This window comes from Centruroides vittatus, unplaced genomic scaffold (assembly GCF_030686945.1).
Source record: "Centruroides vittatus isolate TY-2023 unplaced genomic scaffold, ASM3068694v2 contig_628, whole genome shotgun sequence".
Classification (NCBI taxonomy): Eukaryota; Metazoa; Arthropoda; class Arachnida; order Scorpiones; family Buthidae; genus Centruroides; species Centruroides vittatus.
Window position 1 is genome coordinate 6,184,736 of NW_027122385.1, and position 72,089 is coordinate 6,256,824.

Here is a 72,089-nt window from a genome sequence, read left to right on the forward strand (position 1 = left end):
AATTTTCGCGACCCCTCCCATTAAACTTTACACGTAATGCCAGCATCAAGTGCATTACATGTAAAATATAGGTTAAAGGTGAAATAAACGAGACAATTTAGATACCACTCAAAACTCCAATAATGGTCATTGTTTTAAAAGCTTTTCTTGATAAAAATGGATGCAAAATAACCTCTAAAGACAATCTTTTCTCCTGACCAACAGGTTGGAACGTGGAGTTTTCCAAATATTCTTCATATATCTAACATTTAAATAAGGGCGAGTTTCCTAGATAAAGTTCTGTGCAAACTTTTTAGAACATCAGGGATTTTGTAAAGCCTTTCAAAAAGCCTTATGACTTTTGAAAAGGCTCTACCTCTCTAATTTGTCCAAGTTCATCACTCTTCTCTCAAGCTCCGTATTTATGAATAAATATAATAAAAATATATAAATTTTAGGAAAATCCTTTTAATTGTTCAAATACTAAACAAGAAAATAGAAATTTTTTACAACGAAAATTTAATTAACAAGAAACAACTTTTTAGCTTAATAAATCAGGGGAAAAAATTTAATTAAAAGTGTAATCGAGACAAAAACCTTTATGTAAATTGTAATTTCATCTTTCAGTTTATTGAATAATGTATAAAATCACGAAAAGAAACATTACAACCAAATTAATATATAACAAAAAACGTCTTTATATGAATTTTTTATATTTGCATTTAATTTGAATAATATTTTCATTAAAATGTATTTATTTAGAAATGCCTAGCAGTGGCTGAGTGAATGAAACCACTGAACACTGCTTGGTCGTGGGTTCGTACCTGACCACGTGGAGTTTTCCAGGTTCACTTCACGTGTCTAACACCTAAATAGGAATCAGTTTTCCACAGAAACTCATCTTAAAAGGCTCCTCCTCTTGTTTATGTGTTGCCTTATTCTATAAAACCATTTAACTCTCTACAACAATTAAAGTATTTATTTTAAAAAAGGCTTTGTTCCTAAAGTGTGTGAAAGGATGTAATTTTACTAAATATTAATGTTGTCTTGGCCAATATGTTAATTAATAAAGCACTTATGTTAAAAACAGAATTAACAAGTGTTATAATTATATAAAAAATTCTAAAAAAACAACTGAAATTTAATCCTGAACAACTTAGTATCTTAAAAATGTGTACAGAAACGTCATTTCTTCTTAATCCTATTGTGTTTTTCTAGTCATTAGTTCTCAATCACGTGGTTTAACATTTTTTTTTTGTAAATTTTATCGCTAAATACATATTTCTGTGGCAACCATCAAAGATTAAAGTCTCAATTGTTTTATAATTTCTATGTAATTTTTAAAATAATTTTCCTTAAAAGTTTCGTAAGTCCTTTTGTGTATTTAAACAATACAATGAATTTTCAATAGTAATCCGGAAGATGTCTAGGGCTTAAACTGCTTTAGAACAGTAGCGTTAAACGGATGACATCCTCCCGCATCACTTTTGGGATGTTGAAACTTCTCAAGGATTAATATTACAATGGTTTCCGAGCTTCTATGATAATTTTAATATTCTTTTATTATTATTTTTTATTATTTATTAAATTAACACGAAGAATGTTCAACAATCGATTGATCGAAAAAACGGTTTCTTCTATCATAAAATAAACATATTTGATTATTGTAATAATGTTATATACTTTGCTATTCCTGTTTACTTCATTATAAATCTACAAACTTTGGTTACCTTAATAGTGTTAAAAGTTTGCTGAAGGTCTTTGTTGTGTTTGAAAATCATATTGACACTACATTATTTCTTCAGATATATCTTTAATGGCTCATAGAAAAAAAATATGGTTACATCCACTTTTCCAAAAGAAGTAAGTTATACTTTTCTAGTCAGGTGCAGTATTTGTTCACTTCATCATTAGTGTTTTTTGCTGTTTTTATGGAAGTAACTTTCTCTACTTTTCCTTCAACATATATGAGAAGAATCAATTGTATATGTCTCTTAAATCAGGCATGAATACCATTATTTTAACATTATTTACACTTCATAAAAGTAAAATTTAATAATAAATACCTATTTTTATATAGAATAATAAACATCATCTCGACAAATAACTTGTCAATAACTTACAAATAACAATCATCATACATGTATGTTTAATTGAAAAATATGAAAAATACTGTTAAAAGTCTCATATATATATAATTATAAAGGATACTATTAAAATTAATTATCTTATATTTAGTTATTATTTTGTAACAATTTGTGTTTTCCTGTCTTCTGCTTACAGAGGTTATGACTTATTGTCATAAGCCATGTAGTAGAGGGTGGATAAACCCACTGATCACAGGTTCGCATCAGACCAACGAACTGGTCATGTAAAGTGTTTTTACGTGTATGACACGTAAATAGCGACAGTTTCTCGTTAAAAGTCCTCTTATGTAACACCCTTTTGGCAGATTCCCCAACTATTGCTCTAGCTTTATTCCAGTTCGAAAATGGTATCTTAATTATCTTAAATAAATCCAAATTTCTAGCTTGAAAATCACACTGTTAATTAATATTTCATTTATTGTTTGCGAGATGCAGAAGAAGAGATCGTAAAAAGACACCTACAAGCTAACTTAGTGGTGCAACAAAGAATCATTGTGCCACTGTTCAGCCTGACCACACTTAATGAGCTTCGATCATTTGATGGTCGAATCTCATTTCTTGATCATAAAAGTGAGTAGAATTCTATTAATGTTTTCGATTTTACAAAAACAATACATAGCTTAATATGTTTTTTAAAAGTTAATAAATATAATTAAGTATTGGAGAAATGAAGTGAGATTCAAGAAGTTTATTTCGGGAATTGTAAGAGAAAGATACTTATATGCTATTATCTGTCTTATTTCCCATAGGTATTAAACCACAGAGTTACATTTCCTCTTTCTCCCTTCCTTCTTCTCCCTCTTCCCTTCTTTCTCTCTGTATATATATATATACAGAAATATATATATATTTCTTGATCTAAAGATATTAAATAACACGTTTTTATATAATTTTTGTTTTATTTTATATCCAAAGATTGATATATAAAACTCTTTTCTTATAGAGAATCATCCAGATTATAGACTGCTCTTATGGGATTTTGTCGATTTTTTCAATGATGCAATAAAAGACACAACACAATCATCTTTACTACGTACAATCTTCTTATTAAATATATACTTATATAAAACCATATTAAAGAGCTTTCTAGAAAGTGTATTTATCTCACAAGATATATCTTCTTTCCTCTGCACATCCATTATGTTTTTCTTTTCCTTGTAATGAGAACTACCTGCTTAATTCATGGCTTACTAATAATTACGATCATTTATTATTGTGATAATACTATTTGAAAGGATAAAAATGCTTTTTTTTAATATATCAGCAGCATCAAACCTGGAAACAACGATATATATTGAAGAATATCGTGTTTAAAGAGTGGTTAAAACAACTAAACACTTACTTAAACCCTACTTGGTATGGGTTCGTACATCGCCAACGTAGAGTTTTTCGAGTTTTTTTCAAGTTAGTAATGTGTAAATAGGGCCAGTTTTCCGTAGAGCTTCCTCCAAGGATTACCATACTAGGGAGCAAAGGAAGTAATAATATCTTCCTATTGCTAAACTGAGGAGTTTGTGACACATGACATTTTATCATCTACGTTTACCTATCGTAACAGCTGAAACGTCTAAGTTAATAAGTTGAGGAATGTTTAGTTTTTCATGATCTTTCTCTTTTTAGAGGTTTTTCTATCTTGTAAGCACTAAGATGACTGTTTATATTATGGCCAAGCCTATAAAGGAAATAATCAAATAATGAAAAACAGGGCCAGCATATCTGGAAGAAACTTCTTAATTTCCAAATTTTAACGCCAACTAAAAAACACTCCTCATAGCATGGGAGCTACACCCATGTTTAGCGTTGTCTCAGCGTATAAATTAAAGTTCATACCTATCTTAAAATGAAAATACTATTTAAAAACTAGGTTCCCTATCTAGGTGTTAGGCACGTGGTAATCTCTATGTTCAGGTGCGAATTCGCGGCCACCTAACATGTTCTATCCACTAGTCACTGGTAGGCCTTTTCAAAATTGAGAAACAAATATATTAAGATTTACTAAAGTAATAAGTAATCTAAGAAAACTTAATTCCTTAAATATTTAACAAAATCAGGAAACACCGTAATTATGTTTACAATCATTAATCCAAAGAATCATTCAATTGTAATTAAAGTTACCTATTTTCTGGAAATAATTTCTTTTATTTACAAGTCAATTAACAATAATTTCTCTGTCTAATCACTTATCGCTTCTTTAACACAAGACACTCATCGATTTAGTAATTTCATTAGATTTAGATAATTGCCTGCAATTATTCTAAGTTTCTCCAATTGTATTATCGTGAATATTTTATTTTTTTTAACATTTTTTTATTGGTTAGTTTGAATTTCTCAACTATCTTAATTTGTAAACTTTAATTGTAAAAGATTGTAAACTCACTTAACTATTTTTCCTAGAAACTTTGAAAAAAATATCTTCAAACAAGCAAAATGAATAAAACCACTAAACACTAGTAGTCGCGGGTTCGCACCTCACCAACGGGTGGCAGCGTGGAATTTACCGCAATTTCTTTACGTATCTAGCACCCAAATAGAAGCAAATTCCTCATAAAAGTCTTTCGGAGAGGTACCCCTTTTGCAGATCTCTTACGTGTTACATGGCCACATCCCAGTAAACTGTTTCTCTCAGTTTGAGATTACTTCAAAGCATTTAGGACTAACTCTGCACTTAATTCTCAGAATTGAATGCATAGTTAGTCCTGAATTCGAGTTCACATCGAAGAGAATTCATCAATGCTTCAAAGTGAGAATTTACTTTGTGAAACCTACTTGAGATATAAAACAACAATTAAGGAGTATATTTAATAGTGTTAAACTATAAATATAGAAGAATATGCCGAAGAAAACGTTAAAAATTGAATATTTCTATAGAAAATGAAGCCGTATTTAAATTTTATAGTATTATAATAAAAAATGTTACATTGAAATATTGAAGATAACTAGAAGAGACAGAATTATGAAATGAAGAAAACTAGGAAATAAATCAAAAGAGCTTATATGTAAAAATAGTAAAAGTAGAATAAAATGGTATGATTATGTAAAGAGAATGAATGAGAATAGAATGTCAAGAGAAACGGAAGAAACGGGGTTTTTGGATAAGAGAGATCAAGAGGGAGAACGAAGAGAAAGGAGATAACATCAAGAGTGACATAGAGAAAAGACGAGTGGAATGATTAACTGTGGAAAGAAAAGAATGACAGAAAGCAAGAAAAACATGAAGAATCCTGATAAACACACTCAGACTTGACAGAAGATCGAAACGAAAAATAGGATAAATAGTTAAATCGTTATACTTGTTTTTAAATATTTTAAGTCCAGTTTTATTTAAATACAAGAAACTTCATCTTGATAAATGAAACAATCCTTTATTAAAAAATTAAAACGCTTGGATTGATTGAATTAATGTAGTAAGGCAAAGTAACATGCGGGGACATGTATAAACAGGAATCATGCCGGAAAACTCTGCGTGGTCAACCGTTTGATGAGGTGCGAACCCGCGACTAACTACTAGTGTTTTTGTAACTGTGAAGAAATGGGAACACAGATTGGACCTTTAAATTATCTATTACAATAATTACTCGTATAGTTACCGTTTTTAATACATCACCCAAAATTTGGTGTGAAATGTACACGTAACTTACAGTGATACTGTAAACATTCAACAAGAATGTTTAAAACGTATCGACACTACTATATAAGAGCAGAGGTAGGTGAAGTGAGGTCAGGACTAATCACAAATATCTTATTCTTTTCTACAAACTATAAACCATATATAAATAAGTCGATTATTTCCAATTTTACATAAAGAAAATTAAATTTTGGGGTTCCTCTGTACCCGAAGTCCTCTAACCTTGATCCTAAATCTAAATACATCATGAAGACATATCACTAGAGAATTTATTAACTTGGCTTGTATAACTGTTACTTTTCCTTTATTGTAATAAATTACCATTCAGATATAATTACAATTAGTGCATTGTGATGACCTTAATTTGATACTGAAACTAAATCTTCATTAAAATAATTTAACATTGAAGTTAATAACAAAAGTTCGTGACCATTTTTATAAAATTAAATTCGAATTCATCAAATTCTTCATTTTAAATTTAATTTTAATAAAATTAATTTACAAATAAGATTAAATTTAATAAATTTAGTGGTATAAAAATTATTTTATTGTTTGTTTTTCCGTTCTTCTGTTTGACTGTCCGTAAGATTCTTAAAAAACTAAAAAATAATAATGCAATAAAATCTTGATTCCTTTTAAGAATTAGAATAAAGCAATTTAAGCTTAACTTTAAATTAATTGTAAATGCCTACATTTGTTGGTATTTGTTCAATGATATATAAATTACAGATAAAATGTAATTTACAGTTCTTTTACTTGTAATTACACTATTTTTATGTAAATTATATTGTCTGCACTAGAGAATATTCAATTATAAAAGGTTATTTGTAAACGTGAATACTTAAAGAAGTCCTAAATGGCAAGAAAAACTACCACATTTGAATGAAAGAAAGCGAAATCGTATGTCTGTTTGTCTGTACGAAAGTTGACTAAAATAAAAAAGCAGTATATATTTATTATATTATATATTATATAGTTTATGTCATCATCGGAGCTTCTGGCTTCTGAGCTTTCCATATCTCGTCTCAATTTTCATCCCTCTTCATCCAATCTCGAGATTCGGGAAGGACGGACAGACAGAAGGACGAAAGTGGGAATCTGTGAGTCTGCAATTTGAAAATTGTATCCCAATAATGAAATCGAAAAGTTCTATGCTGTAACTAATTAATTGTTTCTTAATTTCAATCCGCCTTCCAGAAGGACTTTCTGTATAAACCTGGCTCTCATTTAAATGTCAGACACGTGAAAAAAACCCCGGAAAACTTCACAATAGGCCGAAACTATCTTTAAACTAGAACCAAACTGATATAACGAAAGCGAGGAACAAATATTACCTATAAATACACAGACATACCTAAACAATGCTCTCATAAAAGCCTTATCTCATTGCTGATTACTAATTATATTTCATCTTACTGAAAAATGTCGTACAGCCAAACCTTCAATACAGCGACTATTATTTCTGCAAGTAGTTTTGAATAGAAATGTAGAAAATAACCTCCAAACAACGGCCATTTCTAACCTTTTTTTTCAGTAGCCGGTGTACACAGGTTTGACTGTATTCATAAAAAACATTCAATTAGCATATTTTTAATGGTTGCTACTGGGACTTTTTAAAAAAATATCTAATTCTGAAATCATTCATATTATTTGTAAAAATAACTAATTAAAATAACTATAAAAGAAATCATTAATTTGTTTTTAATCTCAACTAAACGGTACATAAACAATTTTAACAAGGTGTTTAGCAAGATTAATGCGCGTAAATGCACTTCGTTTACTTCTATTTTTAAAATCTTGATAAGTTATATTAAAATATTTATTTCTGTAGTGAAAATAAAGTAAATTCGATTTTACAAGCACATATTATTTTCAAAATGTTTAATATACAAAAATGTAAAAAATACAACTGAATATTTGCAATAATATAAGCTTATCTGATGTAAGATATGACTATTTATATCGATTTTTAATGGAAAAATATAAAAGTTTGACAATTTTTTGATTTTATGTAGTGGTGACTTACAATAGTTTAGCTCAATAGTAGCTGATTGGATAAAACATTAGCAGTTGATGGCCAACCAATTGGTTGGCAATTGGTTGTGGAGTTTTCCAAGCTTTTCTCAAGTGTCTAAAATCCAAATAGAGACCAATTTCCCATAGTAAGGCATGTTTTCTTGGCAGATGGCTCAAGTGTTGCGCTGCAATACGCACGAATTCAACAAAACAATATCTATAAACTTTATCAAACTCTAATTATTATTTCTAAGGAACGTGGAAGAGTAAAATACAATTAGAGGACGTCACAAGGAACTTCCAGAAAATTCAAAATTGAGCCCTCTGTGTTCTAGTGAAACGTAGAGAACAATGGAAAACTAATATTCTTCACTTATTCTCTAGTCAGATGAGCAGCAGATTCGATAGAAGTTGAGTGCTTCTATTTGTGTAGATATAATTACATAAAACACAAAGAATGTTGAACACTCGATTGATCGAAAAAACGGTTTCTCCTATCATAAAATAAATATATTTGATTATTGTAATAATGTTATATACATTGCTACTCCTGTTTACTTCATTATAAATCTACAAAGTTTGGTTACTTTAATAGCGTTAAATGTTTGTTGAAGGTCTTTGTTGTGTTTGAAAATCATATTGACACTACATTATTTCTTCAGATATATCTTTAATGGCTCATAGAAAAATAATATGGATCCACAGTTACATCCAATTTTCAATAAGAAGTAAGTTATACTTTTCTAGTCAGGTAGGTATTTGTTCACTTCATCATTATTGTTATACTTAGAAGCATACTATCTTATATATATATATTGTATAATGTATATACATATCTTTAAGATCTTTATATATTAATATATCAAAGCGAAAATTTAAAGAAATAAAATCCACGTGAATTTGTCCGTAAATTATTTATTAATGTACCTTTAAAGAGGAGAGTTGCAGAAATCTATCTTTATGGTACTCGTGCCAGGTGGGAAAGTTATGTACTTTACAACCATTTTCCATTCGTTCCTGTCTAAAGTAATCTCTCTTCAATCCCTGCCACCAATCAGGGTCACAGGTCTAAAAGGGCCCAGAAGAGTCCAAAAAGTCGGATTTAAAAGGAGTTTACCACACTCTAACCTTATATAGACCTTATATAGATCCTCTAAAAGGATCTAAAAGACAAGTCTATAGAATGTTTACCAAAAGAACATCGTCTTATACAACAGTGAGAGTGGGTCAAAAGGGCCCCAAAAGCTGTACACGTAATTAGTGAAAGAAAAGGGGCCCTTAGTGAAGAATACCCCTAAGGCTTTTAAAGTGTAAAATTAGAATTCGTAACCTCTGTAAGCAGAACACAAATTGTTACAAAATAATAACTAAAGATAAGATAATTAATTTTACTAGTGTTCTTTATAATTGTATATATATAAGACTTTTAATAGTATTTTTCAATTAAACATACATGTATGATGATTGTTATTCGTAAGTTATTGACAAGTTATTTGTAGAGATGATGTTTATTATTCTATATATAAATTTTAATAATTTCTATATAAATTTTACTTTTTTGAAGTGTAAATAATGTTAAAATAATGGTATTCGAATTTTTGATAATATATATTTTATATTTTGTTAAAACTTTTCATTTACTTCTAAAGATTATTTAAAATAATTTTTTAATTTTATTAAAATACACGAACATAAAATTTATTTTTTTATATTTAAAAACTGAAAAACTAACTAAATTCCAGAATCAATAAATTACAAGCATCATAAAATTTTATCAAAATATAAAACTCAGAACTTTCATTGAAAATATATTTACGATCTTCAAATAATAATGATGAAAATTAAATATAATATTTAATATGGGTTTGTTGTTAAATTCTCTTGTAAATCTCGACATGTGATATATGACCCCTTCTATCTCCCCACCCCCTTGACTTTTAACCACCAAAATTTAACAGGACCTATTCACATAATACAGAAACCACCCTGCAAAATTTTGCAGATATTTGACAAAAGAAACAGGAGTTATCAAGCTTCATATTTAGTGAAGAAAATCGTGCTCCCAAGCACACAGAAAAAAACCCAAATTTTTGCATTTATGGACGTTTTAAGAATCTGAGTCTATAAAATATAAAAAGTTTAGGGGTTATTTTTCTGATTTAACGCCATAATAACAGTCGGAAATGTAAACGTTATATTAAATAAAATAAATTAGTGATTATTTTTTATAGTAGACGGTTAGGATGAGTATCAGTAAGAGCCGATGATGCGGTAACACAACATCACATTATGGTGTTAATGATATCACGACAATGATATATCTTCGCTGTTGTCAGTCAGATTAAATTAATTACTGCAAAGACATTGATATAATGTAATTTATCTCTTCTAACATAACGTTTTCTTATTATTTCTGAAAGGATACAGAGATGTCGGCTAAGTTTTCATGCAGAATCTCTTGAGTGATCAGCACCTTGACGTTCCAGTTACGTATGCAACTTCTAAGCCAACGTAATTTTATATTAAAGTTAAAATCCTTCTCTATTATTATTAAGATGTAAAAAAATGTCATCGTTCTCACTAAAACTATTAATAATTAAAAAAGAGCTGGAAATGGTGTTGCTGGACTTCCTCGGCATTGTTTATTCGTATAATTCCCTATTAATATAATATCCATATTATAATAAGGAATATAATAATAGGAATTCAATAGGGAATATATAATAATAGAGAATTTTCAGGGATATAATATTATATCCCTAATAATTGCTATCATTACCTTCGTAAGTCTTCAGATTGGTTCGGGATAAATTATGATGGTGGGGCTATATCTCTTGAACCGATAATCCAATTTTCCTGAAAATTTAAAAAAAAACATTCCCTTCTAATACCCAACCAACCAGCAAAATTTCAGTAATTTCCGATAAAACATACAGGTATTTTTATGCTTCAAATTGGGTGAAAAAAATCGTGTCCTTCACGTACTTACAGGAAAAAATCTCTAATCGTTTTTGCTTTCTCGACATTTTAATGTCCACGAGTCAAAAAATAAAAATATTAGGGGGCGATTTTTTACCATACTTCCCCTCTGTTATGAAGAATAGCCGGTGAAGTAAAAATAGTCATAACATTTGGGGTGAACGTCACAACAGTAATGATCATTAACAAAATATATATATCACTATAGAAAGCATATGTAATCCCTCAGTTTAAGAATTCGTAAAAATATACTCGAAAATCTACAGAAAAACAGTGAAATGTATGACTTTCGAGGCTACATTTCATGATTTCTTTGTTGTTCTTTACCATTTTGATTTCCCTCATGATTTTCAGCATTAACCAATAACATAGATTCTAAATAACAATTTATATTTACATTCTTACCAGTTACTTCTCATGTTAATTTTTTACTGTTTTATTTGTTACTTTTATTGTTATTTTTTTCTTCCAGGAAGAGTACAGATTGACTTACAATGAGTTATCCGAATTCTAAGTGAGTACATGGGGATGCTTAGAGAAAATGGACCGAAATTAGCCATCAAATTTGGTTCCTTCTAATCAAATTTGAATGATAACAGATTGGTTTTCGATAATTTGATTTTCCACATAAAAACTCTTTAAAGAGAAGTCTTGGATTTTGTTATTTAAATTTATATTGATTACTTCGACTCTTCTTCGAGTTGAATAAGTAAAAATTAGAATAAGTAAATTAAATTTACGCATAAAAATACTTTTAAAGCAGTTTTAAAATTTACTCTTATACAGTAAAACACTGCTTTTTATTTCTCGTTTGTTGTGTGATTTTAAAAATGATTATTTTATTAAAGAAAATGTTTTAAACAATAAAGAAACGACATTCGTATTATCTAAGGGCATATCAGAATATTAAAATAGATTTTTTTTTTAATTGTTACATTTGTTTCGTGTCTATTGTCATGATCCTTATTTATATTGATGAAGACTTGACAGTTATATTTCGATAAGTTTACTAATTTATAGTTTTACTTGTACTGGTTTCATTAAAAGTCAAAACTGCATATCTGTAAACGTTTTGATCGAGAAATCTGTCAGTAAAAGTATTGTCTGTAGTAGCATAATAAGTATAGATTTGGAGTTTATTATTATTGTTTTATTAATTAAACAAAAGGCCAAACGTTTATGCATATTGAGCAGCAAAACAGTAAATCTTTGAAAATATCCAGCAACGAAACAGTAGATTTTTCAAAGCATTGATGGAACAAAACTGCAAATCTTTCAGTGTATTGAGTAAGCCCAACCGTGGCCTTATGTGTGTTGAGCAAACACAATCATAGATCCAAAACAGTAGATCTTTGAAAGTATTAGTCAAGCAAAATTATAAATCATTGAATGTAGTGAGTAAGTACCGGGAAATCCAGCCCTGACCTTTCCATATCTAATCTCAATTATCATCTGTCTAACTCCGTTCTCGGGATTAACGAAGAACAGACAGCCATACAGACAAAATTTTAAAATAGCAGTCCAGTAATAATAAGCTTACTTCGATAAATTTGATTTAATTATTAATAAGTAAAAATATGCTGTCTTTGTCTTATTTTATTATTATTTAACGTAGTTAATCCTATCGTGTACCATTATTTATCGATATTTTAATTATTTGATTGCAATAAGAGTTTATTTCCATTATTCTACAATAATCTGCTTCAATCTGTATTAAATTACGTTGTATAATAAACAGAAAAAAAACGTAATCAGCAACCTAATATACAAATTTTTGTCATTTTATTAGCGAATGATAAATGACAATGTTACGGTAACGGGGATGAAAAAACAGTCCTTTTTTATAATCAAGTGTAACGTCATTTATGCTATTTTCTACTTTAACACAATAATCATTCATTGCAGGAGGAGAGAAAGGAACTTCTTAATTACGTTCTAGCAACCATCGATCAAACTTATTGGCCTATCAAACCATGCAAAATGCCTTTAAGTGAAGTTGATAAAGATGAAAACTTCTCACTTAAATATCAAATTTTATAATTTAAATTTATTTACATAAATAAGGAGATGAGATTTAACACAATTAACCCGATCAAGACACAGATAAGACTCAACACACCTTTAAAATTTAATGATATTTTTATTTTCGCGGATGTTATATATGTAACAAAGAGAAAGTATGGCGATCGATGAACAAAAAAATGACCTCTCCTCACTAGATTTTTTAAATTTTTGGAATCGAGTGACCTTGAAACTTGGAGAAATGTAAAACAATTTAGCGGTTTTTTCTGTATGTAAGGATGTTAGCGTATGCGTGTGGGGAGCGAGAATTTGTTCACCCAATTTGAAAATTAATAACTCTTGTGATTCTTCTCGAAACTTTCTGAAATTTTGCAAGAAATTTTATGTATTAAGGACATTGATACTGTTAAATTTTGATGGTTATAGGTCGAGGGGGTGGAGAGATAGAAGAGGGTCATATGGACTTATTTACTCGTTATTAGCATTTACAAACTTTATAAAATTCATTTATATCCTGAAAATTAAGTTCATTTACTATTTTATAATAATTAATAATATAAAAAATTGTTTAAATAAAATATAATAACAGATGGCGCATCGCACAATTATAAATTTTCTTGCCTGGAAAGTTACGCAACTCCTTGCTTAATGTTAATTATCATATAGAAAATTACAATTTGTATATTTGTTTATTTTTAATTATTGAAATTTTAATATAATATTTCCAATATAATGTGATAAATCGAATTACAACAATTATATTCACGATTTATTTAATAATTATTCGATACTGAAAGCAAGAAATTAAATTAAAATTAATTCATTTTTATTCGAATAAACATCTTTAAAAAATAATACATTAATTAATTAAATATAATTAGTTTTTTCATTGTTTTCTTTTACTTCGTGGTACTTAAAATATATTTATTTATTTATTTATGACGTATGTAACATGGCACTTGGTTTACAATTAATATCCATAACTTAAAGAAAATTAGTTTAATTACATTCATTTATTATTCTAAAAACATCTTCGAGTCTATACAATTTAATTAAATCAATTTTTTAAGCGTAATATACGCATTTTATAGTAAATTTATGGTGATGAATGTAAATAATATGAACGTATTTTCATGTAAAAATGATCAGAAGTGGTACTGATGTATACAGATAATTCCGCGTAATTTTTTAGATATGTAATGTTATTTAACTTTAATTGTAATTACAATCTTTGGTGTTAAGAGAAAATAAAAGTTTAAGTTCTGTCTCGATACCTCTTATTATTATAAAAGAAAAAAGAAAATTTGTAAGCAAAGAATCAATTTTGAGAGTTGGAAATTTGAAACGTGTCCAGTAGAGGGTAAGATGATTTTCTGTTCTTCTGTTCTAGATAATTACTGTCATTAGCGTATCTTAAATTGTTACTTCCAGGTTGTCTGTATGGAGATTGTTTGATAGGTTTTGCACCGTTTACGGTATAAGAATCCATTACGTTTGACACGTGAGTTGTAGATCCTTGCGGTGCTACTTGACAACGGATGTTCGGATGACGTCTCAGTAGAGCTTGGATGTAAGTTTGTTTAACAGCTGTTTGTACCTAAACAATTATACATGTTAATTAAACTTAATAATATATTGCATTTATTTATTTAAAAATACATTAAATGTACTGCATGTATTGCTGAAACTTGTTACTAATAAGTCGAAAGTATCACTAGTATCATTATGATTTTTTCTGTTTAACAATCTAAATCAAATATATACTATTCACTCTTAAGATATCGCGGTTAAGTTACCTTTAAACTATCTTTTTTATTTGTCTAACTATGTTTTTTGATAGAAAAGAGTAAAAAAAATTACCTCAGAGTTAAGAAAACAATAAAGCACTGCAACAAATATACCCTGAAATATACGACTCATTAATGATTATATTCATATTTATTTATTATTTAGAAAACATTTAAAAATAAGTATTTTAATATTTTATCTATTTTTATTAATTATTTTACCTGACAAGACTGTAAAAGGGCATTTGTAATCATGTAAGCTTGTTCTAAATAGCCATCGTCTTGTGGATTTATACAGAAGAGCAAGTGGGTTATCCCCAGCAAAGGGAACAACAAAACTGTAGCTTTGACTGCTTTCCTAAACCACAAAATAAAACAAAAAATAAATTTAATAAAGTCGAATGTCTTAAAAATTTAATATTTTAATTTTAAATTAAATTCACGAGAAGTTTCTAAGAATCTCAGTTAGATTATTTAATTTTAAAATCGAACTTTCTTAATAAATATTAATTAAAATTCAAACAGAAAATTGAATTTGTGAAGTTGGATTTACTTTGCTCTTTAAATTATAATGGTAATAATGAAACATTATTTAAATTACTTGATTTTATTCTACTCATGAAGTTGGAAACGAATAATAAAATTAATTCTTCTATGCAATTTAAAGAGAAAAACGGCAAATACTTGTGGAGAATTTATCGAAAAACTGTTATAAAATATACTTGTCTTGGTTTTTCAATTAAAAGATTTCATATTTAAAAATATTTTATAATTTATTATCTGTACGTTAATTTAAATTTCTATATGGTCTCGTTTATTGAAATAAAGCGACACAACATGAGGATGAGATCATCCTTGTGCTATGATTATCCTTCAATCCTTTAAAGATGATCCATGATCTCTGAAGGATTTTCTACGTAAAAATGCTTTTATGTGCGAGTTATACATTTGAAAATAACACAGAAAACTAGACCAGACAGTTGTTCAAGCTCGAACCCATGACCACATTACGTGTTCAGTAGTTTTATCGTCTCGGTAGCTTGACAAAGAAAACCAACTATTTTATATTTTGTATAAATTAAGTAAATAATTCAATTTTAAATCAATTTAAACGCAGTTGAAGTGACTTTTATCAACTCGAAATCTCCCCAAAAATCAACTTCAGTAACACATATCAATATATACATACATACAAAACAATACATATCAGTAAAAGTGAAGTTTAAAAATAGTTTTTAGACAGAAAAATAGAGAAAAACATTTTTCAGCAGATATTTTTATTATTTTTTTCAAATCTTTTTCTCAGTACTAATTTAATATAAATTCTCTCTAGTGCTGTATATTATAGACATTTTAATATATAAAAACATCAGCTTGAGAATTGCGAGGCCCTAAGGCCTTAACATATCGCAATTCTTTATTTTTTTAGTAGTAGTAGTAAGTAAAGTTTATTGTAATAGGGTATACCTGTTACAAGGGGGAGAATCAGTTGATACCAACATAGTTGATTTTGTTATTTAATAATTATAAAATATTGACATCTTATAATAATATCTAATTTGTTCAACATTGATATATATTTGCAATACTGCAAACATGTGTATTGATATATTATATCATATTACATAACTACCAAAATTTTTTTAAATTATACAAATTATCATCAAATTGTAATTTTTTCCACATACAAAATGCTTAGTTAGTATTTCATTGTTGATCTTGTTCGTCGCACGGAAGTTATATCTGTTTCGTAACACTAGTGCCTCGCTATAAAACGACACTTATAATTTTTGGGGGATAAAAACCCCTACATCTAGGATTGCACCAACTGCAAGGTAATTATTATTATTATTATTGAATTATCTTCTTATTAATAAATCTTAGCCAAGTGGAGAAATTTAATGGTAAAAACTTCTGAAACATATATCAGTTGCTATATAAGGTTCTGAAATTATATTATATCACACAAGATTTTGACAGATTAGAACAATCTTAAGATAGGCAGAATTCAGGAGAAATATATCAATTATGTACTTGATATAATGACTTCGGTGGAATAGTTGATATTTTTTCGATCCCCTAACTTAGAAAAAACTTTAATAATGATTATCATAAGGAATAAGTGTAGGCCAAATCTGTTTCAATTTTTTTATTACCATAATTCTAGCATTTAAACACTCAAACTAACTATTATTTCTTCTATCTAGCCATAATCAGAACTATGATGACGATCAATTCCTTCTCGAAAAATCATTCAATTGGACTACTTTATCTAGATTAATATCATATGTATATTTTATGTTGTCTTTAATATAATAATCATCTTTTATAATAATTCTATTCCCATTGTGTTTTTCTTCTTTAATTATTGCCAATAATTTTTTCCTTCTCATTCTGGATCTCATGCATAAATCCGAAGTAATTATTATCTTTTCCTTCACTTTATTATTGAAGTCGCCTTTCTTTTTCCAGAATTCTTTAATAATCAGATTCCTATCATATACGGACCCCAATAATATTTTCACTATGGGTTTGATTTCACTGTTGGTTAATCTAACCACTCCTTCTATGTGACTATTAATTATTCCCAAGTCCTTTTTTATAAACTGATTAATTTCTTTTACATGATCAGTCGAGTTGAACGGAAAGTTTATAACTATAATGTTATTATTATTTCTCACGTTAGCTAGCTGGTCTATTTCAAATTCTAACATACCTTTCAATTGGCAATTATTATTAGATATTTCCTCTAATTCTTCTACTTTTTGGGATAATTTTGACAATTCTCCATTCAAATATTTATTTTCTTCTTTCAAAGCAATGACTTCTGCTCTAATTCCTTGTAGTTCCGTATGAAGAAGAGAGAACTTATCTTGAATTAACTCGTATATTGCTTTCAATGTAAATTGTGACTCTTCCTGAACTTGTGGCCCTAAATCTCTTGAAGTTTCGAAGTAGTCGTAAATTGTCGTAGCTCTCGAGGTCCCGGGACTATTTTTATTAAAAACATCCTTTAATTGATAATAATCTTCACTAGTTGTATCGCTCAATTGCCTTTCTTCTTCTTTAAGCTTATTCTTGCACGGTCTGCCTCGTCCTCTTCTTTGCATATCTTCTTGACGTATTTGTTGTGGAGATCGAGGGAAAGGGCCTTGATTGGACTCAATCCCAGCAATTATTAATAAACACACAATTAAAATCAAGGAAAGTCTATTCACAAATAACCACTTCTTTAAAATTGTCATATTTTGGCTTTTTATGGGTTTTCAATTGGAGGAGGTACTAGCCGCGTGTACTAGCCGCTGGAGGTACGGGTTATCACCCGTACCTCCAGCGGCTAGTACACGCCCCCCGCAATTCTTTATTTAAAGCCTCACAAGACCTGGAATAAACACCATAAATTAGGGATCCACTAGGGGAAATAGTGCTTCCCGCGAGAAAATGGTCAGTTTTCGGTAAGAAAACTGACCATTTTCAAGCGTTAAATATGTGAAGAAAACCGGAAATCACGTGGCCAGCTCGTTGGTGGGGTCCGAACTGGCGACTAACTACATTGGTTTTATCTACTTAGTTATTAGTGGTCCGCAAGTAAAAACCTGGACCTTTTGTAAAACCTGGTAAAATAGAAGGGCTGTGACATTAATTTCACTATTATATTATTTTTATAGATGTGTATATGTATATATACTGTATATACACTTATGCAACCTACAATATAAGTGTGACTATAATATTCCTCTAAAACGGGAATTTTTTAATTAGGAGTAAACATCATTCCTAATTAAAAATACTGCCTACTTATGATGCAATGTTAAGCGCTTATCTATGGTGGACAGTATATGATAGAAGCAATTATTATGGTAAATAATTATTCTTGAAAACATATACAATAAAACCTGTTCATAACGATCAATTTTTTTATGTTCCCATCAATGGCCGTTGTTTAGAGATTTGGTTGTATAACTCTACTAATAATAAATAATGCATTAAAAAGAGAAAAGTTTAGATAAAAATAACTTCATAAAATACCTACCTGACCTGTTTTGTTTCTATAGATACAGTAGCACGTATTTTAGTGATCAAAATGCGAACTATGGTAAATAGGAAGATTGTGTTCACCTGATAATTAAATATAAAAAACCATGTAATATAAAAATACAGTTGTGCCATAGGTCTGGAACCATAAAAGATTATTATTTACAGGTAAAGCATAGAGCTGAGTAATGAAAAACAAATTCAAATTATAATGATGATGGAGACCAGCAGTAAGCGTGAAGATGCTGAAGAGTTTAACAAGCTGCATCCGGATTTACTACGTTTACACATACAGATGTGGATGCAGATCTTCAGCATCTTCATGCTTCCTGCTGGTTTCCATCATTAGAATAACTTGAATTCTTTCCTCATCACTCATCTTTAAAAGAATAAACAAAGATCTACGTAATGACTATGGTTTCAGGCTTATGGGACATCCTGTATATTAATTTTAATTATTCTTTAATATAAAAGCGTTAATTATATAAATTGCTATAAATATTCAAATATTCATTATAAATGCTATGAAAATTATTAAACTAAAAATATATTTTTGCTCAATTATTAGCATATTAAAGCGAGTAACTTATCTACTTATATTCATTTATTAATATAACATGAACCTAGGGAAATAAAGTCATATATTTCTATCATAAAACAGTTAATTTCTTATAGAAGAATAAATTTAGAATATTTTACTTCCAAATTTACTTCAAAATTCATTAAAAATAGTTTATAATGTTAGTATATTGAAAGAATAAATCTGTTACTATAAAAATATAGGCACATCCCGTACATTTAATGCGATAAAAGATCTGTATGTTTGTCCATCTGGCAGCTTGCAAAATGGCAAAACAAATTTTCCAATATCACATTTCTTCTGATCAAATTTTTAGCAATTTTATATCCGAGAACATTTCAGCAGCAAAAACACTTTTGCTCTTCCAACAAATGATTCAAGTGACAAAAATTTATTAAATTCTATATTTAATTATACATTTATATAATTTAATTAATATAAATGTTCATTTAAAAACTGAAATTTTTACAAAAAAATATAAATATTTATATACAATTTTAGCTCTTTAAGTACAAGATGGCCCACGTATCATTTAACCGCTGTAATTTTTTTTAAGTAATTTAATTTGTTAAATCGTCGTAATAGCATTTTAAACAACATTCGTAAAGTTTATAGGTATTTAAATAATAGAATTTTAGTTTCTATAAAGGTTTACCGACTTTTGAACAAAATTGATTTAGAATAAATGCTTTGTTCCAATTATTTTTCAACATTTTAGGAATTTACGAACAGACTGACTAACTTTTTACATTATTTCATACACTACCTACACACACACACACACACACACACACCATAATTCTCTATGCATTGTATTACTGTTATAAATTATTTGCTTCACATACCTACTTAATTACTTATTTACCTACCCGTCTACCTCAATGCCTAAACAAAAACACTATAGTGTAATTAATTTAAAAATAATAATAATAAAATGATTTACCACTAAAGCTGTAATCATAGGACCGGTAACAATCCATATAAAAGGCAATTTTCCATATCCTTTCCAACATGGAGTGTTTAAATAAAATTTCATACAGATAGCCCACGTGGTAACAAACATCCCTGGTGCACCTGAACATTGAAAATAGTCTATCAAATATTACCATTGTTTTAAATCTAATATTTTATCATCATACCCACCCCATCCTATAAAATAATATAATTTAAATGGTGGATCTTGCTGAAAAACGAAGACAGAAATGCTGCTGTAGAGTAACAATCCTTCAACAAACATCCAGTTAACGCTTGCAGTTGCAGCGTACATTTTTAACGTCAATAACGTCTTACAAAACCAATCCTACAATAAAAAACGAGTAAAAAATGAATAAAAATTTCCATCAAAATTAATTATGTATAATTATATAAAACCATTTACATAATCATGATAAGAAGGAACAGAATTTTTGAATAAAATTGGCAATGGAATTATCATAAGTAGAAATGAATGAATCATGAGAGCAACAACCAAATTTCTGTGAACTCGAAGCCTGGAGCATTGTAGAGATCTGTAAAACAGTAAATATTTAATATTTATATCGCTATTAAAGTAAAATTTATTATTTTATGAAAGAAAATCTACCTGAAATACGAGAAAATAAATAATGTGATCGATAGCAATATCAATGAGAGAAGAGATCCGATGAATAGAATGTAGCTAACTGATAATCTTCCTTTGGGCTCTTTCTGTAAAATAATTTTTATAAATTTAAATAAGTTACTAAATAAATAACATTAAAAATAAATTAATATTATATAATAAATATGAATTATTGACGAAGCGGCGAGGTCTTCGAATAAAGAAAGTTGTAAGCATTATTGCTTTTATTTATTAAGTTTTTAATTAAAGGATAGAAATTATATTGTTAAATCGATAGTTAAATCAGTCGTTTCGTCGTAACTCTCTCAAGGGTGCTGAGTCTCGAGCTATTCGTATACCGACACCGTATCATTCGTGTAGTGAGATCGTTTACTGTCCCAGTTCTTACCATACTACACCTTTAACCAGTGAATTTGAGACAGATATATTGGATTGTAAGATTGATGCGATAAGGCAACACAACACTAGACAATCTGCAAAGGGGAGTGCCTCACGGGAGAAATTTCTATGTAAAACTGTCCCTATTTAGGTATTAGATATTCGAAAAACTCCAAGTGGTGAAACGTGAACTCGCGACTCGTGGAATTTTCAGGGTTTTCCACGTTTTTAACACCTAAATAGGAGGCCAGTTTCCATAGAATGTCCTCCTCCTTGGCATTTTCCGATTAATTTAGTATTGAAATTAGACTTTTAAAAGTCGATTACATGCAGGTAAAACTTTAACACATATTTACTATTACTTTTAGAATTAAATGGAGAATTTCTTACTGGTGTCTCTACAAGAATGCAATAAAAATGGTAAACTTTTATTTAATTTTATCGTAAACGAGAGTACAAAGAAATAATAAAAATAGTAATAACTAGGGGCCTTACCACCGTTTCATAAACTGAATAATATATATAAAAATAGATTTTTCGACACACTCTTGACCTAGAAAACAAAATTATAGGACCTTTATGTGTCTGGCGTCGGGCGAGAATGCCCTTTAAGACTAGGTCATAATTATGTCTCTATCTATTTAATAAATTAAGGAACTTAATTAATTATTTCATTATTCTAACAATATAACGTCGTTAAGAAACTTCAACAAATAATGATTAAATTTCATATGACTTTTATGATAATTAGAAGAGAAATAATGAAAATTTAATCAAATTTCTATTTGTTATCATTTTTTATTTGATTAAGTAAAGAACGTTTAAGTAACAATTAAATAAATCGAAAATTTTCTATGTCAAGTAAACACTTCACATGAGTTTTAATTCCGTTATATTTTGACATTTCTAATAATTTTATTATAGCATTCATAATATTAAATTATACGTATAAAAACTTAAAAGAAATTAAATTAATTTTATTTAAAAAATAAATTTTTTCATTATAAAGAAGGAAATGTAAATTATAAATTAAATTTACATTTTTTGTATTGTTGTTACATTAAATATGAACAATTTAAAAAAATGACAGCAAATAATAATTATATTTTATATTATTTTTCGTGATGTAGAAAGATAAACAATTCTCTAAGATTTTTAGAAAACAAAGTTTACTTCAAAATTTAACCGCTAGGAAAAATTTGGCGCTGATGTCTACTTACTGTGCATTTTACGTACGTTTTCTAGCGAAATTTCTTAAGTACTGGCACGCTGTATCGTTGATGAACGAGTAGAATAAGAAATGCATGAGCAGAGTGAAAGCATTTTCAACTCCTTTTATACTCAAGTCAGAAAACGTGCAGTAACGGGTACAGTCCCTCCAAACTTGCCCTAGTGGCCGAAGTGTGAAGTAAATTTTCCTTCGAAAATCGAAACCGCATAGTCCGGACAGTGCATGTAAGGAATTTGGTTAGGATCTGACCAATAGTTTTTCTACAACTTGCGCTTTAATTGTGATCTATATTATATAATAAACAATTTAGAGGCCTTAAGCATAAAAAAATCTATAAGTAAAATTGATGACTCGTAAATTTTATAGGTTATTAATAAAATAATATATCATCAGTTATATATATTATAATGTAAATTGTGTTTCAGCATCCATTTTATTCTCGATACATCAATAAGAGAAAAGTAATAAAATTCGAATTTTGGCTCTTGGCAATTGTTGAAAGTGTTTGAAATGTGAAAAAAATAAATCTTTTTTTCACTCGTCTTCTATAAATCGATAGAAGAACACAACGATTTCAAAAGAAATTAGAAGTTTTTTACTTTCTTGACGTCATCAGAGTAACCAAACTGCAAGCCTATTTATTTTTTAATTAAAAAAGTCACGTGACTTCCGGTCTAGACCGGAACACGTACATACTTATTCGTGTCCTCCCGCTTTTAAGTTTTCCATATCTGGTTTCGATTTTCGTGTATCTAACTCCGTTCTCGAGATTAAGGAAGAACGGGCAGACAGACATACGATAATGAAAATTATAAGCCTGCAATTTATAAATTGCAGCTCAATAGAAAATTAAATGAAAATTTAATATGAAAATAATACATTAAGAGTGGTAAAAATGTAACTGCTTTAAGCGAAGAGAATAAATTAAATTTACATTATTCAAAGGGAATAAATAAACAAAAAGTGATATAAATTATAAAATAAAATAAATAAATAAAAATCTGAAAACTTTCTATAAATAAAAAGTAATTTTTTCTATTATTTTTAACCCAAAAATAATGGAATTACTTTGATTAAATCGATTGATGCTTCATCTTTAAATGGAACAATAAAAATAATATAAATAACACCAAACAACTTAATTATATAATTTTAATGATAATATAAGATAAATTACATTTTTTTTCTCAATTTTTCCAAAAGAAAATGATATAATTTCCAATTTAAATAAGTAATTAGCTTATTATTACATTTTGCTTTTAAGGAAACATTTCACATTTTTAAAGTGGAATTATCCTTGATGTAATCGGTAACAGGTTTTATTAAGAGAATTAAATTATGTTTGCACCATTAATGAGTTTACATTATTAGAGATAATGTAAATAAGTAAGAATTTTACTGATTAATATCAGTTTTCTAATAATTGCTAATGTTTCTATCCGGCAATTTCATATAATTTTCAACACAAATTTCTTTTTCTTTTACTTAACAGAGGTTAACCTTTTTCTCACAGAAACATGATAACTTTTCTTCATTTCGCTGATATTTTCAAATTGCAGCACTAGAGAAATTTCGAGATTAAAGTTAGATAGATGAAAATCGAGACCGGATATCTGGTCTCGATTTTCTCTGGTTTCCATATCTAGTCTCGATAAACCAGATAAGGAAATCGATTTTTATCGATCGAGACCAGATATGGATCTCGATTTTTATCGATGATAATGAAGATTTCCATATCTGGTCTCGATTTTTATCGCTGATTATCGTGATTTTCATATGTGATCCCGAAATGATCGTCGAAATTTCCATATTTGGTTTCCAGTTGGTCATCGAAATATCCATATTTGGTCTCGATATTAATCACGAATTTCCATGCTAGACCGGAAGTTTTGCCATTTGTTAAATTAAAATGTAATTAAAAATATCAGCCCGACATTATGATGATATCACAATAATATACCATCGATTTTTTACTTTAAAAAAGATTAATTTTTCTGAAAGAATAATTATTTATTTAACTTTGTTTTATATTATTACTTTTTTTATACCTGCATATACGACCACACCTTTAAAAACGGACACTGATGAGATGGTAAAAAAATAGCTGCTGTTCGAAAATGGCCGTTGTTTGGAGGATATTCTGTACACATTTTTGTTTAGAAAGCTCCTGAAAAACTGGTCGCTGTTTAGAGGTGGCCGTTATTGAAGGTTAAAAAGTTTCAAGATTATTATTATTGAAATATTTTATTATTTTACACGACTTTAATTAGTTTAATTACTTTTAATTTCGATAAAAATTGTTTATTTTATTAATGTAATTATTGCTTATTGAAGTAAATTGTTATTTTGTATCTTCTGAAAATAAATAAATTGATTACACAGTCTGCAAAAAATTGTTTTTCCAGCTGCATGGGATATTTTTGCTGAATTATATGTTTTTAAGATCGGAGAGTCTAAAAATGACTTCCGTAGCATCCCATCACGTATAGGTTTTTTGCAAAATAGAAAAAAAATTTGATTAAAACTCTTGTTTATTACAATGAACTAAATATATTATATTTTCTTACAACTAATCGAAAAATTGTTTCTGATATATATATATACAATTTTAGGTGTACTCTTTCTTCTTATGAAACCTTTTCTGCTTCTCTTTGATGCTTCTCCGAACTCGTTTCCGATTTCTTTCTCTGGTTTCTCAATTGAGCATCCAACAGTAGTCATCTAATATATTGACATCCCATTTTCCTCGGTAACGTCTGTCGATATCACGGACATCCTGGTGAAATATTTCACACTGTTCTTTACTGTAGGCTCCCAAGTTTTTGGGAAAATAGTCAATATGGGAGTGTAAGAAATGAACTTTTAAGCTCATCTTGCATCCTTGAGCTGCCAGCATGCGTTGTACAATGGTTTTGTAGTCAGGGTCCTTAGTATTCCCAAAAACCTTATACACTACATTCTTGAAAGAGTCCCATGTTTCTTTTTTCTTTTCTCCCATTGTTTCCAAAAAGAGAGGATCAGATAAAAGTTTTCTTGTATCGGGGCCAGTGAAATCTCTGTCTTTTAACTTGACTTCAGACAGTTTCGGAAACTTGGAACACAGATATCTGAAACAGTCCCCATCTCTTGGGAGTGATTTGACAAACTGCTTTATGAGCCCCAATTTAATATGAAGAGATGGTAATAACACTTTTTCTTGGGGAACCAATGTCGTATTGATGACGTTTCACTCGCCGGAGGTTAAACTGTCTCGTGGTGGCCAGTCAGTTTTTGTCCAGTGCAGCTGTCTCACTCTACTATCCCATAAACAAAGAAAGCAAGGATATTTTGTATAATCTCCCTGCTGGCCTAACAACATGGTTAGTATTTTGAAATCTTCACAAACTATCAATTGAGGCTCTTGATATTTGATTTTCTCAAGAATCATAGCCAAGTCAGTATACTTTTCTCCCATATTAACCGAGAGTCCCATAGGAAAAGATGCAAATACATTTTCATTATGCAGCAAGACTGCTTTCAAGCTAGTTTTAGACGAATCAATGAATATGCGCCATTCTGATGAATCATATTCTATTTCAACGCACTTCATGAGCCCATGAATATCATTACAATAAATCAGATTTCCCTCTTTGGATAAAAACTGAGTAAATTCTCTCTCTCAATGTCTGTACCACGAAAATTAGGACCCAGATGATAGCAGGTTTTTGTTTTTTAGCCTTGGTCCTAGCAATTCGGCTGCATCTTTGAAAGACCTGAGTCTCTTACTAGGTCGTTGAGCTCATTCTGAGAAAAAAAGTTGAATTCCTTCGTCAACAGAAAAATCTGAGCTAGATTCGTCCTGGGAAGCTAATGTGTTTGAGTCCTTTCATTCACTCAGGATGCCATCTAAATTAGAAGGTGGCTGTAGAACTAGTATTTCAGGACCATGGGACACTGGACAAATAGCTGCGTCAAGGTTAGGGTAAAATATTTTCTTTTTATTTTTTGTATTAAATCCTTTAACAACTACCGAACAGAAGTAGCAGTCGGTTGTGTGATTTTTTTGTTAACGCCATATCACAGGAATGCCAAACGAAATGAGTTTTTCTTACCCTCAAACCACAAACGAAGATCTTCCTCGCATCTTCTACACCCCATATGCGGAGCCCATGCTTTCTCTTGTTCTCCAAGTTTCAATTTTAAACACGCAAAATAAACTTTCTTCACAAACTCACGTTTCTTTGTTGACTTTTCACTGTGTATTTACCACGAACATAACAGAAGCTGTCGGGAGAAATTACACGACAAAAAAAAAAAAAAAAAATACAAGCACAGTAGCGTTCAAATGCTGGATATAAACTGAGTGTGGCATTAGATGGCCAGCGAGATACAGAACTTATTTAGCTTGTTTGAACATGATCTAATCGAACAGCATGTTGTTTATATTTATTCCTAGTATCCCAGATAACGTGTCGAAACATGCTCAACCTCATCTATAATATTTCTTACTATCAACTTTTAACCTGTTTCTACACGATCATGCGACCTTACTCTAATGCTAAAACTACTTAACCCACCTCCCTCTACGACCACTCTCTTCAACCATTAAAATTTTTATTTATTTATTTATTTATTGCCAAGTCCAAGTATAATTGATAGAATTAATGTGAAAACTCTTCGTTTTAAGGTCATTTTTTAAATAAGAAAAGCTTACTAAATTTTAAGTTAACTAAGAATTTTATGCTAAATACGAACAAAAACTTGAGTGTAACAAAAAAAATTGACGAGATGGAATTTTTTGGTATTTTTTTCGTTCTTAGCAAGTTGAAATCTATAAGAAAATGTATAAAAATCCTTTGCAGTTTTTTACTTGCAGACCTGTGTTGCTTATAAATGATTTCGTTAAAAAACAGCCATTTTATTTCACTTCCTTGTGACTTTAAAAACATTTTATAGAAACTTTATTTGTCTTTGTTACGCGATAAAATATTTAATTGTTAAAGTTAAATGTATTGTTTCGTTTACAATAGATTAAGTTATATTCAATACGAAGTACATACATCTAAAAAGCAACTGATGTAAGGCTTCTCTCACTTTTATCGGATGGAACGTTGCCCTATAGTCAAACAATGACACGTACCATTTTTTGATGATCACGAGCTACCGATTAAACCTATAACATGCCAAGTCATGGTCTGTTTTACATGAAGCTTACTATGGCACTGTGTAAAACGGACTAAGACTTGTCACACTGTGATACGGTCTATGGCTTGTCACCGTATGAAACTATAGCTTTTCACTGTTTAAAACGGACTGTGGCTTGTCAGCATGTAAAACTGTCTGTCTTCTCATCGTTTCACATGAAGCAGCTACATTCTTAAAATTTAAATTATTATCAGTATCGTGGCTTATAATACAATACCGATATGTAAATAATTTAATATATATTAATTAAATAATATAGAAGCATTTTTAATTAAGTAAATAATAAAATGTAATAAATTATAGATTGATTTATAATATAAGAAAAGAATATTAAAATATAAAAATAAATTAATTTGAATTTTATGTGATAAAAAGGACAAATGTCAAATTAAATTTATTTAATTCTCTATTAATTTTTAATACAATAAAATATTATAAACTGTCTTTATTATTATTTAATTAAAGAGTACACAAAGAAATATTTATTCATCTAATCTTTGAAGATATTTAATTTAAGGAAAATACTTTGTAAATATTTGTCATGGTTAAAGGTTTAACTTACAAATAACCACGTTAACTGTAAACGTAAATAAATGTTATCGATATAAGTTCGTGTGTAGATTTATGACTTCTAGACGAGGTAAATATAACAATTCTTTAGTAATATTTATTAAACACGAAATAGAGTTAGAAAAATATCAGCAAATTTACAAGAGAAAAACACAATATTAATTGAGTTAAAATACGTTTACCTAATTTGCATGAAGCTGATAGAGATTTTGATGGAGCTAGTGATAGTGTTGGTAATGACGATTTTTGTGGTGCTAGTGTTGTGGTGGTGATCTGAATGGTGATGCTAGTGTAGGCTAATGGTATAGTGGTGGTAACGATATTAGTGTTGGTAATGATACATATTTATGAAAATGGTGTTGTTGTTGTTGTTAGTAGTGGTGGTGTGATGACAATGATACAATAGCGATAGAAATGATAGTGATGGTAATATAAATTTATAATAATAAAAATAATTATTTAAATAACGAATATATATTATATAAAATACACTTCGTCCTTATATTGTATTATGTCCTTAATGTATTAATACAAAAACATAATACAATATTTTCATTAGAATTGTTTTAAAATTAATCTATAATATGTTTATTATCTTACAATTACAAAAGTTAAATTTTACAAGTTAGACTTCTGCCATTAATTAAACAAAACCACATATTATGATAATTATAATCGAAGACGAAATGTATTTCAATTAAAAATCGACGAGTGAGAATATTGTCAAAAAGATAATTTATATTAAAGTTTACGTAATATAATACATAAAATATAATACTTATATCCTGAATGGGATAAATAGCATCATAAAGGGAATACAAAAAAATTTCCATCATCGTGAAATAGAAAATCAATGTTATCCCTAAGTATAGAAAAGATTTTATTGTGTAAGTAATAAAAAGAAAAATTCTTCTCTCTTCCCAGAAAAGATATATATTTTTCTCTATAAATTGGTACTAAATTTTAAAAAATTCAATATAAAAGAAACGTATACGGATAAATTTTGAGAATTTAAAAATAATTTTTCTAAAATCATTTTAATTTATTGTATTTAGAAAATGGGAAAATTTGAAGCTGTAAAGGTAATAGAAATTCTTATTTTGTGAAATTTATTCCGTTATATTTTAATTTATTTTTAAAATAATAAATTTGTAACATTGAAAACGTGGTTTATTCTCCAAGAATTAAAGTGCTATACTATATAATATTGTATGAAACGTTGCTGTTTTATATTATTTAAATAAATTGTTTGTTTGTTTGTATAGGAAACTCAACGGAGAGGATTTTCTATAGAAACTGGTCTTATTTATGTGTTAATAACGTGAAGAAAACCCGAAAAATTTTACGTGACTGACTACCAGTGTTCGGTGGTTTCATTCACTTGGCCACTGATTTAAATAAACAATTACTCGTTTATTTATACAGAAGTGGGAACACTACTTGTGTAAGTTGACCATAGGAAGAAATTAGAGCAGAAAGAGCGAGGGAGGTAAATAGCTGGATAAAGAAGGTAGAGAATTTGAAGGAATATGCTATCTAATGGTGTAATTATGCAGGTAAGATTATTCCTTGAATACGAGGATTACGGAATACGGAATTATCCTACGAATAATAAGATATTCCTTGAATAATCTTATTTTAGTTGCATAATTACGAATATTTTACTATTATCTAACAATAAAATAATGTCTATTCCTTAGAGCTAGCTACATACATACTATTTCAAACTTCGTAAGTGAAATTAAATTAAGAAGCTATTAAAGGAGAAAACTTTTTATTATTCTTTAATTTAATGACTTTTTATTACTCAAATTAGAATAAAATAATGGAAAAATCAGCATTTCTTGCAAAAATACGATTTTTAGAGATTATAACTTTCAAAAATTAACCCCTTATTTAATAGTAATGTAATGTTCTTATTACATTAATAAATTTAATGAATTATTTTACTAATTTAAATATTAATTAGTTAAAAATGGTATCTATGTACATAAAATAGAATGTCTGTTGCCGTCTGTCTGTTCTCTATACACTTTTAAACCTTTTATCCGATCTGCACCACACTTTTTATGGTTACTCCCGAGACCCTGCAGAAAATATACGCTACCATAAAACCTGAACACCTTACTTATCCTCCTGGTTTCTTCCCCTTCATGCTTAGTAATAAGCATGACAATGGTATGATAAAATACCCAAAATTTCATATGATCTATATTTTATTATGACTATTTTAGGGCTATTTTATATTATTGTATACATTTATTTCCTCCGTAATCTACTTTTATGTTCGGTTGATCAATTATGATTATAATTTACAGTAGTATTTTTCAGAATAAATAAGTGATATTAACCAGATACTTAACTTAAATAATTAACTGATTCAATAAATCTTCATAAATATGACTTACGTTTGTAAACAAAGTTAAACACTCGCTGTAATTTGTCCAGTTTCCCCAATACCACTGACCTGTATTGTTGCATATTCTATAAGCAACTGGATCTGAAAGTATAAAGAAAACAATACTTCTCACCAATCTCATTGCTTACATTTCCACTTGAAAAAATGTATTTACAGACCTTTATTCTCTACCCAGATATCTTCTGGTATTATAAATATGCTTCTGCATGATCTTGTTACAACTTCTCCTGCTGGAACTGGGGGCCAACAATACAACTTATCCCAAGCAGCTTCGCAATATGTGCCTATTAAAAAGAAATTTATAGTTTTAGAGAAAGCTGATTACAGTTTCTTTTGCAGAAACAGTTTATTTCCTCGAGGAATAAGATATTTTCCAATCTCATGTTACCCAATTCGTGGATATTTCATGTGTGTTTACTTTATTCTTCAAGCTTTCAAATATGAATTTAGTGTTTAATAATCTCGTTCATTGTTTATACATGAAGTTTCTATAAAAATATCAGTTAAAACGTAGTTAGAAATGAAATTTTGGAGGTCCATATTCATCCATAATATAGTATAATTTATCGGAGAAAGCTTTAAAACACCTACAAATGTATGCACAAGTAAAATTACATCAGTGAAATGTAAATATGAGTGAAATCTTCTACAAAGAAGTATGTAACGAATTTTTTTTTTAAAAAACTAGTGTTATAGGAAATATAAGAGTGCTTTAATCAAATATACAATCGAACCTGTAAACAGCGGACATATTTTTTAGGAACTTTAAACAGAAATGCTTGTAAAATAACCTCTAAATAGCGATATTTTTGATGTACTCGTCAGTGGTCGTTGTTCGCAGGTTTGACTGTACTTTAATTATAATGATATATTGAGAATTCGGGCTTAAAAATCATATTTATAAAAAATTTCCTATAAAATAGATAATTTTATACAGTTACTGAATACATAAATATAACACTATAACATATTACTATTTATTTCACATAAAAATATTTTAACGTTGGTTCTTACATTTAATTAAATATATTTGTTTTTATTATTGCATCCATACTTCTTCAGTCACAGGATAAGAAAAAAAATGTAATTATATCTTCTAAAGTCTGATGGTTAAACTCTGTATAAAATCGTGAAAATAAATCCCAAATAATAAATGTGATAATAAGAATAAAGTAAAAGAGATTTGGAAGCTTTAAAGAGATAAATTTCCCGTGTAACTATTTTTATAATTTAATTACAGTAAGAGGAAACTCCTGCAAAAATGCTTTCATCATGATAACACTCTGATCTATATCCTTAACATTACCTTCTCGATTATAATTTATTCACATATTATAAAATATATTTAATTACATTAACCCGGAAGTCTGTTAATCAAGATAGAAGCGAGTAATTCATAATTTTAGTCTTTTTAAGACACCCCGTATTAAAGTAGTGAGTTATTATTTATTAAAGGTTTATAACTTATACAGTCAAACTTCTGAAAAACGGTCACTGACGAAGATGTAAAAGATTGCCGCTGTTTATGGGTGGTCATTGTTTGAAGGTTATTTCTGTTCGGAAAAATGATCCTGAAAAAATGGACGTTGTTTAGAGGTGGTCGTTATTAGAGGTTCGACCATAATTTGTTGTTTAGTGAAATCTGTGTAAACCGGACTATTACGGTACCGAATATTTTTCCCGGTTTGGCAGGCTCGCTTATTTTTCAACACAAAGTAATTGCTTTTCTAAGAATGTGTCTCCTTTACTCAGGTTTCAGTTTTATTAAGGTTCCGTTTTGGACAGGTTTTACTGTATAAAATTTTTAAGTAGAATGTTATACGAAATATAATATGTTTCTACACGTGATCCGAACCAAACTTTTTCACTAAAATCCCTGCAGTGGAATGTGATTGATTGGTAATAAAACTCTTTCTCCGAGTTCCCTACAAGAAATACTACTGAATTCGATCCAATATCCAACGTTTTCCTTCAAAATTGGTGTTTATAGTGGTATCTCTTTAAAAATATTTAACTTCTTCAAGAAACTTTATAACTTTCTCCCAAGATCTGCAACTAACTGAGGTTAAATTGATACTTTTGATATATACAGAGTTAAAATTACGCTTATTTTCAGAAAACTTAAAAAAACGGTTAAATTATCATATCGTTGATATCCTGGAGATTGATTTACAAGGGTTGTAAACGGGGGTTGTCCGAATATAAAAACAAAGTAAATTCAATACAAAGATGTGGAGCGACTATTTCTAATCATTCTTCCAAAAATGATAGGAATGTCAAGTGTCAAAGGTCACAGCAAGGATAGCTGCATCCCGATTCACGTGTACAACTTCAACTACAATAAAACCCTAGGCACAAAACATACAGCTTAATACTAAGCATAGATAAGACCTTAGAGCACATTTGCTGTTAGAAGAGTCTGTATACAGTTTTCAAACTTAGAAAAGTTTGTTGGGATCGTTCGAAAAATCTTTCTTTGACAGGATAACTAAATATATATGGCTAAATGACCCAGTAAACGCTTTCAATGCAAGACACTAATAGCCAATAGCACTAATAGCCAATACTAATAGCCAATTAAAATCTTTAACTACTTAATTGAGACACCGAGGAAAAATCCGTGATCAAAGGAAATCTGTAATTAGATTCGGTTCTCGGATTTTTCTCTGTTTTTTTAGGCAAAAATCCTGTTTTCCTGTAAGTCTAGTAATGGCCGAATGGATAAAATGACCGAACACATGTCGTGGGTTCGCTTCCCCCATCAACGGACTGACCACATTGAGTATCCGGGTTTCCTTCACCTTTGTAACAACTAAGTAAGTGAAAACACTACGTGGTCATCTCGTTGGTGGGGGTGCGAACCCGCAATCAAGTATGTCACTGGTGTTTGGACTTCACTGTTTACACCCATTGTAATTACAATAGGTTTATTATTTATTTACAATAATTGTTATTGAAGCCTAACACGGAAGAACATAAAAAGATGGAAGTAATATGTTGCGCTGGTTATAATTAATAAAGAAACCCTTGTGTGATTGAAAGCGGCGTTGTATTCTTCATATTCACAATGTAATAAGTCCAATGCAGACAAATTTATGTGCTGCAGGAATAAGTGATTTTCCTGTATTTTTTGTATAATCAAGAATTTTCTGGAGAAGTTGTAATAAAATTAATTTTATATAGAAAACATTACACTTAAATTTTCATGAATTAAAATGGAATTAATGATAAAAGACAGAACTATTAAGGTACAGAGTAGTGTTCTATATACGTACATATCTTCCTTTATGAATACTTTATCATTTTATTTTGATGAGTTAATACTTTAACACACCATTAATTTAATTTGGATAAGATTTAAATTTTTATGATTTAAAAATCCTACATAATACTACAATGACGTTCTGGAGGATCCTGGATTCGATCCTGGATCTCCAGAACGTAGCAATCCGGGCAATTCAAAAACCTTTAGGAATTTCTAGGAGAATTATCTGTATTCTTTACCATTTATTTCGGGCTCGGCTGAACCGTCGACTCTTGATAAACAGGCCCTCTGAGTGCTTAAGAGTGCCCAGTATGAAAGTAAACTGTAGCTTCTATCTATAAACAGTAAACGTTTATTTAAAAAATACAAATTAATAATTTTATCCTTAAAATTCTCAATTTTTAATTAATGTAACCAACAAAATCTAATCCCAAATCTTTATTTTAGAATTGAATTTTAAACATTACATATTTAAATTTAAGCTAGGATTTAGCTTTAAATATTTTCAATATTTACACCATATTAAATTTTTATAAGAAATAAAATGTTCTACAAGAAAATCTGTAGCATAAATGATAGAAAACTTATAAAAAATAAATCGTTTCTATGCGACCTCCTCCAAGTTCAAGCCAAGTTCTTGGGGGGGGGGTTCCTCTGGACGAATGTGACGTGAAAGCAGAAAAGTTGTTTTTCTTTATGTTTACAGCTTTCTTAAGTCTGAAAGTCGGTTCAATGTCACGCAGTTTATCACAAATTTTCCTCTACAAATAGAAAACGGAGGTTTTCTTCCTACTGTGTTGCGGCGAATTTTCCTTTATCGAACTTACTGAAAGGATCATTTGGTAACAGTAATTGGCAGGATCAATTCTTAGACGTGACACTATTACTTATAACATTATATATTTCATAAAATATCTATTTAAATAGTTTATTTAACGCCGTTACTTTAAAATAAAACAATGACACTATATATACACTTGTTAATTTAGTTGTAAATGAAATTAAGAATTATAATTCGTATTTATATACTTGACCTAAACGTAGGGATAATGGTCGTTAAGCGAGCCGTCGTAAATCGAAGACAAATTAATCTTAGGTTGTGCCATAAATAGAGTAAGATTGTATAATATTGCATAGAAATGGCCGAAAGTACGATACTGACACCTACGAACAACGGCTACCTTTTATGTCCTCGTCAGTGGTCGTTATTTACAGGTTCGACTTTATATTCAATTTATACGTTATGGTATTATTATAATTGAACTAAAATTCTGTAGGGATGAAAAGAGAAATTTCCCTATAAAATAGCGTAAGAAGACATATAAAAACTTCCATAAAAAATATTAAAATATGAACAATGATGAATGCTGACACCAAAAAGAAATATGGCAGAATCGATATGTTTAACTACATCAGTGAATGTACTTTTAGTTTTTATATCATAAGTCAGGATTCATCCAATATATTACTGTATATCCCATTGGATTTAAAATATCGATCAGTTTCTTTCTAGAATTTCTTTTCTAGAAAATAAGAATTTTTTTTTTTTTTACTTTTAATGTTTCGTAAAAGTTAATTTCGAGCGGAATTTAATAAATATTCTTATATATACAAGAGCGAGATATATTAAACTTGAAAGCTTATTAAGTGAGATAACTCGAAGTTTAATAAACTTACAATCTTATAAAATATGTTATAAGTTTCTAAAGTGATTAATTTAACAGACAACCTATATTATCCGCAGGATCCTAGAGAGTAACTATGAAAAATTTGGTGCAGATCAGTCAAGGAGTTTAGGAGTTATTTAAAGCAATTTCCCAACGTCATTTACTTAGAGAGCTGGTTGTGAATAGGATATAATATAGGAAAAAAACAAATGTAGTGTGTACAAGTATTGCCTATTGAAACAAAATAACTAAAAACAATAATAAGCATATATATATAGCTTATTATTGTTATTAATAGCGATTGTGTTGTGATATATATATTATATATCACAATCGAATCTCCGAAGTAACGTCCACATCTACACAGCTGGCATGTTTTCATGAACGTCCAACAAAGATGTATACAAAGTAACCTCGAAAAGCGCCGTTTTTTATGTTTTCGTCAGTGGCCATTGTTCAGAGGTTTCGTTCAATTTTATATAGTTATAGCTTATTTGATTTACCATAATATTTAAGGAGAGAAAAGTATAAACACCAGTTGAGGCTTTTTAATATTGTATAGTGCAGAATCGATCAATAACCGTTTAATCTGTGATCAATATCATACTAAATTTCCACTTATCTACTTATCCTTTTAATCCTTTGTATAGAAATGATTAATAAATCCGATTAAAATGGAGGAAAGGGCGAGACACCCTCCATCTTAATGGATAATTCAGAGGATCTTCTGAATCATGACTGTTAATGGATTTATATATCATTTCAAAGGAAAGAATTAAAGAAAGTAGCTGAATGTGTCATCGATTTAAGATTAAGTGATTATTGATTAAATCTGCGTTACAGAGCACAAGAAAATCTGGGGAACTTACCTTCTATAATACAAGGAAGTTACCAATATACAGAGATGGACTTGTGTGCCTCTAAATTATAACATAAAATAAACTCTAATTCTCCACCAAACATTGATAACAATATGAGGCCCTAACCTGGAAACTCATATTGTATTATGAGTTTGCAGTTTATGAAAGGCTGCAGTTTGTTTCGGTTATGATGAATGGGTTAATATCAATTCTTTTAGTGTCGTCACTGTTGTCACCGTAGAGTTTCTATGGTGTTTATTTAACTTTTCACCATTTCAACAATTCAAAATCTAAATCATCAAAATGACATATCATAACGGCACTATTAGCAAACACCTCTAAAAAGCGACTAATTTCGAACAATTGTACATACAAAATAACCTGTTAACAACGGCCAGTAACGAATATTAGCAAAATTTTTTTTTTCTTTCTTATATTCCTGTCAAAGGACGTTATTCGGAGGTTTGACAGAATACAATAAAACTTGTGTAAACTGGTACCGCGTATCTTTTCCTATTTGGCAGGTTTTCCGTTTTATTCAGGTTCTGTTTTGAACAGGTTTTATTGTATATTTGAATTTCAAAATTTGTATACTCACTTTCTGTATACAACATTATGCAAGAATAGTGGAAAAATATATTTAAATTGTTATATAATAAATTATATGACATTGAAAACTGATAGGGAGAAGCGTGGAAACAATATAAATAACTCTAAATATAAAATTATCGAACAGACCTTGAAAAGTTTACAGCTATAAATAGAAAACTCTAGTCGATATTGCAACTTTATCATGTGTACGCAATCAAAATTTCAATTGAATATGAAAAATCTGATTAACAATCCAATAAATTTGTCAAGAAATATGGATAAAAATACACTTTCTAATTCAATTATATTAATTTTCTATCCAGAAAATATCTTGAGTTAGAAGAAACCATAGGAAATTTGCTACAGAATAGCGTAAAAAAATAACCTTCAAACAACTGCCACTCCTAACAACGGATATTTTAGTGTCCTCTGTTAGTGGCTGTTGTTCAGAGGGGGGTTATTCTTTCTTGACAAAATGACCGCTGTTCGAAGGTGGCCGTTATTGGAGGTTTAGTTGTATATTTGCTTTTTTAATGAAAGGAAGGGAATGTTAAGTTACTTAATTAAAGTAAACATGAAAATTAACTTGACTCCAAAGAAAATTGTCACTTTAATAACTTTTAAGTTAGAAATCGATACACTGTAAAAGAAGGGAGAACAAAGATAACAGTTAAAAACTTTATCCTTGGCACAGTTTAGGCACATTGCTATAAAAATTCAAAAGATGTAACGAAACTTTGCCATAATAATCAATAAAAACGTACATACAAACGTGTAGTAAAATTTGATTAACCGTAATTCCATCGACAAGAGATCCAATCAATCGTGGTCTTAATGTTCAAGAATGCCATGTTGAACAATTTTGTGACTGAACATTTCTTGTTCAGTATACAAATTACCACGCTGCACTTCGAACCACACACAAACAGCTGACTTTCTTTCTTACGTATGTAAGTTGCCTGACTTTTGGGCAGTCCGTAACTAAGAAGTTTAATGAATATATATTTTAATAATATTAAAAGCGCGAGGGCATAAGCTATGAAGTCGTAAGTGAGGCATTACTCCTCACTTATGATGTTTGGTACGGCAAGAGATTGGTTCAGACCAAGAACACCAAAGTTACCATAATTTAAGCTTATACTGCCAAACCTCGAAGTAGCGCCACTACTACTTTGTCACTAAATCGGGTGTGGCACTAAACCGAAGAATCTCAAGCAATAAAAATTATTTAACACCTGCATAGGGGAATAGGGGTAATTTACCTGTGTAAAGTTGGCTGATGGCCCATTTGTTGCGTTGATTTAGGCACTAAGAAGACCTTTTTAATCGTACCCACCGTGGGTTCGGCCAGGCCCACTAAGGGAGTGCCGGGCAATGAGAGATAGACCACCTATAAGTAATTTTTGAGAATTGCTCACCCGAATACGATCCCGTGTTCTCCATACTTGTAGGTGCCGCACCATGGCTGTCTTCCTTAGCCAGGTTCGAACGTACAGCAGCGAAGTGTACAGTATTCCGTGCTGCATGTCATTGATTTCTACGATAAACCCGAACTCGAGCGGTACCGAATATTTTTCCGGATTGGCGGGTATCTAAATAAAAATTTTAAATTTGTCACCATAAAATTGTATAGCCAAATCGATTTTAAGGACTAAATTTTTTGTGTTTTTGGAATTGATTTTACTGCAACCGTAGAAATTCCAAAAAAGGATGTCATCTTAAAGAGTGTCTGCTGAACTTTAAAAGCCGCCAACACATTAACTGTAGTGTCTTTGTCCGTAATAAAGAGTGTCCTCTTAAGAGTGGACATTTGTAAAATTTTAAAAAATACGAACAATTTTAAGAAAATTAACAATAAATAGTCAAACATGTATTTTTTCTTTGAAGGTTATTTTGTACTTATTTCAAAAAACTTGCAAAGCGGGGTCTTGAAAAACACCGCGCTTTGGCGGTTGCCTTTGCAGGCTGTTCAAATTAATTACATTTCAATTTTCAAAGTATTTTATTATTAAAAGTAAATAATAATATTGTAAATATATTTATTTTAAAAAGAAATTTATAATACAAATAGTATAATATTAATTTAAGTTTTCTATAAACTTAACTCGGTTACTAACGTCGTTATTTGTTTTTTTTAATCTGTAAAAATATAAGATTTATATAAATCCCAATTTCTCCAATGCGATTCTTGTTTCTTTCATGCAAATTAGATTACGTTTTCTAAAACAAAGAGATGAATATAATAAATAATAATAAAGGGAAAGAATGAAAAATGCCTTGTAGAATTTAAAATTAGTTAAAAATATAATATATATATATATATTTCAGTAGTTAGTAATAAATGTAAGAAGAGAAACGTAAGAGACATTGGACAGATGGAAAATGCGGATGAAGTAAGATGCAGAAGTGAGGGATACAGATGCAGAAAAGAGAGGAAAAGAGATGCAGAAAAATAGGAGAAAGATGCAGAAAAGAGAGGGAAACAGATGCAATAAAGAGAGAAAGGAAAAAGATGCAAAAGAGGGCAAAGATACGGAAGAGAGAGAGAGAGAGAGAGAGAGAGATATGTAGGGAAAACAGAAAAAAAGAAAAATGTAGAAAAATAGAAAAATTCAGAAGAAAAAGGCGAAAGTTCCATAAGAGAGAGAGTGTCTGTATATGTGTGGGTGTGTTGCAAATAAAAAAGAAAAGCATTGAAAAAAAGGAAGAAAGACGAAGAAGACATAAGAGAATGTTGCGTAAGACAAGAAGCGTGTTGCAGAAAATAAAGTGCAGAAATAAGAGTCAGAATGATGTAGAAGACAAGAAAAAGTTCCACAACAGAGCGTGAATGTTGCAGAAATAGAGAGAAAATGCAGAAAAGAGAAAAGAGTACTGGTATTATTTTTCTAAAATTGAAATGATGTTATTCTAAAATCTAAAAAAAAGATAACAATGATATGCATTATCATTCTTTTCAAGAAAACAAGATTTAAGTAAGAATTCAACAATTTCTCAACTCTCTAGTAGCGTAAAATTTGTCATTTATTTGCTCAAATTCACATTAAGTAGAAAACTAGAAATGTTTCTAACTGTTTATACAGTAAACAGCTTTTTTTAAAAATAAAAAAAATACTTATTTAAATGTTTCTCCTGGCATTTCGCTGTTGTAGTTGCTTGAAATCTGCTACAATAAAACAAATAATCGCTAAAAAAACATAAAAAATCAGTTTTGTGCATTAGAGAGGAAGAAAAATTAAACAAAAAAATTATTATCCATTACAACAAATGGTAGCTTCATTTAACAATAGAAAATAAGCAAAAACTATCTAAAATTCATCCAATTCTTTAGATAAAATTATGAAAAAGGGAAAAAAAACTGTACTAAAAATACGTTTTATAAATAGAAAAATTCCAGTCATTTTTGAATTACAGCAAAATCTCGATATAGCGCCACAATTCAAACTGGCGCTAATCCAAAGAACTTTGAACATTAAAGATTACGGTATAAAAAATATTGAGGTATACGTGCAAGTTTGAGATTTGGGAGGTTAAATTCACGTGATTCGGTAATACAAATACACTTTGTATCACAAATCATGTGACTTTCAAGCGCCCAAATCCTACATTCGTTAAATCAAAGATAAAAAATTCTACATTCGTAAATTCAGAGTTAATGAAAAATAGTGCTATTTAATAGCTACGAGTAAAATTCGTTTGTCACTACTACTTGGCGCTATATAAGGGCTGCGCTATATAGGAGGGTGCCATATAAATTTTGTGACATATAGGAGGGTGCTACATGAAGTCTGTGACATATAGAATGGTGGCTACAAGAGAGTTTTACTACATAAGAAGGAGCAACATGAGGGTTGCACTGTATAAGAGGGCGTTACATGAGTATTATGTTACATAGGAAAGTGCTACATGAAAGCTGTGCCATATAAGAAGTCGCTAAAAAAAACTAACGATGTTTTGCGGTGTGTTAAAATTTACATAAGAACAAAATTAACATGTTCAGAATACGATACTCTTTAACGTAGTGACTTCATTAAAATTACTAAAATGTAACGTTATCTTTGAAAATTTTAATGAAGTTCCTCTGCAAATAAAAACAAAACAAAAAAATATATATACTTAATTTATAAAAATCTAATTACGAGTTTTTCTATGTCGTTGACATTTGAATAAATGAAAGAGGTAAAAGATCTTTCTCATTTAATGGTTTATCAAGGATAAATAAATGAAAGTACAGTATTAGTTCCATTCTTGATTCTTTCTCTAGTGAATCGAGTAATTCATTTAGAGATTCGGGTTAAGGTTAACAAAATATTATCTTTTATCTTTCAAGATGAATCAGAAAATCGAAGAGTTTAATTTTCGTGCCAAGATGTCGTTAAAAACTTCATAACGTTGGAGGGAAGCTGTTAGAGTTGCAGATTTTAACGTTTAAATTCGATTGAAAATTTCTTCTATGATTGCAGTCAAAGTAGATTTAGTTAATTTTCAGTTAATTTAAATTATTTTTAGTTGATGTTTCAGTTAAAACAATTGACTTACAGTTAATACAGTTAATTTTCGGTTAATTTAGATAATTCTTACTTGTTTTTTCACTAAAAATAGTTAATTTCGAGTTAATTTTTAATTACGTTTTCAGGTAAAAACAGTTAACTTTCAGTGAAATCAGTTAATTTTTAATTAATTTAAATAATTTTCATTTAGTTAATTTAAATCAATACTACGCTACTTAATTTTGGGTTAAGTTAGTTAATTTTTGAAATTATATGTATAGAAATTTCCAGTTAATTTTTTACTTAAATAGGTTAATTTATATAAACATTATTTAAAGGAATTATAATTTAATTAATAAAAATCCTACGTGCAAGGAAACACAAATTCACTTGAATAATGTGTAGCACACACATTAATGTACAATAAATTATTATTACTGTATTTTTATTATAATAAATATAAAAAATGTATTTATAGTATGTTAATTTTGTTTAAAAAATGGTTTGAAATGCAATTAAATATAAATTTATTAATTTAAGAGAAGAAAATGACGGAAAACCCATTAAGTATTACGCATTCTTATTAACAGATGAAAAATCAGTATGACTAGTAATTACTATTTTTAACTATAATTAATTCTACAAAATTATTCTTAACGTGTGATTATAGAAAACTTAATCAGAATTTCTCTTAATAATGTCATTTAATGTGATTTATTCCTCACATTGTCATATAGTTTGTAAGCTTATATTTTAAATCAGATTTATTAACAGGATCCAGTTGAGAATTCTTCGAATCATTAAGTGTATATATAAGCCTTACATGATGCACATTAATATGCATCACCACATGTTCCTTTCATGTTTCTAAAAATATATTTTATACTATTTATCGTTTCACTTCACTGATAAAGATAATAGTGTTTACATAGTTACTATGCAGAGTACATCAACATGAAAATACTACTCATCAGTACAATACATCCTCCATTTTCTGGACAGCATTCAGAAAATTATGAAATGTCTTAATTTTATAGCAATGACGAGTGATGTTGAAATTCATCACTATCATCATCGTCATCAGAGATATCAAAATGAAGATCAGAAGGAGAGGTGCCTCTTTACATACACGCAGATATACGTATACCTACATATACCTGTGTGTATTTAAAGAGAAAGAAAGAAATAATACGTAACTGACTGAAAATAGAACTGATCCGCAACGTGATTTAGAATTGAAACTGGAACTGGAACTAAAAGACCTAGTATTGGAACTGAAAGACTTAGAATTGGAACTGGAACTGAACTGACTCAAACTGAAATTTAAAACTGACTGAAACTAGAACATAACACAAAATTGGAACTGGAACTAAAACTTTTGACCTAGAACTAAAACTGGAACTGAAACTGAAACAATACTTATAAAATATATTACTTCACATTTATATATATATTAATATATAAAAGTTTTTATCTGAAACTTTCATTATTGTTACACGGTTCGTAAAAATGATCCTTTATGCAACATAAGTCATTTTTCTCTCGTCATATTTCATTCTCTCTCAATAAATATTATATTGAAATGAAAATAAATATATAATAAAACCAGGAATTTATACTAAAATATTGAAATAAAATAAAAATAATATTTAAAATATACTGAGACGATGAGGAGAAATATTAAAGATATATAAAAACTCAAAAATAACTTCAAATAATGTTTAACACTACGAGATAAAATACGATTTAAAGTGGAATAAATTACATTTTTGATCGAATTTCATTGAAATTTACCACGAAATTTACTTAATATATTTATTGTGTAATTTAACACAAAATTTAATAGGATTTGATTGAAATTTTTCATTAAGTTTAATTTAACTTGATCGAAATTTCTCATTAATTTTTTTAAATGTAAATTGTCTTAGTAACTAAGTGCGTATATATACGCAGTACGGTGGTTAAACAGATAATAACTTATTATCTAACAAACTAATGTATATTTATTCAGATTAAATATGCACAAACCATTAATAATCAGATTGTAAATTAATTTAAACAATTCATTAATTTGCTTCTCATTTTATTTTTACATTAATAATATTTATAAACAAAAATTTATAAATTTTTTAAAACAAATGAAATGCAATTAAGAAAAAATTAATTAAAATCTAATTAAATTATTATAAAAATGTAAACATTATTACAGATTTTTTTTTTCATTTCTGTCTTAACTTTTTTTAATAATAAATAACTTTAATTATAATTTTAAAAGTTATATTTAGATATAATGATGCGCGTTATATAAACTAGTTTATGATTGAATATTCTAATTAAATAAGTAAACAATTAAATTATATTTTAATTACAATTAAAAATGAAACATTTAACTTGATATTTTTCTGAAAATTATCCTGGTTATATGGTAAATGTGTAGTGTTTTCTATGTATATATGAAGCAATTTTGTGTATAGAATTACCATAATTATGTTTTTCACATGAAAACAGTGTCTGAAGGGAAGAATTAATGAAAAATCTAATTTATTTATTAGCACATGAGAACAAACTGGATAATTCTACTTATGAAGTAATTGATCATTTGCAGCAGCACTTACTCCAATGACTTCCTATCAGCAAATTCATTAATCACTTTAACAGTAAAAATCTTCTATTTTATTAAGATTTACTTATTTATTTTCATAATTAGTTAATTTAATACATTTATATTTATCGCTTATATAAATTCGAACTTTAAGGAAACACATGGGATGTCATTCATGTTGGAAAAACGAGCATCTCATGCAAAAAAAAATTGTTACTTTCCTAAAAGAATATCTTTATTTCACTTATGCTATTTAGAGAATTAGTATAAATATTTAATACTATTACAAGATTTTAATTAAAATATACAATTTTATTTGGTTATTTTTAAAGAAAATGAGCTAAATCTGTAACTGGATTAATATTTATTAGTGGGTAAGGTATATGAAGATCGTAATGCGAGCTAATGAAACGATAAATTCAATTTTATAATCAATATTAAAATTAGAAACTAGGATAGTTTATATCAATTAATTATCTGTTAAACTCAATTCATTTTAAAGCAATTTATTATAGTAAATACGAGAACAAATAACGCAATTTTTATGGAATATCCTGATGATAGCCATAGAAAATTAATGTATTTTTATAAAACTAAATTAAATTACAATATATTTATATAATAAGAATATTAAATAATGTTTATTCTACATAAAAACCTTTTTTTGTATTTGACATTTCATAAAATGCAGAAATCTCATGATAAAATAAGTACTTAATTTCAATTAAAAGTACTTGCCTGTATTAAATAACAATTAAATGCTAAACCAGTGTATACTTCTCTAAAACAAAAATATCTCTCCATCAGTATGAACATTATATTCAGATATATGATTATTTCATCATCCGTAAATAGTTTTATGAGTGGGTGATTGCCTCTTGTGGTTTCTCTAATTAAATTCACAGTAGGAGTTGTTTATGCTTACAGAAAATTTACTGCACTCTATACGTAACACATTAATTATAATTGAAAAAAATCACATAAAATATAATAATTATAAAAAATATAATTTATTATCTATGAAATGTACAGTGTATTTAGTCAATGTTCAAAATATCCTAAAGGATAAATAAATAAATAACTTCTGCAGTTAGGAAGATAAATATTTGAATATTTTTAACTTATCTCTTCGTAACTTTGTATAAATAAAATTATACAAACTCATTTAACCACTTGAAATGAGATAGAAATTGTTAATTATTCTTTTTGTTTTTGTTGGGTATTTCAATTTAAAAAAGATTTATTACAAGAACTTCTTGTTAAGCAAACTTTATTTTAACATTTTATTAAAATTTTCAAGTTTTAAATAGATATTTACAGCAAAATTGCATTTATTTTTGCTTTCAATTGCACTAAAGTTATGAATTTTCTTAACGAAAATTAATTAATTTTTGTATGAAGCAGTAGAAAAATATTATAAATTTCCTGGATTTTTATTGATTTTATAAATGATACTTTATATATTTTAATTGAGAATTAAAAGAAAATTTAGAGATTAAGTTACACTTCATTACCTGAAGAAGTTAAGTAAAACATAATTTATATAATATAAATAAGTTAAAATGTAAAGTAAGATATTTCTATAGAAAATATGAGGTAACATAAGTTAGTTAACTATTGCAAAAATAGATTTTTCAAGTCTTTATTTCTTAAAGTTTAATACACAATTTAACAAACTAAATTAAACCATCACACGGTACTTTTTAGCCATTCTTTATTCAGAAAACTTTATTTTTTTGCATAATTTACAGCAATGAAATAGATAAAATGTTTGAAAAGTTTAAATATATTTTTTTAATTATTTAAGATCATAAAATATGAAAATTAAGTTAGGTAAAAATTGTCTACTTCCGGTCTACAGTCTTGTTTATAAAAATAAGATTATTTTCTAATTTTTTTTCGCCTTTTTAGCAGATTATTGACTTCAATCTGTTTACTGTTGAAGTGAAATAACGATGAAATAAATGGGAATGTCATTTACAGATGGCATTGAATAGGGATGGAAATTGGACAAGAAATAAATATAAACAACTTCCTGTCATTTAAAAACGATATAAAATAAAACTTTTATTTATAAAATTTTTTATATGAATTGAATATAAACAATAAATTTATAATTTTTTCAAAAAATTCATTTCTGTATTGTGCTATACAAAACTTGGAATGACGTTATTACATATACAAAATAATTTACTTTATTTATTAAAAATAAATATAAAATATTTCTGTAATTATAATTAAAAATAAACATTAATTAATTAAAGATTTATAACATTTAAATATTAATTTTAATCACTTTTAATAGGAGAAAAATTTTAAATCATTCTTCTGCATACTTAATATAAGGATAATTTTTAATAAATTGTAGAAAACTATTTACATAAATTTCAAATTACGAAGGATATTATAAGATAAATTAATAAACAATTTATTTATTAATTTTGTAAACAATTATAAGCACTGTATTATTAAATTTTAAAGAGTGTTCGGCTTCACTGCCAGGCAGATGTCTATGCAGTGAAGTAACATTTACAGGATCCGGGAATGTACTTTCGTAGAAGTTATAATTAAATTTTAAATAATATTTTAAAAAATCTCTTACCGTTTGTGTAAGATATGTTATTATAATGCAACAAGCATTCTTTCCTGCTGTCAATGCGATACTGTTTATCAGTGGTTGTCTCCATTTGATAGCAGTCAATATGCAGTAGTGATGCGGTGATGCTTCTTTGGAGGGGAAAATTCCGATCGACAATTGGCGTATGTTCAACACGTCTACTTCTTATCACACAGTTCAACTGATTAACTCAACAAAGTCACCTTCTCATTCTTACTTTTGTTGAGAGTTCCGGTTACAAAACGTCGCAACCAATCAGAATAGCTTTCGAAGTGGTCTAGAGAAGCTATCAGAGATTGTAGCGTTCGTAGTGGTGAAGTGAAGAAATTACAACAAAACAGCGTTACCACACGAACAATTTCTGTACAAAAATTAACTATTAAAACACACCTTGCTGCGTTATTCCATTATTATAATTACTTAATATTAATTAATTATCAAACTATATTACAAGAATCGTTCTCAAACTTGATTTAAATACTTCTTGATCCATAATTTCATCACTTCTTTTTCTTCTTGAATTATAAATTATATTATTGAAGATAATTCTAATGTAAATGTGTATAAAATTCCTGAAATTCTCGACTGTTTCAACGTTATTATTAATATATACACGAAATAATTGGTTAATTTATAACTGAATTTTTATTTGTTTAAATTATTTGAAATTGAATTTAATTATTTACTTAAGAATTTTACATTTTTAAGACAGTTTGGAAAGTATTTTTGTAGATTGTAGCCAGAAAATCAAGGTCTGATATAAATTATCGATTCGAGTTTCCAGTGAGGAAATTTAAACAGATTTGTATTTTATTTTATTTTATTACAGTAGAGTTTTCTGCTAAAGAATTGTATATAAGAACATATTTCTTAAGAATTGGAAGTATTTCTTCGCAGAAAATTAACTGTAAACTATTTCTGACGTAAATAGAAAATTTAATTTATCTAAATTGACGTAAATGATTAAAATATTTATACATTAAACAAATTTCTTTTTAGATTTCTAGTTGAAGATACAAGTTATGAAAACGTTAATGGAGAAAATATAATAAACGTCGATATTCATTATGATTTACTTATTAGCCCTTAACTTTATATTCGTTCATTCAGCGAAATAAATGGATAACAGTTACCATAAATCCTTTTATTTCTTGAAAAAGTAGGGTGAGAATTCTCTGAAAGGATCAAGAAAATCCAATCACGGTTGGTAAAATAACTGATTAAATGCGTTTATTCTTAATAAACGTTCATAAAAATAATATTACTTTCCCAGCTGTTATATATAACAGAGGGGAAATATGGCAATCGTTCAGAAAATGACCCTCAGATTTTTAAATTCTTGGACTCAGGGGACGTCGAAACATCAGAAAATGCAAAGAAAATTTGGGGAATTTTTTCTGTATATAGGGATGTTAGCTTGTGTTGTGTAGCAGGCACGATTTTGTACACCCACTAGAAGCTTAATAACTCCTGTGTCTTATGTCGAACCTTTATGAAATTTTGCAGGTAGGTTTGCATATTATGTCTATTTATGCTATTAAACTTTAGTGGTTTAATGTCAAGAAGGAGAGAAGATAAAGCGGTTCACGTGTCGTATCAGGAGGGGAATCAAAATCGATAAAGATTGTACTTATTATTACCATTCATAACTTGTTAATAAAACTTATCTTTACTCTCAAATTTAAGACTTTTGCCATTATGTAGTAAGTAATAACAGAAATATTTAAAATAAGTCCCATAACAGATGACAACACACACGATTTTAACTTTTTTTGCTGTTAGACTTAAGCTGGATAAATTAATTATAATATGAAATGTTTTCTATTATCTTGCTTAAAAAATATTCTTTAATTAAAAATTCCAAAATTCTTACACGTTTTAATGCTTTATTCCGATTCTTGCAGTGTTGTTATTTAGTAAATTATTATTCAACTCTCTTTAAATTGTTCGCTCTTTCATATCTGCTGACTTGAAAGAGCAAAGCTAACGACACGTGAAGAATAATAATGAAAATATCCCGTTGTCGTATCGTGTAATCTTAACCAGACTCTTATTTAAGTAATAATAAAATCCAGAAAGTAACGCAGCAATGGACGACAATAAAATACATTATTAATTTTTATAAATCGTTATAAATATATTTTAAAATAACATTAATTTCTAGCTTCTAAAACTTATATAAATAACTTTAAAAAATTCATTTAAAAATCTTGGTGTTAGAAAAAAAAGCGTTTTTACGATATAATTATTAATTTCCTGTATTGATTTACATTAGAACCTTTGATGACAGACACCTCCCACAACGACCACCTTTAAACCTAGGCAATTTTATTAGGGAACGTTGAACTAAGATGCGTAATAATAACGCACATTTCGTCCACTGTCCGTTATTTAGAGGTTTAACTATATAACTAATAATTTTCGGAATAGACATAGAATAGAACCTTTCGTGACGGACACCTTCCAAAGCGGCCACCTTTAAACAGAAAGGATTTTATCAGGAAACATTGATCTAAGATTCATACAAAGTATGAATCTTAGTTCCACCATGCATATTTCCACCAGTGTCCGTTGTTTAGAGGTTTGAGTGTATTAAAATTTGGGTATTATTATAGCTTTGTACATATTAATTTTTAAATTATTATATAATTATAAGTAATTTAAATTAAGTATTTTCTTATTCTCCGAAGAGAAGATAAAATTTATAATTTAAAATTTAAAAACTTAACATAATTAAATTTTTTACATTATTATATTAAGTGGGAGTTCATTGCAGAATACCATACAACCAGTCCTACTCTTCTGTATAATATAGAAAAAAAATAATGGAATATAGAAATAATTATAATATAATCGAACCTGTAAACAACGACCACTGACGAGAATATAAAAATGGCCCTTTTCTGCATGTTATTTTATATGTATTTTTGATTTAAAAAATACTTGGAGAAAAATGCCTTCTATTTTGAGTTAGTCTATATTGGTAAATGACAGTTCTTGGGGTTTATACTAAGCATATAGTTTCAACTGCATACTTAAAACTATGAACATAATATGTACTAGAAAATAATTGCATACCCTCTGGAGAATTTTTATTCTAGTATGATGCGTGTAGTATATAGCATGAAGATGAAGCATTTTACACACCAATTATACAAGCTGAACAATATATAATTTATTACAAATGAAAAGTTTATACACTAATGATCATCCTTTGATACAAAGAATCGTCTTTTTATGCCAAGTCGTCCTTTTTATAGCTAGGATCGTTATTTCCTACCTAACATAGTCTTTACATACAAAGATCGTCCTTTAATTTTTAGGTCGCATCCTTTTCTAGCAAAGATCGTCCCTTCATAGTAATGATTAATTATAATCACAATATTTTTCTAAAATTCATTCCTCTTTTAACACCTAAATTTTACCAATTAATGAGGAATACACGAGATAATTTTTAAATTAATTGAGTAATTTTTTATAATAAATAAATAATTTAATATTTTATCAAGACTCTACATTTAAGAATTATTTAAAGAATAAAATTAAATTAAACAGAATTCATTTAATTTAAAAATAATATTAATTTTTAAAACATTTTTTCTATTTATTATTTTTATAATTAAAATTAAATTTTTGATGAATATCCTTCAATGAAATCTATGTTATTTTATAACATTTTTTAAAGTTATATACGTTTAAAATTGCTGTAAAAGTGCCAATCAATATAATACAAACCTGGAAATGTCATTAAAATTTACAAAAATTAAATTAAAAAATTAATAATATAAAGCAAAAACAATCGACTTCCTTCTTGATTATTAAAATATTAATATTTTAATGGAAAAATCTTTAAAAATATAATTTAATTTTAAAAATTGTAACCTGCAACAATGGCTATGTCTATACTGCGGCCATTTTTTCCAGAAACATTGACAATGCGTACAAAATAACCTCCCAACAACGGGCCATTTTCTATGTTGTCGTCAGTGTCCGTTTTTCACAGGTTTAGCTGTAATTAATAAAGAAATCAAGTTAATAAAATAATTTAAAAAGTAGTTTAATATAGAATATATTAAAGAGATTTCTACCAAGCAGTAAATAAACGAAATTACATCCAAACCTGCAAACAACGACCACTGACGAAAAGATTAAAAATGGCCGTTGTTTCGAAATTATTTCTGTTCTCATATTTATTTGACAATCAGGAAAACAGTAGGAATAAGTAGAGTTAGACAAGTGCGCGCAATGACAGGTTCGACTGTATAATATAATAATTATTAAAATTCAAATTTCTAAGATTTCAGAAGTTAAAATATGTAACCTGACTTAAGTTACGCCATTTTAAAATTGACGAATTTTACAACGAAAGTGTGGTCTCTTCTTATGCAAGTTTCTCGATAAATAAATGAAAAGGCATGCAAAAAGTCTTTAGAAACATTAAAAGAAGGGATGAAGATGCTGACGAAGACATATTTTACTTAAATTCTTTTACCAAAACTGTTTAAAATGATAAATTGAAGCTTATCCAAAACGCTTGCATCAGCACAGTCGATTGACTTATTTGTTATCCACGCTGATCCACTTCATCCGATTGGCAAGAATCGTAAACCCGTCGTAAAGTGAATATTTATCGTATATTGAACTTTTATTACATTATGGAAATCTATCATAAAGCCGTTTGATCGCATGCTTAATCAATCGTAAAGCAGGAGCTCTCTGCAGCGTGGTACACCCCTCTTCTCCACTCTTTTGTATTATAAAGAGAAAGTCAAACAACCCTTAAACAACGGTCACTTTTTTGTTCGTGTCAATGGCCGTTGTTTACGGGTTATTTTGTATGCATTTTGTTCAAAACGAGAAAGTTTCCACTGTTTAGAGGTGGTCTTTATTGGGAGGTGACAGTACTTGGAGGCTTTACTGATAAAATTCTATTTTATTAGATAAAAGACCGCTGTTATATACAATAGCCAGGAAAATAGAAGATAGTCTTTGTAGTTATCTTCCTGTATTAGAAACTTCAAACTTTCTGTGAAAATTTTTAAAATATTCTTTAATACTTAAATTTCCTGAAAAAACATTTTGTCCAACTAACTATAGAATTCTCTTTAGCATTTTCTAATAATAGGTCTATTTTTATGGTCCTTTTTTTGATAATACACATGCCTTACGCGTTTACAGATGCTATTAATAGCTTTGATGTATATCTTCTAACCTTTATCTCCTGTTTTCTTCCTACTTGAAGGGATAAAAAAATAAATCACGTCACTCCTTAAAGTGTTTACAAAAGTCAAGTCAATGATTGTAATAATAATATTTTAAATTATATTTAGGTTAACACTGGATTAACACCAGACACTTATTATGGAGTTATTATAATACATTTTGTATAACAGCACTTTTCTTGTAGATTTTACTTTAATTAAGTTTTATATACTTAAAGTTACAATTTCTGAGAATGTAAATCTTCAAATACAGTCGAAACTGTAATAGCGGACAGCTCCCTATTTTCAGAGTTGAACAAAAATGCGTATAAAATAACCTACAAACAATGGCTATTTTCTGTTTCCGTCAGTGTCCGTTGTATAGAGGTTTGACTTTAGTATTACATTACGTATATTTTTGAATAAAATTGATGTTTATTTAACATAGGTTATTTTAAATGATTATAAGAAAATTTTATCCCTATGCAAGAACAAAGGGGTCATTACTGAAACAATGTTCTATAAGTGTATAATAATTAAGTAATACAGCATTATCTTATATAAATCATACCTGTGAACAAAGGCTACTGACTGGATCGTAAAAAGTGGCCGTTGTTTGGAGGTTATTTTGTGCGTATGTTTTTTCAACGTTTTTGGAAAAATGGTCGTCATTTAGAGGTGGCCGTTATTGAAAGTTTGAACGTATCTGTATACATTTGATTCCAGGATTAAATCTGGGTAGAAAACCCAAGGAGTTTTTCATGGGTGGTCTGTCCCAGATATGTTGGCCTGTGTCTATCATGACCAAGTTAATGAAACTTCTCACCACTGGTCGTGGGTTCGCATCTGATCAATAACCTGGCTCGTGGAGTCTTCTGAGATTTTCTCACGTGTCTAACATTTAAACATGGGCTATTTCTCATATTTATAACACCTTAGAAGAGCTCTCATTTATTGTGTTGCCTTATTTCCATGAATTTAATTCATCCCAACGACCATGGTAATGGAAAAGACATTAATTACATTATAATTCAGGAAAAACTTCAAATTTGTTTAAGATTTGGTTTTTTAATGAGGGAATGTCACTTTATTACCTCAAATAATTATTAAAAAAATAAAGGCAATTAAAGGTACAGAGGAAAATTTAAACATTAGCTGATTTCATTAAAATTTCTTCGATTTTTCCAGGTTTCATACATTGTGATTTATTGTTTATTGTTGTATATACTTCGTGGAAAAGAAATAATTAATTTGTTAAAAATTGGCAAAGAACCAGAGAAACTTTTGTGACAGTCGATGTTCCTCATCATCTGTAGATGTTCCTCATCTGACTTTTAATACTGGTTGAGTGTCATCTCAACCAGCATTAAAAGTCAGATCAATATCTTGACCTGATTTTAATACTGGCTGAGAGCAAGTCAAGAGTAGCATAACAAAAGTATTGTTCTGGGGATATTTTCATAAATATTTAATACAAACTGTTTATAAAATATACAGAAAAAGCTACTTATATACCATATTATTTTGTATTTAAACATATCATTATAGGGAGCATTTGATTTAATTATTAAATAATTAAACATGAACAATCAGCTGGTAGGTATACTATTGTATTGACACTGTTGTAATATCAATTATAACACAGTATTGAATTGAAAGTATTATTAACAATTAATGCTATTATTTTAAAATCTAGTTTTTTGTGTCTTTTTCTATATATTAAATTCCAAATTATAGAAAAATCCTCAAGCATATGTTTTTATCAAACAGTATTGTTGCTCTAGGAATAGTTTAGAAGTCATTTAAGTAGAAAATGGAAGATGTTTTGGAAGTTATTTTCAATATTTTATGCTATTTTCAATACAGAAGACATTTCACTTTACAATTTTAGTAGAAAAAGCGAGAAAAAATTAATATAAAATCAATATTTAGGAAAGTGGACTCGATCTGATCTGATATTTGATTTATGCCAAGGGACAACACACTTGTGAGATCTGACAAGGGGTAATGCCTCCCGGAGGGTATTTTCTAAAGGAAACTATCTCCTATTCAATTGTTAGACAGGCGAAGAAAACTCGGTAAACTCCATATGCCAGCTCATTTGACAGGTGCAGTAATGTTCAAAATAACCACTCAGTCGGTTTGACGAAAAACACAAACTTTATATTTACAGTAAATGTACAAAATAATCCACTTAGAGTTACAATTAAATATGCACAACCACTAATTCCAACAACAACCGACTATTCCCGTACAAATTCGTCGAAAGAACTCCTTACGAACAAACAGACTTGTAATTAACAAAACCTCCGAGTCAGGAACAAGTTCATACACAAACACGTAACTTCCAACGAGAGAGTTAGTTAACACTTCGATAACGACGATCTCCCTTGATCCGATCCGATCCGATCACTTCCGATACGATCACACCATCCGATCCGAACTTCCGTTACGAGCTCGATCCGAGCTTAAATAGTCGACGGCGTTCGAACCCTGCTCCAATCAAATTTGAATGTTCCCGCAACGGCCGCCAACGGTCACTTCCCGCCGGCCAATCGTCCGATGGTTGACGATTCGAAACTTAACGGTTCTTCCCACGGAAGTTCCTAACGGTCGTTTCCAACGGCCGATCCTAACGACTTTTCCGTTATGACAGTTCGTTATAACAAACAGGTGGGAATCGCGCGTCTTGGCGATTCCATACCTTACACCTCCGCGGCCAAGGATCAAACTGAGCTTAGCCCAAGCCTGTTTGATCCAACAACACTCAGCAATTTTACAAATGTCCGTTCGTGCGGACTGACCCTTACCTCCGGTACAACCGGGCAAACTCGCTATAACCCGCGCACAGAGATGCCTCGCGATAGTGTAGGACCCCTTGGATCCCCGAGACCTATCCGCGCGGGTCCCCCTACGAGGAGGTCGTCCCCGTCGCCTTCGGCGCGTCATCCGGTTTTGTTGGTCACCAGATGTCGCTCGGCCCTTCTCACGGAATTTGGGTTTCTTACCGCGAGCTCGGTTGTGACCGTTGTCCGTCGTTTTCCGGACCGGCGATATGCCTCCCTCCGGACTTAGCACGTGTGTGGGTGGTTCCGATTGGCCACTGGCCGCGCCCGCCGTGGCCCGAGACCTCCGGGTCTCTTCACCGCTGTGTTTTCTTTGAACCCGAGTGACGGTCGCCAAGATCAGGTTCGCCTGTTGCCCAATCAATTCGGCCAAGTCGTCCACGGAATGACACTCCTTCGTAGCATCCAGGGGCTTATCCCGTGTCGCATTCGGTAACCCTAGCAGCGGTTCGCTAGTTTCCCCGATCGCTCGTCTTTGGTCATCGGCGTGTCGCGCCAACTGAGTCGCGGGTTCCCGGCCGATATCTCCCAAGTCGATTATTTCCCCGACGCCACAATTTTGACCCTGAGGCGTCCCAGCTACCCCATTCTTTACTGCTCTGACTCCCGGCCTCCCTTCATCAGCGTCCTCGCCCTCCAGTTTCCTGTTCGCGGCGGGTCGTTCGCTTTGGCTATCCGATTCGCTACCGGAATATTTCCTCGCAATAGGAGTCGCGTCCCCTGCTTTATTTTGCTCAGACTGCGCCCTCCGCTCACACTGGGCCGTGCGCTGCCGCCCTTGTGTCTGGTCAAGCGGTCCTATGACCATCCCCCGGTTTTTGTCGTCGGGCGGCTCTCGTTTAACCGCCTCGCTCGCTTCCACGAACATCCCCGCTACCGCACTTAATATACTCTGCTCCTCAGCTAATTCCCTTTTTCTTGCCTCGGAATCCGCTTTCTCTCTCGCTTCTACCAGCGCTCGGAAGTCCCTTTCCGTTAAGAGAGCGTCTGTCGCTTTCCCTAACCTATTGGTGATCGCACACGTCACCCGTGCCGATCCTGGCGTTTCTTCGCGTCCTTCCTCCCACAATCCAAGCGGTACTGACGCTAAACCTGCCTCTACCTGGTGACCGAAGGCTCCCACTAACCGTGTCTTCCCCCTCGTTTCTGTCACCGCTGGTACCCTTGACTTCCTCAAAACTGAAATTTCGGCTCCCGAGTCGACTATAGCTGACAAACAACTTCCGCCACAGGCCAACTTAACTCTGCGTAGCGAATCGTCGGCTTCCGGTTGGTCGTACGTTGTCACTCTTGCCACTAAACGTTCGTTCGGTCGGGATGGCTCGTTTGCAGGTGCTAATCTCGCCCGGTCCGGCTCGCTGGACCGCTTCCGCTTGGGGCAGTCCCTCCTCCAGTGCCCCATTTTACCGCAAACGTGACAACTATTCCTCGTGTGTTGCTCGGGCGCGCCCCGTGTCACGGGCTTCGATTCCCTTGACGGTTTCCCCTGTTGTTCCCGCTGCCGTCCAGATTCCCTGTCTAACGTTAGTTCGCCGCCCGTCGCTTCTGCAAATTTCTCTATATGCTTAGCTAGAACCGCGGGTTTGCTCCACCCGTTCCCTTCTTGCAGTATGACGTATTTCCTCGCCTCGGGGGGCAATAGCGTCTTTAGGTGGTCCGCCACAGTCAATTCTACCAGGTCCTCTACCGTCCGCACCTCCCTACTGTCTACGTAGTAACCATATAAATCCTTCAGGCGCGACGCAAACTGCGGCCACGTTTCTTCTGGGAAGCGCGCTGCCCGCCTAAACCCCTTTAAGTATTCCGCGGGGGAGAGCCTCAGCTCCTCAAGGACGAACTCCTTCAGGGAAGGGTAATGTTTAATTTTCTCCGCTGCTAATCTAGCCAGCGACGCTCTACATTTCTCAGACAATGCGCCCAACACTATCTGCCCCTGTACTTCTGCCGGAACCTCGTAGGTCTCTAAGATTACCTCTACCAAGCGGAACCACGAAGGCACTGCCTCTTCTTCCTCCGGCATCTTCGGTAGAGCCCCCCTTACTCTACGGGCGTAATCGTCAAAACTCGCTTTGCCGAGACCGTCCTCACTATTCCGGGACCCGTGTGCTAACCTATCCCGTTCTAACTGTATTTCTGCGATTCTCTCTTTGCTTGTTGCCTCGATTTCCGCTCTTTTTGTCTCTGCCTCGGTTTCCGCGATTCTCTCTTTGCTTGCCGCCTCGATTTCCGCTCTTTTTGTCTCTGCCTCGGACCTGATTCTCTCGATCTCGAGCTGTATCTTAAGCGCTTCGATGTCGTCTCCCGACCCGCTTGTCCTGCGCGATGAACTCGGCTCGTCATCCTCCCAGTCCCTAGCATCTAGCTGCCGCGATTTCGCGCGTCTAGGCATCTCTGTGTGCTAGCGAGAAACAAAAAATTTACCTGGGTCTAATTGCTGGTGATGCTCTGTACGTCTGCTTCTCTGTCGTAGCTCAGTTCTTCCGATTCTTTGGAGTATAATCCAGGATAATCCAACGTAATCCAAATATCCAAAATATCCTGTCGAGACTGCGCCAGTAATGTTCAAAATAACCACTCAGTCGGTTTGACGAAAAACACAAACTTTATATTTACAGTAAATGTACAAAATAATCCACTTAGAGTTACAATTAAATATGCACAACACTAATTCCAACAACAACCGACTATTCCCGTACAAATTCGTCGAAAGAACTCCTTACGAACAAACAGACTTGTAATTAACAAAACCTCCGAGTCAGGAACAAGTTCATACACAAACACGTAACTTCCAACGAGAGAGTTAGTTAACACTTCGATAACGACGATCTCCCTTGATCCGATCCGATCCGATCACTTCCGATACGATCACACCATCCGATCCGAACTTCCGTTACGAGCTCGATCCGAGCTTAAATAGTCGACGGCGTTCGAACCCTGCTCCAATCAAATTTGAATGTTCCCGCAACGGCCGCCAACGGTCACTTCCCGCCGGCCAATCGTCCGATGGTTGACGATTCGAAACTTAACGGTTCTTCCCACGGAAGTTCCTAACGGTCGTTTCCAACGGCCGATCCTAACGACTTTTCCGTTATGACAGTTCGTTATAACAAACAGGTGGGAATCGCGCGTCTTGGCGATTCCATACCTTACAGGTGCGAACCCGCGACACTGGTCGTACTGGTCGTGGGTTCGCACCTGTCAAATAGTCTGGCACGTGGTTGTGGATTCGATATATTTGCAGGGAGTTTTTCGGGGTTTTCACGTGTTTACGAAGTTTTTCAAGTTTCTAGTGAGTTTAATCTTCGAAAATTTTTCAATAAAAATCGTTTCTGATGTTAAAATAGGCATTAAAAAATTTTTAAAAATTTTTACGGCTTTTTTAGATATACGTCACTAATTTGAAATTTAATGTTTAGAATCTTTAAAAGTGGAATTTTGTAAGATATTCAAGGAATTTGTAATTTTACTTTATAATAATATATTGCATATTTAAATATACAGTTTCATACTTAAGCTTTGCAGATAATGAGATAAATACCAATAAGCACGGTTGCTTAACTTATTTTAGTAAAAAAAAGTAAAGTTAATTTTTTCGTAAATCCTTCCTAAACCCAATTTATGAGACAATAAAAAGTTCAATCCTTACAAGTTTTTTAACCATCATTAAGTATTAGAGAGCGAAGAAAACGCTTCAGTATAAATGACTGGATGAAAATAACTTCCAGCATATTTTGAATTCAAATAATAGCATAGAATATGTACTGTACGTACAAATTACTTTACTAACTGCCAGTAGTCGAGTGGGTTTATTACTACTCGAAAGTTAGTCGTAAACTCCATGATTTCTCCATGTTCGTCACACTTTAATAGGGGTGTGGGTTTGCACTTCAACCTCACAAACAAGCAAGAGACAGGGAGTTTTCCGGATTTTTTTCACGTTTGTAAACACTTACATAGAGGCATTCCCCTAGTCAGATTGCATTGCTGTTTATATTGATAATAATAACAACCAACTTTCCAGTGACGTAACCAAGAAAGGGCAGCCATACCTAAATATATTATGTGACAAACACGTGTCTATACAGCGCAAATGGATATATCCAGTGATATTGAAGTGAATTTAAGTTTACACCTAATTAGGGCGCCCTGATATTGTTTCTAGTTAAGATAGATGCATATCCAAGGGTTAATGTACCTATTATCTGATAGTGATGTCTTTTCTGCGAAGATACAGTTGTATCTGTAGAAAATATCTGTAGAATATGCATCGGAAATGCTCTGGAAATCACATTATGCTGGATCTCGTGTTACATCGGTGATGAGGCACAACTTCTAAATCCTGCCTGCATGTATCAACATAGTTTTTTATTGCAATAATACATTAATACACACGTAAATTATACTTATTAAACACGATAATTTATCAGAAATTTACTCTTCATACTGCATTCCTTAACAGAAATCCGCATCCTCCATTACTTTGTATATGATGAATCTTACTGAGAGAGCTTCGTAAATTATTTTAAAGTAATTTTAATTAAAATATAAATAAATAAACAACAAAATTCTCAATAATCAATTGAAAATGCAGCAATAGATTCATTTAATTATAAATAAAATATGAAATAAATATTGTTAAATTCATGCTTTTATTCATACGTTTCTTGTGGAACGTACAAAAGTCGAACTGATTTATGTACTGGAAGAATAATGCCACATCAGATGAATTTCTTTTTATAATAATCCAAAGAAAAGGTGTCAAAATTTATTGTATTCTTGACAGAAAACCAGTTGGAAGTATAAAAGAAAATAGTAGAATGATCTGAAAATATTGGTGATGCAGGTATCGTTAGAAGATATCAAAAGTAGATTATCATCGCTTTACTTTCATCTAAAAATGTATGGAATCTCTCAAGAATTTGAAAACGTATAGAGAATTTTTAGTGTCAAGATGTATAAAAATGTATTTTTAAATACAAAAAATAGAAAAGTAATAGAAAAAATTATTACATAAAGCAACTTTTCTCGATCAGTTAGTGACATTTACCACTAAAATGGTGTTCCAAAAGTTACTTAACCTTGTTTCGTTTTGACTGCTGTTCCACACACATTTTTTATGTGAAATCTGAATTTAGAACACGTTTTTTCTTTAGAAAATCGATGAAAACACAACAAAAATACGATATTATTTCAGCTTTGACAGTCTTTTATTGGAGCTTGGGATACACGTGAAGTGGAAGGAGGATTCTAAGGTAGACATGAAGTAAGATGATGGGATAGACATAAAGTGAGATGCTAGGATAGACATGAAGTGAGATGCTAGGATAGACATGAAGTGAGATGCTAGGATAGACATGAAGTGAGAGGATTGGATAGACATGAAGTAAGATGCTAGGATAGATATGAAGTGAGATGATTGGATAGACATGAAGTGAGATGATAGGATAGACGTGAGTGAGAAAATGCTAGGGTTAATGCTCACATATTTAATTTGGAATATTGAGTTATATTATTCTATGTATGCCTGATGATGGGTGATAAAGACGTCAGAAAACGGTAGCATAAAAATAATAAATTCTCTGGATAAAAAGATGTGAAGTGTTTTAATTAGATACCCCAAAAATGTATTATATAGGGCTAAATTGTATAAGATTGCAATATAATAAAAAAAGCTTTGATGCAATACAGTATTGATTGAAATGAAGTGGAACATGTCGCAACAGCTCGTAGAGACTAGAAAACACTTGTACCTTGTTACACAGGTTGTACTAAGACAGTAATCGTGTTATTTAATTAACATTTTTCATAAAAGTTTAAAAAAATACATAATTTGACAGTCTTTAAAGTTTTCATATACATTTCTTATACAAATTAAATTTGTAGTTTTTGAAAATTTTAATTTATTCAGTCTCATATTTATGAACTGTCTTAAGTAAAAGACAAAAAAATACATTTTTCTTGAGATTATAAATGAAGAAAAATGGTTTATTTTTTTAGTATTGAATAAATTGATGTGATAAACTAACAGTCATCCAATCCAAAATTTGAACAAAAACATTCTTAGATGAGTATGACACATCTCAACTATGACACATCTCAGGATGATGTGTCATAGTTGATTAAAATTCATTAACTTCTTTGTTGAATTTTACGATGTTTGGCTTAGTTAATTCTTTTAATAATTATTAAAAATTCACAATTCTACAAATCATTAAAAAAATAACGGATATGGGTCTTCACAGATGTGGCATGAGTTCTACTAGTGTATGAACTTACCACTCTTCGAATATCTTAAAAATAAACAAGTAAAGTGAATTAAATAACTAAAAAAGTACATTTTGAGGGTTCCTCCGTGTCTAAAACTCGAATCAAATTACACTGTTTTGACTTAGCTTTCGGTAATAAGGTTATCCAAAAATTATCTATAAATGTTCTTAAGGTCTAATATACTACGTTGAAAACTATAAGAATTATGGCTTCGAGCGGAAAAATTACGTAGGAATATCATTTCTAATGGAAATGAAATGTTTATAGCATGATAAGAAGTATTTTTCTACAGTTTCACATTCATTAATCCATCATTACGCACGAAATCTTTACCAGAAAATGTTCAAAAGACACAGAAATTTCGTACATTAATGTTTTATGAAGCATTTGTAAATCGAAATATTATAACATATGGAACTTATATTACATACTGAAGAATTCTTTCAGAAAATCTAATTAAATAGTCATTAATTTTTATTCATATTTAAAGTTCATTTTACTAAATGTACTTATATAAAACGAAATAAATTCAATGGATTGATTTGAATTTATGGCAAGGCCACACGAGGACGATCTACCTCTCTGAAGAACTCATATGGGGACTTGTCCTTAATTTTTTTAATGTTTGCAACACCTTTAAAACATGAAACAACAGGTGTTAGAATAGGTGTTAGACCAGGAACATCTTTATGTGTTAGACACATAGTGTTTGCTCTACTAGTATTTTCTCCACACAGCGTTATGTTAGACACATGGAGCAAATCGGAAAACTTCATGTGGCCAACTCGTTGGTCAGGTGCGAACCAACGACAAATTACTAGCACTGGTGTGCAGAAAGGAATTGCCATTTATAATGCTGTTTCTCTATAAGACAAATAAATAATAATATTTTTTTTATCATTGATTAATGCATCATGTTAATGTTTTAAAGAGCATTAAATTAGCATTCACACAAGTTGCAGTATCAAGTGCATAATTAATTAAATCACCTTTGAATAATGGTCTTTTTTCGGATACGTTTCTGTGTCAAACGTCTACAAAATCACTTCCAAACAACAGACATATTTTTATATTTCCTTAAATGGCTGCTGTTCAGAAGTTTGACTGCATTATTTACTAATAAAATATGTTATTGAATAAGACCAAAATTGAATAATTGCTCGCGAATTTAACAAGAAAGCTAAAATTATGTTATTTAATTTAGAATTTGGCTAAATTAGACAGTTAAGTGAACCCTCAAAGAATGAAAGTCGTATCGATTCCTATTAGTTCTATAAGACTAAAGTAGTTGATACGCTTGCACTCTATCGTTAAGAGAATCAGATTGTCCAAATGCCTCTAGGGACACATAAACATGAAATATATCACTTGAATAACTGAAGAATAGTTAATTTAGAACAATTTCCTATTGCTCCACACAATATGTTAATTGAATTTATCTTGAACATCATTAGGGAAGGTTTTATTGTGCCAGAATGGTTCATATTAAAAGAATTTGCACGATTTTCTCATTTGAGCATCAAGAGCATAATTCAATTCAACATCAAGAGGTCTAAATATTATTAATTTTATTGCAATATGATAAAAATTTAATTAATATTAATCTATAATTTGAATAACAACTTCTCTACAATCTGTAGATCAGCTCAAATATAAAATATGTTCGATCCTTCGTGAAGAGAAGTTTAAAATTTTAAAGTCTACAACAGAGACAGTAAAAATATGTTTGATTTTCTATTGCTTTTGGCATTTTCGAGTATTATATTTTCGGCATTGTTTGCCATAAAAGAATAAGAGTTTTATAATCTCGTTACAACAGGAAACATTTTTGAAGAAATATTTTCAAAATAGTTCTGGACAAATAAGTTTTTAAAGCCGTCTGTAGAACTGTATCTGAACTGAATCTGTAGAATTTTGATTATTTTTTCAATACTTTACTGGCATTAAATCTCTAAAGTATTAGAACAGACCTCTTAAACCTCAAGATACTGCTTGTATGTTAGTGTTTGTAACAATTTTACAATATTGTTGGTAGTTTAATTCATGGTAAGAAGTCTAAAATAACACAAGTTAATTGTTTCCATCAGCCACTTCGGTAATGTGCACTGCCCATTACAATCTCTTTCCTGATTATTTCTGTATTTTATCTTTTTTTCACAAGGGAAGAGACAAATTGCAGGAATAATCGGGTGCACTCTGAGCACTTCTTCTTACTTGCCTGAACTTCAGGATCAGTACATCCTGGTGGACGACGAATTCACCTTATCGCTTCTTGCTTTCTCCCCCTTTTAAGTCCTGTAGAGTAAAGTATATTATTAACTTTATTTTTTATTCCATTTGATTTTTATACTTTATTCTACTTTATTTTATTTTTTCTTATTCTATATTTCGCTATTATTTCATTGCGGATTATTTGGGAGATTCTCTTTGTCATTCGATGCACTGTCTTTTTTTTCGGATGACGTGGCTCACCTAATGCCGTCTTTAATGCCACTTCATGTGTAATCTGCTTTTCTTATTTTTATAGTTGCTTTGTACCCTCATTTGTTGGTCTCATACTAGGTTTTGGAATATCTAGCTTAGCTAATTCCGAAAGGCACCAAATTTGTCCTTTGTCATTTCTGTTCTAGTGAATGGCTTTAGAAGTTAAATATTAAGCCAAGGAGAATAACCACTTCGGTTAAATATTTTTACCATATTTTCTACTAATTTAATAATTTCTACTTTTGTCTATCTCATTGTATTAACAAATTCATCTTTTTTACTGGTAGTTGGGCATTTCCTTTCACAGATAACATTCAGATGACATTGAACACATAAATATGTGAGGTCAACCACAGGAATTACTTTAATATTACGAGCCCACTATGGTTAAAACAAACTACACAACCTAGACTGCTGCTTCTGTGCAGAAATTGGTTTATGACCCTAACCAAAACTATCTTTTAAAAATAATGCGTGTATTGTTTTATAATATTTCATTAATCTAATACAATACCACTTAGTAATTAGTACGTTATTGTTAGCAATACCACTAAAATATTGTTGTTCGTTAATTGTTAACAAGCTATTGTTAAGAACTTTACTAATTATCAGTAAATTAAAAATATACTGTGTGATTCAAACAAGACTTTCAACTTTAAAAGCAAATTAAATGTTAATCAGAATAATGATAGAACCATTTAAAGCATCAATTCATTATCTCTACAGTCACTCTAGTTTCATGTGAATGCCATTGGCATTACGCTATACATCCCGTCTGAATTGAATGTCGAAGTCGAAGTTGTCACCTCGCTAACTGAGAAATTTTACGCAAGAATAGATTCCTAGAAGAAAATATCGGGAGGTATTGAATCTATGGCATGTGTAAACTATGCTATCATCTTGATTGACCAGTCAATTTATCTGGAGAACGTATATTGAAGAAACTCTGAATATCTGCCCTGCACAGTAATAGAATGTATGGTATCCTTTTATGTCATCGTGTTTAACTATGGAATGATGAAACTTTCTAGAACAATAGAATGCATAATACCGTCGACACCATAGAAAACGAAGAAGCATTACACTTTATCTTTGGTAAGAGCATAATACATTCATTTTTAGACTGTCGTGAAGCTACACACCTAAATTAACAAAGATAAATCATTCCTGTATTATACTTTCGTTGACATTGGACGTTCTTGTGAACTAGGATTCTCAGTGTAACAAGAACGTCCAATGTTCTTCAATACTCCTATTAGTTTACAAATGTTTCTATTAGTTCAAAATTACTCAGTCATAAGTGATGACTGAGTAATTTGTGACTTAACACAAGTTTTGCAGCATTAACTATTTCCATGTTGAAGGATATCTGCGAGATCGACTAGAAAACTCGGCAGGAAATCTGTTTCTATCGAAAGTTTCTAGCAGTGATAAGAATAATAATTTCAGTAGGAACTTATTAATAATATTTTGTATTAAGTTGCACTTATTGCATTCTTGTCACATCAGAGAAAATTTTCTAGCCTAGAATTAAAAACATAAAGATCGGTATTAAATAAATAAAGTTCTCTTTACGGATAAATCCCATTTTAGTTTATATAACTATTATTTCCAACTATCTGAAGAGAATGCTTAATTTCATATAATAAGCTTGGTAACAGAAAAAACGAATGATACAGATGTACAAGTTTATCAGCTTTGACATAGGGAACTTCTCCACAGCAATACTGAGATAAAATTCCAGAATCTTGAGTTCATCTTCTTTGAAATCTTGTGGAGAATAAATGAATAGAATTTCATTAAATTGAATTAGTAGTAAGGTAGGTCGACACGAATATGAAGTAGGATACACCACGAATGCATTAGGAATTGTCAATCGACATTTTAATCCCGAAAATCATCAAGATCTCTTGGATTTGTAATTACATTTGTTCTTACAGAGTAAACTTATGAAGATGTAATGTACTCCGTGTAAATTTCTTTTCTTCAAGATAATTATTTAATTTTAAAAATTAGAAATGAATAATCTTTCTAGCCTTAAAATAAGACATTAAAAAGTTTAAATGAAAACAAATTTCTTAGGTATTTCTTTCAAGTTTAACTGTAATATACTTAACTTGATGAAGAAGTTGGCTCGGTGCCATGAATATACCACGGATTTCTTCTTACTAATCTTAACAATTGCTAAGTTTACTGTAGAGAAATTCGATTGAAAATGAGAAATTTAGTGAGAAAACATATAAGTTTTTCAAATACTTTTCTTAGAAAGAAAATATTATTATTGTTTTTTTGTGAAATAAAATTAGTTCATTAGAAAATTCGTATTTTCTCCAGTAGAAAATCTATAGTAAATAAATAAATTGATTTTATTTATCTTTCAACAAGTTTAAATTATTTTATTAATTTATATTCTGAAATTTGTGAAGATATTTAGTCAATTCTCAAATTTTCGTGACTATTAAAGAAGAAAACCTCAATTTTCTATAACGAAACACTGCTTTGTAATTTTAAGTTTAAGCTAAAAAATAATTAATTTTTGTAAAAATCCTTTTTCATTTACATTATTTACCGTATTTTTTCAATTTTTGATTATTTTCTACCGAAAAGCTTGTCATTCTCTATTTTAGATAATGTCTTTCTTGTTAAGTTATGCACAAAGAAACGTAAATATAATTTTAATAATGTTGGAATTATGTAAGAAATTTGAGGATAAACTTGTAATTATTTTCGTATCAACGCTCACTAATTAGTTTTCTTTTTGTGACAAGAAATTTTCAAATATTTTTAAAAAAGAGTTGTCAGTCATTGAGGGCAAGAAGTTTTCTGTCGCCAACCAAGACAACAATTCATTATCTCATCCAGAACATCTCAAATTAATTACAGGAACTGATTTTTTAACCATAATTCAACTTACCAAAAAGAAGAATATGCTGTAAAACTAAATTCACTTGATACTTTATGCTGTCTGATACTCATATAGGAATAATTTACCTTAATTAACATTTTTCAATGTATTTTTCTTAATGCATTGCAAGATGAAAACAGTAAAAGATATAGTTTACGAGCCAGTGATTGGTAAGATAATTTAACTCTTGATTCTGGCTGATTTAACTATGATGTACTCATTATCATGCAATCTGAACTAGACATAAGCAGAATAACCGTAAAAATGTAATATATACAAAAGTCTTGTATGGTTATATGCGTGATAAGATTAGAATTTCGTGCGTAACAAATTATATAAGCAGCTTACGTTACTCTAATCGATAATAATAAGAATTATTATTAAGTAGGTTCCAATTAAACAAAATATAATTTTATAATTTTACAATAAAACAATGATGTGGAATATAAATAAAAGCAATAATTACGATAATAAACGAGGAATTTTATGAAAAAGTGAGAAAGTCGAAAGAACTAATAACCAAGAAAGTAATCAGAGTTGCAGAAGATGAGGATAATAATAACAACGAGCAATTATTTATTGTGACATCGTATAGTAGTGTCTTGCCCCTGTACATTATACCTTTACTGTTACTAATACAGTCGTATCGGGCATTTGTCTAACATCTTTCAGGGGAAACAATTTGAATTGAAATAATGTGACTTCCGTTGAAAACCGTATGTTCGTATAGAGTTAAACCTGGCCTACTGCACCTAAGTTTTCCCAATCTTTACCTATCGATCAACATTTTCGAGATTAAAGAAAAATACAGAGAGAAAGAGACAGGCGACAGTGGGAATTTATACGTCCAAATATTTTTCAAATTGCAGCCCAAAAAAAAGAGGTAAAGAATTTCAGAAGAATGAGGATAACGAAGAAAACTAATAAGGAAAAAAAAAATCTAGCAATGAGTTGTTTAACTTTCCCGGAAAGACTTGAAACTGCGTGTGTGCCGCCATATCTTAATATATTTTATTTTAAAATTTTTTAATATCATATTTCCGGCTGTTATAACAGAAGAAAAATATGGCGATTCAGCAAAAAATGACCCCACCAGATTTTTCCATTTTTGGATTTAGGACACCTTGAAACGTATTGAAATGCAAAAAAAAAAAAAAAAAAAAAGGTTAATGTTACCTATGATTCCAAAATGGCGGCTCGTCTCTGATTTCAGCAAATAAAAGACAGAAAACAGTGGGGACGCACGTTCTAACCTAACCTAACCTATTCTATAAATTACCATAATTATTACCAACAAAATTATTAGAATAGGTTAAGTTAGGTTAGAACGTGCGTCCCCACTGTTTTCTTTCTTCTATTTGGTGGAATCAGAGACGAGCCGCCACCATTTTGCAACTATAGGTAACATTAACCAAAATTGGAAGATTTTTCTGTATATATGGATGTTAGTGGGTTTGGTTTAGGGGCACGATTTTATTCACCCTGTTTGAAGCTTAATAATTCCTGTGCTTTTTGCCGAAAACTTCTGAAATTTTGCAGGGAGATTGATTTATTAGGGAGATTGATGCTGTTAAATTTAAGTGGTAAAGGTCGAGGAATTGGAGAGATAATGGGGGTCGTGTGTATCTTTAGTAGGGTCAAACTTAATTGTGATTTTATTCGTTATTAGCATTTATATATATATACATATATTTTTATTTTTATCAAACTCATCCCCACCCTGAAAATAAAGCTTTTTGCAATTTTATAATAGTTATAAATAAAAAAAAATTTAAATAAAATATGATAAGGGATTGCGCCACAAAAATTTTAAATGTTGCCGGGAAAATTGAGCAACTCGTTGCTGGTTTTTCTAAACGATGACAGTTTAGTGCAAATCAGACAAAAGGTTTAGTAATTTGTGGGGAATCAAACCAGGGAGATGGAGTGGGGGTCGTTTTTAAAATAATGTATATTTGTTAAGGATTGTCAAGAATAACCATTCTGAATATGTGCAGATCGCTCAAGAAGGTTGAAAGCTTTGAGAGTAAGGAATGAAATCAAAGAAAAAAACATTAAAAGGTTCGAGTGTTTATCATACGATATTATAATATGCGTGATAACACCTGTTAAACGACAATTTTATCATAGTTACTACAAGATTTGCCCATGATTTCGAATGGTTAGAAGCTTCATACATGCACAAATATATTCTTGTTAATACTTAGTCTGGTTCTCATACTACGTAGGATACCGGATCTTGTACTTTTATACAAGCAAATCTCCTGTAATATGAGTTTGATATTATATAAAAAGAACCGCTGAACAAGTAGAGTACATTTGTAAAAGAACATTATTCTTCAATATCGATTTAGAATCATGTTCAATATATGTAAACATTTATGAATGTTAATTAAGTTTTTTAAATTTACTATTCACTGCAATTTACCAACAGAAAATGGCCGAAATCTTCATGTTGGATCGATGTACTTTGTACATTGTCATCGAATCCGACTAACTTCTGCTTCATATACTCTTTACGTAGTTGTTTTTAAATGTAGTATTTTTGAAAATAACAAAGAAAAGATTATAAATCTATCAAACGGTAAATAAATAACATTATTCTGAAATTCATGCATATACAGCAAATCAATTGCATAACGGTTTTGTAATTTTTGTAGCAATTTTTTACATTATACGCGTGAAAATATAATAGAAAACAGTTTTCATCGCTTCAAATTAAAATGTACAGCATTAATTCTGGAAGAGTAAAAAATATCTCCATTAGTAGGAAGCGTTATTGGAGAGAATTCATAATTGTAATTGACAATTGGCACATACTCCTCACCATGAAATAACCTGTATGTTCTTTCAATTTGCCTTATAAACACAAACAACTTGCGTATAATTTAATGAAATTTAATTTAATGATGTTGTGTAGGATATACTTGTGTCAAAATAATAGAGGCACCTCTGATTCTGCAGTTAAATTGCAAATAATATGCAAAATTGCATACAGTATAGTAATACAGGATAGAAGTAGATTAGAAGTGAAATTCTATGAAATATTGTTCTGGAATACATAGTAAGTGTAGGGTATGGAATCGCCTAGGCGAGCGATTCCCGCCCTGTTCGCAAGATAACGAACTTTCGTGACGGAAGAACCGTTAGAAACGGCCGTTAGAAAAACCGTTGCGGTTTGAATCAACGATCGACGGGCGATTGGCTGGCGGAGAATGGCCGTTGGCCGGACGTTGCGGAATTAGCGAAGCGGATTGGTGGAGGATTCGAACGCCGGCCACTATTTAAGAAGTAGTTTCGGCGGGAAAGAGATCGAATCGTCGCTATCGAAGTTCTAACTATCTCTCTCCGCGGACGTGACGGAAACCTGGTGAAAGTGAACTCCAGTGGTTTATTACAAACTTTTCGGGACTCAGAGGTGTTGCTAATTCGCAGTATGTAACCGGAGATCGTAAGGTGTTTTTCCGACGAAACCTGTACGGATAATAGTCGGTGGTCACTTGGATTAGTGTTCTGTGCATAATTGGTTGTAACGTTATTCTGTATTATTTTGTATATTTGCCTTGTAAATATAAACTTTGTGTTTTGTTCAACCGACTGGGTGTTATTTTGAACATTACTGTAAGTTAAAGGATATATTATGGAATGAGGAAAATCGTTCTTATCATTTTGTGGCAAATTATGTCAATTCTAGTGGAAAAAATGGAAGACTTTCTAGACCGCATTACTGTCAAAAATACGTACTTGCAGAAAACTCAGCAATTCTACAATGACTCTGAGGCAAATTCCGCCTCAGATCTAGCTGCAAATGAGTAAAAATCAACAGTATAATCTTCAAAAAAAAAAGAAAAAACAAATGCTGCCTCTAAATAAGAGCCAGAAATACATTTTTCTGGCATGTGCAGAATGAGTAATATGGCCCAACTCTTAAAAATTATGAGGACCATTGGTGTAGGATATCAGCATGTACTAGATATGAAATAGGCTGATAATGCCATTTGCAGAGAAAAACAGAGGAAATTTTTTCCAATTTCTACAAGTAAAGCAAAACCAACTTTTGTTTTATCTTGTAAAGCAAATTTAATTATCTATAAAATATATTTTCCTCTATCTGTCTTTTGGGTATTATCAGGGTTTGTTAATGAAACCTGTGAGAAACGAACAAGAAAAAAAGGGAAACAAGGATGACCTCATCAGCAGCTATTGCAGTCAACTTTTCCAACCTGAGAGAGTTTTGACTTATGCTTTCTCAGCGTCGGAAGTGACACCTTTTTCGCGATTTATTGACATTTCCAAGGTATTTTGTAGCTTAATATAACAAGAAACGGCCGCTTTCAGTCAGTCGTCGCCCGTTCTTCATTCCTTTAAGATCTGTTGCTGTGTGCTATTACAATCAGCAGTTTCGTTTGTGCCTTTGGATTTCTCGTCGTCCTTAGCTTGTGTGCGCCACTCTCCAAAACTGATAATTGACGCAAGAACCTATCTCCCTTTCTCCTCAATGTGGAATTTCTAAATTAAGCTCATAAGGTACCGAAATTTGCGAACTCTCTTTCTCTCCGCAATGAGAATGCGAGGATACCGTGTCTTCTTTAGTTATGTAATGTATTTTACAAATTTCATGCCTTCTAATAAATGTGTAAGTGTGGTAAATTGCGTCGAGTGACTCATTTCCAACTAAATCTCGTCATTTCTTATTCCATTCTCTTATCCCTAGTTTTTCTCATACGAGACCGCGTTATTGCATCCGTAAAAACGCTCAAACCTAGTGTAATAGGAGTAACCTACTTAGAGTCAGAAATTTTCGAGTGTAGTCACGTATAGTCGATAATAGGACAGCTAAAAAGCCGTATCAAACTCCACTGGGATAGCCTCATACCGGTCCAAGAGAAAAACGTCAAACGGAAACGTTACATTTGTGTCAGAATAAAATACCTAAATAGGACACCACAGTGGTGTCTGGACATCACCCGGCAGCCATCACAAACCCATGAAAGCATTGGCCAGTCCCACAATAAGAGGGTAGTTTGAAGAGCGATAGAGTTGGACGTATCCGGAATGGACACCAAGCAGACGTATATTAAAATTCGGTCATTTGGTCTATATTACACCAGAGTATATTGTAAGATGTTTTGGCAGGTTATAGACGTGAAAATACAATAGGAAGCAATTTTTACCACTTTTAATTTAAATTTACAGCATCTAATTACTTAAACTTACATATGCTTAGTGTCTCTACACTCATCATGTTATAAAATATATCTAAACTAAAACAGATACTATTACTTCTCAATGTGAAATTTCTGTTATGAAAATACTTATTTTATAAAAACATACTCAAATTTTACACAATAAATTAATTATATCGTCAACAATTAAGATGATAATTCAGACGACATTTTTCTATTATTAGATGTTTATTATGATTTGCAATTTTGAAAACATTAACAAATAATTACAAAACATATAATTTTGGTTAATTTACAAAGTAATTGTTTATTAAATACAGGAAAGGCAATTTTTAATATTGAGATTTACGTTTTTATCTTTATTATTTCGCTCATAGCTGAGGAATTAACGAAGGATTCATCCAATTGCCTTCTTAGTGGCCACAGAGCTGAAGATTTTAAACCCAAATGATATAAATGCTTAATTTCGGAAATAAATGCTTTATTGTCACTCTGTTATATCGGATTTTGATTGCTGAACAACAATTTGTACATAGAAAGAGACATTACTTATATA

At 30.4% G+C, this 72,089-nt stretch overlaps 2 protein-coding genes across 3 annotated transcripts; both read right to left on the minus strand.

The window, feature by feature from the left end:
- Positions 1-13,884: 13,884 nt before the first annotated feature.
- On the minus strand, positions 13,885-47,124 carry LOC136979540 (corticotropin-releasing factor receptor 2-like). 2 transcript variants are annotated; one of them, XM_067275545.1, is made up of 11 exons: positions 46,630-47,124; positions 30,711-30,836; positions 30,542-30,633; positions 20,753-20,856; positions 20,549-20,678; positions 20,314-20,470; positions 20,114-20,244; positions 18,589-18,674; positions 14,778-14,913; positions 14,629-14,670; positions 13,885-14,365 (listed from the first exon to the last, which is right to left on the minus strand). In XM_067275545.1, exons 1-11 carry the CDS (start codon positions 46,712-46,714, stop codon positions 14,087-14,089), a joined length of 1,368 nt encoding a protein of 455 aa, XP_067131646.1. In that variant the 5' UTR covers positions 46,715-47,124; the 3' UTR covers positions 13,885-14,086. The 2 variants fall into 2 exon arrangements, with proteins under 2 accessions (XP_067131646.1, XP_067131645.1); XM_067275544.1 differs by having other exon boundaries at positions 20,114-20,262.
- Positions 47,125-50,627: 3,503 nt separating this feature from the next.
- LOC136979496 (plectin-like) lies at positions 50,628-57,080 on the minus strand. Its single transcript, XM_067275503.1, has 2 exons — positions 54,854-57,080; positions 50,628-50,653 (listed from the first exon to the last, which is right to left on the minus strand). The coding sequence occupies exons 1-2, from the start codon at positions 57,078-57,080 to the stop codon at positions 50,628-50,630; spliced, it is 2,253 nt and encodes a 750-aa protein (XP_067131604.1).
- Between the last annotated feature and the right edge of the window lie 15,009 nt (positions 57,081-72,089).

Excerpts from the sequence above, each read along its gene's own strand:
- LOC136979540 (XM_067275544.1), bottom strand. The coding sequence starts at position 46,714 with ATGGAGACAACCACTGATAAACAGTATCGCATTGACAGCAGGAAAGAA. Across the intron at positions 20,857-30,541 it reads GTTTAACTTTGTTTACAAAC|AAAGAGCCCAAAGGAAGATT; the intron begins GTAAGTCATATT and ends ATTATTTTACAG. Across the intron at positions 20,471-20,548 it reads TTCCTTCTTATCATGATTAT|GATTGGTTTTGTAAGACGTT; the intron begins GTAAATGGTTTT and ends TTTTTATTGTAG.
- LOC136979496 (XM_067275503.1), bottom strand. The coding sequence starts at position 57,080 with ATGCCTAGACGCGCGAAATCGCGGCAGCTAGATGCTAGGGACTGGGAG. Across the intron at positions 50,654-54,853 it reads CGGTCACAACCGAGCTCGCG|CTAAACCTGTGAAAAACGGA; the intron begins GTAAGAAACCCA and ends TATTAATTACAG.